The following is a 60,948-nucleotide window of genomic DNA, read 5'->3' as shown; positions in this document are numbered from 1 at the left end:
TACCCAGAAAAAAAGAGCACCTACCTAGCAAAAAGGGAGTATTTGAGAGGTATTGGGGTTGGTGGGAAGTGGGGTCTCAGAGGCAATCAAACAATCACGGGACAATCAAATACAATTACAGCACAATCGACTCCAATCACAGCACAATCAAATCTGATGCACTCGGAAGGTGATGGGGGGAGGGTGGGATTTTGTGTGGCGGGAAGTGGGGTCTCAGGCAATCAAACAATCACGGGGCAATCGAAGCCGATCACGGGACAATCAAATACAATTACAGCACAATCGAATCCAATCACAGCCCAATCAAATCTGATGCACTCGGAAGGTGATGGGGGGAGGGTGGGATTGGGTGTGGCGGGAAGTGGGGTCTCAGGCAATCAAACAATCACGGGGCAATCGAAGTCGATCACGGGACAATCAAATACAATTACAGCACAATCGACTCCAATCACAGCACAAGCAAATCTGATGCACTCGGAAGGTGGTGGTTGGAGGTGGTGGGGGGGGGGGGGGAGGGTGGGGTTGGGTGTGGTGGGGGGAGGGTGGGGTTGGGTGTGGTGGGAAGTGGGGTCTCAGGCAATCAAACAATCACGGGACAATCGAAGCAGATCACGGGACAATCAAATACAATTACAGCACAATCGACTCCAATCACAGCACAATCAAATCTGATGCACTCGGAAGGTGATGGGGGGAGGGTGGGATTGGGTGTGGCGGGAAGTGGGGTCTCAGGCAATCAAACAATCACGGGGCAATCGAAGCCGATCACGGGACAATCAAATACAATTACAGCACAATCGAATCCAATCACAGCCCAATCAAATCTGATGCACTCGGAAGGTGATGGGGGGAGGGTGGGATTGGGTGTGGCGGGAAGTGGGGTCTCAGGCAATCAAACAATCACGGGGCAATCGAAGTCGATCACGGGACAATCAAATACAATTACAGCACAATCGACTCCAATCACAGCACAAGCAAATCTGATGCACTCGGAAGGTGGTGGTTGGAGGTGGTGGTTGGAGGTGGTAGGGGGGAGGGTGGGGTTGGGTGTGGTGGGGGGTAGGGTGGGGTTGGGTGTGGTGGGAAGTGGGGTTTCAGGCAATCAAACAATCACGGGACAATCGAAGCAGATCACGGGACAATCAAATACAATCGCAGCACAATCAAATACAAGCGCAGCACAATCGAATACAAGCGCAGCACAGTCAAATACAATGCACTTGGACGGTGATTAGGGGGGGGGGGGGTCTGAGGGCAATTTGAGGGGGTGGGGGGTTGATCAGGAGCCTGCACGGGGCAGACTGAGTCCTGATCTGATGAGAGGCAGACACGGGGGTTACTGATCAAAGATCAGTTAGTGATTGCTGGGGAGGACAGATGTAAACAAAGAGCAGGGGATGTAATCACAAGGGGGGTATGAGGACAATCGAGGGCCTGGGCAGGTGATCGGTTACCCCCGCGGGGCAGTTAGGGTCTGCTCTGATGGGTGGGGGTGCCGAGGGGTGATGGACAGGTGATAGACAGGTGATCAGAGGGGGATCAGAGGGGGATCAGAGGGTAAGGTAGCTGTATACAGATGTATACAGTATACAGGGGGGTAGTCTGGGATGGGGTCTGGGGGTGATCTAAAGGTAGGGGGGGGGGATCAGGGGTGACTAGGAGGCAGTTAGGGACCTAAACTAAGGGGCAGCGTCGCTAGTTAGTGGCAGGTGGGGGGGGTGGGGGTTTTGTAGGGGTGCAAGGGTGCTGGGCAGGGGTCTGCTGGGGTGATCAGGGGGGGTATGAGGCCTGGGGTGAGTGATCAGGGACGCTGAGGGCAAAAAAAGCACTGTGTATTGAATACTCACAAGTGGTTCCTCCTCGCTGGTGGTCTCTGCAACAATGAGACCACGAGGCGAGGAGGAAACACGTATAAGGCACTTTGTTTACCTAACAAAGTGCCTTATACTTTCTTATTGGCTGATCATGCGGATTCCTCCGCTCGCCGGCGCTGCTAAGTGGCCGGCGAGCAGAGGCAAAGTGCCGGGCTTCCGACTCCCGGCGGAGGATCGCGTCACGGATGACGCGATCGCTCCGCCCATGCCCATACAAGGACCGCCGCATTTTGTCAATACGGCGGTCCTTGCGGCGTCAGCTTCCCGGCCGCCATTTGTCTATACGGCGGTCGGGAAGCAGTTAAAGAGACTCTGAAGCGAGAATAATTCTCGCTTCAGAGCTCATGGTTAGCAGGGGCACGTGTGCCCCTGCTAAACCGCCGCTATAGCGCCGCTAAACGGGGGTCCCTTCACCCCCAAACCCCCCACTGCGACACTTGGTCGCAGACTTGGTCGCTCCTGGAGGCAGGGCTAACGGCTGCAGTCCTGCCTCCAGTCGCGTCTATCAGCGGCGCATCGCCGCCTCTCCCCCGCCCCTCTCGGTGAAGGAAGACTGAGAGGGGCGGGGGAGAGGCGGAGATACACGCTGACAGACGCGCGTGGGGCAGGGCTGCGGCAGTTAGCCCTGCCCCAACCAGGAAGAGATCCCCGGTTGCTCGGAGGGGATTTGTGAGGTGAGGGACCCCCGTTAAGCCGTGGGATAGCGGCGGTTTAGCAGGGGCACACGTGCCCCTGCTATCTATGAACTCTGAAGCAAGATTTATTCTTGCTTCAGACTCTCTTTAAAGCTCCAACTATTGTTGATTTATAAAGCACCAACATATTCTGTGGTGCTGTACAAAGTAAGAAAGAAACATGGGGTACAAAACAATACAGACAATGATATACACCAATATACAAAATACAGAATTGGTAATTACAGTGACAAAAGTAACATGATGAATAAAATGTATAACAAATTGCAAGACACAAGATGAATAACACATTCCAAGACACAAAAGGGAGAGAGAGCCCTATGCTAAGGTCTGGTGTCATCTGCAGGGCTGGACATAACGTTAAAAAATGAAATGGTGATCTCTGCACTACACTAAGTTAATGAGTAAAATCCAAGCCCCAATTATACACCCAAGATTAGTTAACATAAGGCAGCATGTCCAGTTTCTCAAACTACAGATCTGGATGAGAAGTAAAGGGGCGGGTTGCTAGTGGTGAAGGGGGCTGGTCTCTACAGAAAGCAAGGGGCTCTGCGCCTCCATGTTCACTGCACAGGCTAGCTGTAATTAGTAGCAGAACTCTACAGACATTCACCATGCCTGATCTCACGCTCTATGTGGATTTGTTATCCCAGCCAGCCCGCTCTGTGTACATTTTCGCTAAGGCTAACAATATTCCCTTCAACCACCACGAGATGTGGCTATTTAAAGGTGAGTCAGAAAGAATTCATGTGAGCTCTGCTTTGTGTAAATACAGATCTGACCCACCAGCTGTGTTGTTACGTAAGGAGACTGTGGTATAGCGATATTCTCCATTCATAAGGGTATGATGTCTCTGGTACGTGCACAATCATAACAGACCCCCCCCCCGGTTATACTCTTATGTAAGAAACTAAGTTGTAGCAATATCCCCCCTTCTAGTGAAAAACTGAATCCTAATCCTATATGTAGCTTCTCTGTATAGGACATTATATTCCTTACTGCATTATATTTCATTTCCATTACATAGCCAAAACTATGTGGTCATTGATACAGCTGGCATCCATAACTAATACAGGTCCCCTTACGTTAAACACACCAGGCAAGACTCTAGAGTTTCCCTCTGGATCATACATGTCAAACTCCAGCTCACAGGCTAAATCTGGCCCGCAGAGCCATTACATTTGGCCCTCAAGTTGTTTCCCCACTTTGCATTATGTTGGCCCACTTTAGACCACCAGGGAAGCTATAATGGAGGTGATGCCCTAGAACACCAGGTAAGCCATATGGCGGAGGTAGGGGTAAAGCACTGAACACTAGGGAACTGTATAGGGGAGGCAGAAGCTCTAGACACCAGGGAACTGTATAGGGCAGGCAGAAGCACTAGACACCAGGGCAATATATAAAAGTTGAAGGGGGGCCATAAGACACCTGGGAACTTGATATGGGAGGAAGGTGGCCAGTAGACATTGAAGTTGGCCCGCGACTAGGTCCCAGTGTACAATTTTGTTCCACTTTGTCTTTGAGTTTGACACCCCTGCTCTAGATGAAGATCCAGAAAGCAGAAACCATTCTTCAAGTAGAGAGGTCACCCCGATTCCATTAAGCAATAAATACAGGATGTGCATGAACTTTAAAGGGCTTCTATGAGCATGGATTTCCCCAGACACACATCCGACACACACATTTAGCTGGCTTTCTCCAGCTAGGATAGGAGCAATTTAAAAAAAATGTATGTCTGTCATAACTTCAGAAGGGTAAGGTTTCTGAATACATGGTTAGACCAGGTGAATTCTGAAGTTCCAATATCAAACAGTCCAAACAGCAGGCCTGCAGAGGCTTCATAAAGATGTGGAGTTTAATTATTAATTATTATTATTATTAATTCACATAGTTAAAGGTTTTAATAATGTCAGTAACTGTCAATTGGGAGCTCACAATCTAATTCATATTATAGTCCTACAATAAGGCCAAATTTTGGGGGGAACCATTTAACTTATTCTCGTTTTTTTTGTTTAGTTTTTTTTTGAGGTGTGGTAGGAATCCCAGGCAGACATGATTTTGAACCAGGCACCATACTGCTGCAAGGCAAGAATGCTATCCATTATGCCACCTTGCCATGTTTAGTATCGGTGTAAATACTGTAGAAGAACTCAACCTATGTGGATGTCAATATCAGATTTAGCTGGAGAAATATGATACAAATGTAATCTTGGGCTGGTGCACACCATGAGCACTTCTGAGCACTTTTAAAAATGCTAGCGCTTTGAAAAGCGCTTGGCTAATGTGTTTGAATGGAATCGATCACACTAGAGCGATGTAATTTTCTCCCAAATGGAAACGCGGGTCCTGCAGCATCTCTGCGCTTTTTTTGAGGCGGCTCAGCCTCAATAAGTATAGGAAAGTGGAAAATCGTTCAGAAAAGCGATAGAACAGAGCGATTTTCCAAGTGTTTTTGTTACAGAAGCTGTTCAGTTCCAGCTCTACTGTAACAAAAACTCTACACCAAAACGCTCCAAAAATCGCTGGGCACGATTAGAAAATCGCTAGGCGCATGCCTAGAATCGCTGTGAAAAATCACTTCAAAAAGCGCTGAGCTTTTGCAATTACGCTAGCGCTTTTTGATGTGCACTGGTTCTGAGAGTTAAGAAATGGCATAAAGAAGAGGCCCATTCTTTTCTAGTTTCACCCCTAACGATTTGAACATTTTATAAAGCTGTGTAAGTTGTGTAAATGTTGCTGTACGTGTCAATTGTGCTGTCAAGTGTTGCGGCAGAGTTCCCCAACTGGAGTCTTACAACAACAGACTAGTTGCAGCAGCTACCATTGTAAGCCTAAGGATTGGATTAGACCAACAGAAACCTAAGTATTCTTTTCTGTGTTTTTTTCTGGGCCATATGATTGATTTGTTAGCATTTGTTTGATGTTCCTGTAGTCTCCATTGCACCATTTTTCCTTTTCTTTTAAAAAAAATAATTGCATAGCGTCAATGCTCTTCTCAAGTTCTCAGCCAGGTTCATAGACTGAAGTCCTGAAAACTGAAAATCTATGTGCAGGGTGGATCTGAGGCAGCTTTGTCACAGGAGTTTTTTTTTCATGGTTATGAATTAACAGATTTAACCCCCTTGGCGGTATGAAAAATACCGCCAGGAGGCAGCGCAGCAGTTTTTTTTAATTTTTTTTTTTTAAATCATGTAGCGAGCCCAGGGCTCGCTACATGATAGCCGCTGCTCAGCGGCATCCCCCCGCCCGCTTCGATCGCCTTCGGCGATCTCCGATCAGGAAATCCCGTTCAAAGAACGGGATTTCCTGGAGGGCTTCCTCCGTCGCCATGGCGACAGGGCGGGATGACATCACCGACGTCAGCGGCGTCGAGACGTCATTGGGACTCCGGATGCAACCCTCGGCGCTGCCTGGCACTGATTGGCCAGGCAGCGCACGGGGTCTGGGGGGGGGGCCGCGCGCCGCACCGGATAGCGGCGATCGGGCGCGCGGCGGCGATCGGAGTGCTGGCGCAGCTAGTAAAGTGCTAGCTGCGTCCAGCAAAAAAAAAAAATTATTTAAATCGGCCCAGCAGGGCCTGAGCGGCACCCTCCGGCGGCTTACCCCGTGTCACACACGGGGTTACCACTAAGGAGGTTAACAGCTATATATGAATTTAACAGCTAAAGTCATGCAATCTTCTCAAAATATTTACTTCCAGTTGAAAGTTATGTTGAAAGGTCCACTGACTTGTGTCTGGCATGGGATGCCACAATTTAATTTAACCAACCCATCTGATTTCTGCCTTCCTAGATCTGACATCAGTTATGTTACTGTGAAAATGTCTAGAAAGCACAATAACTCAACCAGAAAGCACCAGGACCTACACACACAGAACCGTAGCACGTGCTGAAGCATGTAGAACATACTGAGGAATCCTGTGTTCTGAACTGCAGCACTCACCACCAAGTTCTAAACAGCTGGGTGCAGCCTCCCTCAGCCACAACAATTGTTCGCTGTGAGCTTCATGTGCTGAAGCACTGCGGCTGTGCAGCTGCATACCCTGTAGTAAATCCTTGCATTCCTGCTCCAGAATATAGAGCAGGGGTGTAAACTCAAATACAAAGTGGCCCGAAATTGAGCTCTGGGACTAAGTCACGGGCTAACCTCAATGTCTAGTGGCCACCTTTCTCCCTTATAAAGATCCCTGGTGCCTAATAGCCCCCCTCCATCCCCTATACAGTTCCCTAATGTTTAGTGGTCCTCCCTCCCTCATCTATACAATTCCCTCATGTTTGGTGGTCCTCCCTCCCCATACAGTTCCCTGGTGTTTAGTGGCTCCCATCCCTCTCCTATACAGTTCCCTGGTATCTATTGCTGTCCCCCTCCCTATATGGCTTTCCTGTTGATCTAGAGCTTACCCTCCATTATGACTTCCCTGGTGGTCTAGAGTGGGTCAAACATAATGCAAAGTGGGGAAACCACCTGAGGGCCAAATCTGATGGCTCAGAGGGCCAGATTTGGCCCACAGGCCAGAGTTTGACATGTATGATCTAGAGGATTACCTTCCCATAGGCAGCTGTTATAGCAGCAAAGTAAAGCTATGCAGATCCCTATCTATTTAAACTAGGATGATAGCATTTGCTGGTTAAAAAGTGAATTGGGTTGACAATTACTGTTTTTTACTTCAACAATGTTTTTTTTTTTGGGGGGGGGGGGGGGAATTTGGTTAATCACTTAAGCTAAATGGACATACCTCCTACACCCAAAAAGGTGGTCACTCACGGCGCCTGGACGATTTGCACAATCCAAAATCTTACAGTATGCTTTTCAATGGCAACGAGCGAGTTCATTTTCCGTCCGCCATATGCGTGAAACTGATTTCCTGGTGCATGTAATTGCAAGGTGTGTAACAATTCCATAAACTGCTAGCAGGTGTCAGCAGTCTATGGTAGAGGACGCACGCTTGACAATGCAAAGAAAGCAAAAAATTGTCCACAGGAAAGACAATTTTGTCAGGTTATTTGTACGGAATGTTTTTTACTTAGAGTTCTATGTACAGAGAGAGGTACTATTTGCTTGGCAGTTGGAAAAAGCTGTTATTTCCCATAATGCAACAAGGTTCACAGACAGAAAACTGTCAGGACCATGGTCATGACATCACACTGTGGGAGGGATTTCACCACAATATCAGCAATACAGACCCCCTTGATGATCTATCTGAGAAACAGTAAAGATTTCTTGTGGTAAAAGGGAGTATCAGCTACTTATTGGAATGAAGTTCAATCCTTGGTTTCTCTTCAAGGCACCTGTTCTTCCAACTTGAACAGGTGAGAGAGAAAAAACTTAGACAAGGTGGCCAGTGAATCCACTCACTCTTCCCTAGCCAATTCTAGGACCATGTCCAACATAATACACAACCAACCGCACAACATGACCAACCGCACAACAAGTTGTTTACACGACAAGTACATACACATACACCAACCAACTGAACAACCAACTCACTTAAATACTAAAGGCTCATACACACATCCAACATGCACACAACCACATGACCAACATGACAAACCACATGACCAACATGACAAACCACACAACCTGACGTATCACATGACCTGTACGTACACACATCTAGACAGCTAAACAACCAACTGAACATACGGCGCACGCAAGAGGACTTACGGACTACACGTTCAAAACAAGTACAAGTCTTTCAAACAATTTGTACACAGGCACCAACTACGCACCAACTACATGATATCAGACCAACAGTTGGATTGGGCAAATGGCCTGTTATCAGTTGCTCATCAAGTTGTTTGCATGCATACACATGCGTGATTATCGTCCAACAGACTAAAGTCAGATGATAATCAAGCTGCATGTTGGTCTCTGTGTACTTAACGTGCAAGCTAAACCACAAACTGCACAACATGTCTGCATTCAAAAACAGCAAAGTTGTTCAAAAGACTTGTACTGTACACACTATCCAACCTGCATGATAGTTGGTCAGATTGATCCTCCGGTTGGCTCTGGCAAACAACCTGTTTTATCAGAAGAAAATGTATGCGTGCTCAACATCAAGCTTAACCCTTTCAAGTCTGGCTGTGCAAATCTGGCTAAAATAGCTTACCATGAGACATGCTCACGCAGAAATGCATCTGCTTTTGCATGCCAAATAACCTGTTATCAGTTGGTCGTCTGGTTGTTTGCCAGCCGTACACACAGGGCCGGCCCTAGACTTTTTGCCGCCTGAGGCAAAATTAGAAAAAATCGCCGCCCCCCCAGCCATGGGGGGGGGGGGGGGCGCAGAGCTGGAGGGGTAGCGGGTAGAAAGGGGGTATTGGGCGTCCCCCGATCTGCGCTCCCCTCCAGCGTTAAGTACAAGCCTGCATATGATGAAGAGGCAACGGGCGGGGGAATTACTCACCTCTTCCGCGTTCCATCGCGTGCTCCACTGACGTCACTTCCTGCAACGCCGCCCACTGCATTGTAAGTGGACGGCCTTGCAGGAAGTGACGTCAGTGGAGCGCACGATGGAACGCGGAAGAGGTGAGTGATTCCCCCGCCCGTTGCCTCTTCATCATATGCAGGCTTGTACTTAACGCTGGAGGGGAGCGCAGATCGGGGGACCCAGGCGAGGGAGGGGGGGTCCGACCCCCCTCCCCGCCGCTAAGCCCAATACCCCCTTTCTGCCCGCTACCCCTCCAGCTCGGCGGGCGGCCCCCAGCGCATGGACAGGCGGGTGCCGCCCCCCCAGATCTGCCGCCTGAGGCAAATGTTTCACCCCGCCTCATGAGCGGGGCGGCCCTGCGTACACACACCCAACTATCTTCTAACAAACCACGTTTGGAAGATAGTTGGGCAGATTGTTGGGCCGTGTGTATGACACCTGCCTGCATATTGTTTACATTCATTTCCCAATCACTAGCTGTGTGTACACCATGTACAGCAGTATTGTGCATGCTCTCTCCTTTCTTTTTTTTATTTCAATAATCTTTATTACATTTTCCAAAAGCGAGTGTGATACATATGATAATATACATCAAACAAGGATATCAGAGATAACAACAGTGTGTTATGCAAATTTTTTATAAAAACTTTGAAGACCCCACTCATAATACCTGTGAGAGTAGCTAATACTCGGGTCTGAACTTCTAAATATGAACCAGATGTTTGAGCAACTTTCCCAAACACCTTTTACATCCTACCTAACGACTTATTTTATCGCTCTATACTTGTTGGCCACTACTCATTAAGCAGAAACATTCTAGCTGTTATGCAATTTCAAACAGACACTAGCTGCAATTTACCGTACATTGTTGAACACTGTAGGGTCCCAGGGACTCCCAATCATGGTACCTGGGATTACAGTTTAGTGGGAAGGCAGCACTACCTTCAGAGGGAGAAGAAGGGTAAGGAAAGGCGGGGGGGGGGGGATCCAGATATTACTTCTCACTTTGAGGATTAAGATTTGCTTAATCTGTTGAAGCATACATAACCATAGAAAATCTTTTATTAGTTAGTCAATTCTTCCCAGTTAAGCGACCATACGTCTAAATGAGTAAGTTGGTTATTACGAATTTTAAACAGCTTTTCCATCTGTAGATTAAATTTAAGCATCTTTATTAGTTGGTTGGTGTTAGGCTTGTCAGTTTCTTTCCAATTGGAAACTATTAATTGTCGAGCAATGCATAGGATGTGTGTAGAGACTAATCTCAGATTTTTTGGGATTAGGTCTAGGTCTATGGCAAGTAGAGCCATTTTGGCGGATAATTTGAAGCTAACTCCTAGAACTTTAATTAGTATGCTTTCTACCTCTTCCCAGAAGGGACGTATCATGGTACACTCCCATAATATATGAACTAATGTGCCAGTATGGGAACATTGTCTCCAACAGAGGTGTGTGACGTCAATGGTGAATTTGGACAGCTTCACTGGAGTGTAATACCATTTTGTGAGAATTTTTTGGACTGTCTCGATGTGTGAAGCACATTTTGAGTATTTTTTAATATTTAAAGTAGCTTTGGTCATTTCTGTCAAGGTTACAGAGGTATTTAAGTCATATTCCCATGTTTTTAAATATTTATTGAGAGTGGAGTTGCTAGAATTGGTAATCCAACTATACCATAGAGCTATACCTTTTTTTTTGAGGTGTGGTATTGGTTATAAATTCCCAGAGAGCTGCTGGAAGTCGAGGAATTTGTATGGGCCTTTTCTTGTGTAAGTGAGCTATCTGATAATAGGTGTATAGCTCTGAGTTGGGTAGCTTATATTTCCATTTCAGGAAGGAGAATGACTGGAGTTGTTCATGACCTATAATTTCATTCAATTTTGAAATCCCAGATGCTATCCATTTGGAAGTATTCAGGTTTGGAATTATTGTATTGAGGATTTGAATAGGTACTTGGATAGTGGACGTTTTCTCTGCGGTCAGATTTAAGTTATTGATGTATTTCCATGCTAGATTTGTAGCTGAAATAAATGGGTGGGGTTGAATCCACGGTGCGTTGCCCATAAGGTTAAGGAGAATAATGTCTTGTAGGGGAGTATTAGAGAGGTTTTTCTCAAGGCGGACCCAATGTTTGCTGGGCGCATTGTTCCATCAGAATTGGGACATGTCTAATAGGGAATCTCGGTGGTATTGTTGAGGATTTGGAAGGCCAAAGCCTCCCAACTTGCTTGATACAAATAGTGTTTGTTGAGAAAGTCTATGTTTCTTAGATCTCCAAATGTAATGAGACACTAGTGAGTTCAGGGAGTTAAAGAAGCTGTTTGGTAGAGAGATTGGGATGGTTCGGAAGTAATACAAGATTTTTGGGAACACAAACATTTTATAAACTACAAGTCTTCCAGACAATGATATTTCGTGGGGTAGCAATCTTGATAAGTCCTATTTAATATTTTGTAATAATGGAGGGAAGTTGGCAGAGTATAGTCTTTTTGTCGTCTGCGGTATGGTTATTCCTAGGTATGTGATACCGGATTTGGCCCATGGGAACGGGTAAACTTTAGAGATGTTGTGCTTGATTGAGTCTGGTAGGTTTATACCCATCAGAGTTGATTTGTGATCGTTCACCTTGTATGGTGAGGCTTTAGAAAATTCTAAGATAGCTTTACAAACTTCTGGTAAGGATTCAGAAGGATTACCCATAGTGATTAGAACGTCATCTGCAAACAGATTAATTTTTAACTCATATTTGCCACACTGATGAGGGGATTCATGCGAATATACTCTGCCAACGTTTCCATAATTAAAACAAATATCAGAGGTGACAGAGGACACCCTTGGCGGGTTCCATTGGATATAACGAATGTTTTAGAGATGAACCCGGAGACGTTTACACATGCAGTGGGTGATTTATATAAAGCTAATATTGCCTGTTGGAAAGACCCATCTATACCAAATTTATTTAGGACCGCCTCCAAAAATCCCCAGTGTACCCTATCGAAGGCCTTCTCTGCATCCAAAGCCAGGAGCAGAGAAGGCCTTCGAGAGGCCTCTGCTTTGTAAATTAGAGTAAGAACCCTCCTTGTCCCGTCCGCAGCCTGTCTGCCTTTGGTAAAGCCCACCTGGTCCAGTGCAATCACCTCGGGCAGCAAATCGAATAGTCTATTGGCTAGGATTTTGGAGTAGAATTTTAGATCTCAATTGAGCAAGGAGATTGGGCGGTAGTTGGAGGCATTTGTGGGATCCCTACCTGTCTTAGGGATCACAGTTATCACTGCTTTAGTAAATTCTTGAGGAATGGTGCCGGAGTGAATAAAGTTATTGAAAACTTTCGTAAGATTCAGGGGTAACAAAGTGACAAAGGTTTTAAAATATTCATTGCTAAACCCGTCGGGTCCAGGGGCTTTATTATTTTTGGAGTTATTAATTGTTTTAAGCACTTCTGATACCGTAATGGGAGTGCTTTAGACGCTTGCTTGGGCTTTGGAAATCTGAGGGAGGTTTAATTTTGTGAGGAAATCGGAAATCAGGGAGGGTTTGGGTTGGAAGGTGTTAGGGTGGTCCTTTAAATTGTATAATTTCCCGTAAAAATCACTAAAAGCATCTGCTATTTGTTGTGGGTTAGTTAATAATTTGTTCGTGAAGGGATGATTTCGTTTTAGAATTTTAGATTTCGCTTGCTTATTTTTGATAATCTTAGCTAATAAGGGACTTGCTTTGTTATTTTGGTGGTAATGGGTATATTTGAGTTTGGAAATTCTAAAGTCATATTCCGAGGTTAGTGCTAATCTAAGTTCTTGCCTGAGGTCAAATAATATCTTTGGATTCATTGTTGGGGACGTTTTTTGGAGTGTTTCAGCTAGTCTAATTTTTGAAAGGATTCTGTCACTTTCCTTGGTCTTAGCTTTTTTTGTTTGTGCTCCCAATTTAATTAGTTCCCCTCTAAGCACTGCCTTGTGAGCTGCCCATATTACAGTCTCTTCAATCTCCTTTGATGAGTTTAACTCAAAATATTCAGAGATTTTCTTTGCGATAAGTTTTTGGTTCATCTCAGATAATAATAATGAGTTATTAAGTCGTCACATTGATCTGCTGATACCAGGTGGGCTCCCCAACTGCAGGCTGATTGGTGCATGGTCCGACCAAGTGATAGAGTGAATTTTAGCGTCCTGTCTTTTGTAAAGTGTGTCTGTCTACCAAAAAGAAATCAATTCTGGTGTACATGCGGTGTACTGGGGAGAAAAAAGTGAAATATTTTTCTGCTCCATGAAGTGATCTCCAGGGGTCGTACAGATCTAACTTAGCTAATAAAACTGAGAGCTTCTTAGCTGGTTTTGTGTGGGGATTGGAGGAGTCTAATTTACAATCAAAAATGGAATTAAAGTCCCCCCTATAACTAGGCATGTGGATGGAGGTCTCTTAATTTTTGATAGTAAATTCCGTAGAAACTTAGTCTGTCCATTATTTGGGGCATAAAGGTTCAGCAAAATATAATCAATATTGTCCACAGTGCATTCCACCAGGATATATCAGGAATGAGGGTCTTTTTCTATGGATCTTATATTCACATCCAAGTCTTTGTGAAAGGCAATTAAGACCCCTCTCTTTTTCTTTTCAAAATTATTTGCTATGATGAATGGGTAGCAGGGGTGGGAAAATTTAGGGACTTTGCCCTCTTTAAAGTGAGTTTCTTGGACGAATAAGACATCAGTGTGCAAGTTCATAGCTTCCTTCCAGAGTGCATGTCTCTTAACTGGGTTGTTGAGACCCTTAACATTGATTGAAGTAAACTTAATCATTGTAAGTCCAAGGGAATAGCGTACAATAATAGCTGAGAGACTGTGTAATTTTAGAAGCCTGATGGATCCTAAGATGAGGGAGTAGGGAGAGGAAAACGAGGGCATAGTAGCAGGTAGCTTGGAAGCTTCAGTGCGGAGACTGCTTGCAGAAACACTTGTTTATGAACAAAACTGTAGATAACAACCAACATCAAGAGAGACAACAAACAGGTATTGCTCATACCATCTTCTAACGGGGGGAAGTGGTGGTGGGTCGAGAGCTAGGGTGGCTGGTGGGTCGACCTCCTAACAGCTTTTCAGGTAACTGGCTGTCAGTCTGGCTGTATCTTGGAGGAGCGCGGTTGGCAATGTGGCTTCGCAGAAATGAGAGTGGCTTGGATTCCCCAGGAGGTTAACAGTTTTACTCCTTCTTCTGGAGTGGAGATGGCTGACACATTCCCTTCCTTTGTGATTAACAATTTGGTGGGAAATCCCCACTTCTACGGGATGTTTTTGTCCCGCAAGGCTTTAGTAATAGGCCATAATGATCTTCTCTTTGCCAGTGTGGCTTGTGAGAGGTCGGAGTATAAGGTGATGTCCTTATAAGGATCAGGTAGTGTGCCGTGTTGCCTTAATTATTGCATCAGTTCTTCTTTAATATGATAAAATTGCAAATTGCAAATGACATCTCTCGGTGTGGAGTCGGGCAGGTGACTGGGACGGGGTAGTCTGTGTGCTCTTTCTATGCAGAGCTCTATGTCGGTTACATGAGGTAATGCTGCGTGGACTATCTTCTTTATGAGATCTTTCAGCTGGGAGTTTGATACAGCCTCTGCTATTCCTTTCAGTTTCAGATTAGATCTCCTGTTTCTATCTTCCAGGTCTGCAGCTTTCCCCTTTAACCATAGGATGTCATTTTGGTTCTCATCTATACAGTCCACTGCTTTTTTGAACTCTGAGGTAATTAATGAGACATTAGATTCAACTGCTGCGACTCTGTCACCTAATAAACTGACTGATTGCTGTAGCTGATTAGTTATTTGTCTAATATCATTAGACATGGAAGACTTGAGAGACATTATCAGATCCTTCATATATGCCTGGGTTACTGATTGTTCCGTGGCTGGGAACCATTCTAACACTGTCTGTGAGTTCAGAACAGCAGGCTCTAAGATGGCCGCTGGGCATACCTGATCCTCCGTGTCAGCCAGCTTCTGCTTCAATTTCACTGGGCTTCTAGCCGCGGGTGAGCTGCCATCTGAGGAATCCTCCTCTTGTGCCGTGCTGGAATAGCTGGGGTGATGGTTCTCGGCTGCGGTGGAGTCTCCGGACCTCCTGCTCTCGTCGGCGCCATCTTTGTCTCTATTGCGCGCATGGATTCCGGCGAAAAGCTCCGGTAACTTCTGCAGTTTGAGATGCCACTTAGTGCCTTTTTTATTGCCCCCACTTCCATTGCTTCTTCCGACATCTTTTGGCTCGATTCAGTGCCAAAATGCGCTTTGGAGTAGCTTTCTCTGGAGGTTTAGCCCGGAGCTCTCCTTCTAAGCATCCAGCGTGCTCGCGCGGCGGACACGCACCCCCTCTCCCCTTTCTATTAAAAACATCCCTTCAAGGTTTCGCTGGAAGGCCCCATGACTTTAGGTTACACCCCATCCCAACCACCAGCTTTCTGAGCATTTTTTTTGCAGTATCTGCAATCTAAATCTCATAGCACTAATCAGCTTTAATCTAAAGGAGCGTATACACACCTGATTCCTGCAAACGACGGGTTGTCAGACCTGCCGGCAGGGCGGCCATTCTGCCGACTATTTGCAAGTGTGTACAGTCTGTCGTCAGGCTGATAAGGCTGGTTTTGACCGATCCGCCTGGCGGATCGGTCAAAACCAGCCTTATCAGCCTGCAATTGCGCTTTTCAGTGTGAACTGGGCCTAAGACATTGCAGTGCAGAGGGAGAAGCAGGGAAGCAGGTAGGGCATGGCTAAATATGGTTTACAGGCTTTTAGTAACTACTGTAGTAAATTGGTCATTTCTGCAGGGGCAAAATCACTAGGGGATTTTAACTGGCCCTCACTGCCCTCATCAATGCCAAGAGTGCTGACCCTGCTAGATATCTGGTGCCACACAGGTGTACTCAGCATTTTATCTCTGCCTTCTATAAACCATCTTTATGCACTTTTTGTTGCAGGAGACCAGCTAAGTGAAGACTATGCCAAAGTGAATCCGATTCGCAAGATACCAGCTCTAAAAGATGGAAACTTCATGCTGGCTGAAAGGTAAAAAAACACATTCAAGGAATATGGAGGCTGCCAGCCCACGGCCGCCCATGAGGCGGGATGAGGCAGGTTCCTCAGGCAGCATGGGGGGGAGGGGGCGCGGAGCTGGAGGGGGTAGCAGTCAGGAAGGAGGGCAGTGGGCACATCGGTGGGGAGGGGTGTCGGACCCCCCCTCCCTCACGTGGGTCCCCTCGTCCACTCTCCAGCTATGAGCGCAGCATGTCAGGCAGCAGGCAGGGAAGTAATTACCCGCCTCTTCCTTACGCGTTCCAAGTACAGTGGGCGTCATTGCAGGAAGTGACGAGCGGTGGTACGCATCACTGGAACATGGAAGGAAGAGGTGAGTAATTACTTCCCCTCCTGCTGCCTGACACACACTGCACATCGCTATCTATACTGGGGGGTCGATCTATATCTAGGGGACACATTTTGCTACCTACACATATGTAGGGTAGTGTTTGCAGCATCTCACTTGCGGGGTAACATTTGCTATACATAGGGTAAAGTTTACTGCATTCTCAAATATGGTGCATTCTCAAATTTCATATGTGGGGTAATGCTCACTGCATTTTTATATGTGGCTGTGTTATATGTGTTTGCTGCAATTCTCATGTAATGTTTGTGTCATGTTTGCTGTATTTCATATGGAGCATAATGTTTGTTGTAGTGTTGTGTTATTATTATTATTATTTTTGATTTATATAGCGCCAGCATCTTCCGTGGTGCTGTACAATAGCATATAAGGTATAACAGTACAGAGTATACGATACAACACATGATACAAGACAAGAGGATATAACAGCTGATACAGTGAACACATTAACTACATGTTTTTACAAAAGGTGGGAGGTATGTACACCCATTACACAGCATTGTGAGACAAAAGGGAAAGGGAGCCCTGGCCAAAAGGCCTTACAGTCTAAACATTTAAGGTATAGCACAGTAGATAAAAGGAAGCTGTGTGTGGAGTGGTATAAATGGTGGTTAGTGGGCAGTGTCCTAGGTAGGAGAGTATGCTTGCCTGAAGAGGTGAGTTTTCAGATTGCGCCTAAAAATAGTAAGTGTGGGTGAGTGGCGGATGTGTTGAGGGAGAGTGTTCCAGAGGAGGGGAGAGGATCGAGAGAAGTCTTGCAAGCGGGAGTGGGAAGAGGTGATCAGGGAGGAATACAGAAGGGTATCGTTAGCAGAGCGGAGACTGCGTGTAGGATGGTATCTGGAGATAAGTTGATTTAGATAGGAAGGAGCTATGTTTGGGAGAGCTTTGTAGGCGAGAGTAAGAATTTTAAATTGTATCCTTTGTGTGACTGGCAGCCAGTGAAGGGACTGGCAGAGGGGAATTGGGCTGGAGAAGCGGGAGGAGAGGTGGATGAGTTGTGCAACACATGATAGATTGTAGCGGGGCTAAACGGTTGCTAGGGAGGCCGCAGAGCAGATAGTTGCAATAGTCTAGTCGGGAAATAATCAGGGTGTGCACCAGAAGTTTGGTAGTGTCCTGTGTTAGAAAAGGGCGGATGCGGGAGATGTTTTTTAGGTGGAGGCAACAAGAGGAGGATAGTTTGGCAATGTGTGGTTTGAATGTGAGACTTGAGTCTAAAATAACACCTAGACAGCGAGCCTGGGGGACAGGTGTTATGGAGGTGCCATCAACAGAAATAGTGATTTCTGGCAGGGGCATTGAGTTGTGAGGTGGGAAGACTACTATTTCAGTCTTGTCCATATTTAGTTTCAGGAAACGGGAGGACATGAAAGAGGTGATTGCATTGAGACAGTCCGGGACACAAGCTGTTAAGGTGTCCAAGTCAGGTGCTGAAATGTAGATCTGGGTATCATCAGCGTATAGGTGATATTGGAAACCAAAGGAGCTAATGAGTTGACCAAGACCATATGTGTAGATAGAGAAAAGGAGTGGTCCGAGGACTGAGCTTTGGGGAAGGTGGGGGTTGGAGGAGGGAGTTGAATGTAGCAAAGAGTAGTTTAGGGTTGTGGCACTGTGAAGAGATTAGTGAGGAGAAGCATGAATGTTTGGCTGCAGTAAGGGCCTGTCTGAGTGTGTGCAAAGCCTCTTTGTAACTGTGAGAATGCTCAGGCAAGTTATTTTTTCGCCAGCGCCGTTCAGCTATTCGGGAGGGGCGTTTCAGTAGTTTGATCTCCTCGTTAAGCCAGGGCTGTCAAAGGGCCCGGCATCATTAGACCGTGGAGGAGGGAGCCACGGAGTCAATAACTGAAGTTAAGGTGATGTTATAATGATCTGCTGCTAGTTCGGGATCAGTAAAAGAGGATAGAGTAAGTAGAGGATGCAGAGAGGCTGATAGTGATTGGGGGTTGAGATTGCGAATGTTGCGGAACTTGTGTACAGAAGTGTGATGTGGGGATGTGTAGGGACCGGATGGAAGGATGTAAAATTTGAGTAAGTTATGATTAGATAGGGGGAGGGAAGAGTTGATGAGGTTGGATAGGGAACAGCAGCTAGTGAAGATTAGAGAGTGTGGCCGTCAGTATGGGTTGTGGTGGTGGGCCAAAGTGTGAAGTCAAGGGAGGTGGTAAGTGACAGAAATTTGGAGGTGCAGGATGATTTAGTGTCAATGGGGATATTGAAGTTCCCTATGATGATTGAGGGAATGTTAGTGGACAGGAAGAGAGGAAGCCATGCTGAGATGTGGTCAAGGAAAAGACTGGGGGGCGATAAATTACGGCGATTTGGAGGTGAAAGGGGGAGTAGACACGGACTGAGTGGGCTTCAAAGGATGAGAAGCAGAAAGAAGGGGCAGCGGGGAGGGGGCTGAATGAACAGTTTTGAGAAAGGATGATGCCTACACCACCACCATGTTTGTTACCAGGTCTGGGTGTGTGGCTGAACTGTAGGTCTCCATATAAAAGTTTACATTAATCAGAAGAAACACAATGAACAGACAGGGCCGGTTCAAGGGGCCCTGGGGCACACTTCAGCGTTGGGCCCCCGCACGCATACTCCCTCCCCCCCCCCCCCCCGGCCCTGCTGCAAGGATATTAGCAGCCACAATTACCTTTCAGTCCTGGTGGGTGTGCAGGCGGGCAGCGGCTGCACTCGGATACACGATGTCTCCCTCCTTCTCTATGACCTGGAGCGTCATGTGTAAACACACGCCGGGTCACAGAGTGGGATGGAGATCGAGTGCAGCCACTGCCTGCCCGCTCACCTGCCGGGACTAAAAGGTAATTGTGGCTGCTAATATCCTTGTAGTAGGACCCAGGGGAGCAGGGCGAGCGGGGGGGGGGGAGGGAGAATATAGCAGGGTCGGCGCTGCTGGGGCCTCAGCAGAGGTCGGGGCCCCGGGGCAAATGCCCCCTTTGCCTCTATGGTAGCGCCGGCCCTGTGAAGTGTGAACAAAAAATCAATATATTTTGTCACTTTTTTAGGTATATTTTGCTAGTTCTGATTTGGACCTTTTTTGCCATCAGAACTGCCTTAATTCTGCCACTGTGCAGAAATTTTGTGCTGCTTGGGGCCAAAAACACTTTAGCAGCACCCCTGCCAGAGATCAAATTAACCACTTGACCACTGAGGGGTTTTTCCCCTTTAGGACTAGAGCAATTTTCACCTGTCAGCGCTCCTCCCGTTCTTTCACCAATAACTTAATCACAACTAATCACAATAACTTGATCTATATATTTTTTGTACTAATTATGCTTTCTTTGGGAGGTACATTATGCTAAGAATTATTTTATTCTAAACACATTTTAATTGGAATTATAAGAAAAAAATTGAAAAAATTATTTTTTTCGCAGTTTTCGGCCATTATAGTGTTAAAATAAAACGTTCTACTGTGGAGATAAAACCCACACATTTTATTTGCCCATTTGTCCCAGTTATTGCAACATTTAAAATATTTCCCTAGTACAATGTATGGCGCCAATATTTTATTTGGAAATAAAGGTGCATTTTTTCAGTTTTGCATCCATCACTAATTATAAGCCCGCAAATTAAAAAATAACAGTTATATACCCTCTTTACATACCTATTAAAAAAGTTCAGTCCCTAAGGCAACTATTTATGTATTTTTATTTTTATGTACATAAATTTTTAGACGTAAGTGTAGGTATTTTTTATTGAATAAAATGTTTTTTGATGTACGGTAGTTTAACTATTTGGCCACAAGATGTCCTCAGCCATTATTTCCGATTCACGTACGTAAGGACGTGAATCGGAAGTAATGCATGCACTGTAACTACAGGAAGATACAATGAATTCAGGCGTCTCATAGACGCCAGCGTTCATTGAATCGGGGACTTAGATTAATGAATGGGAACTGCGTTCCCATTTATTCTTGTCCCAGCTAACCGGCGGTAACGGTAGCTACCCGCTCCCATTGACAAATTTTCCTTTCCCTAGGACTTCAAATGAAGCTTCCCAGGACGTGATTATACTGCACCTGGTGCAGTAAGTAGTTAATTTACCCAAATCTTAAATAACTATTGCAAAAAAGACATTCATTTCAACTGAAAACATTCAGAATTGCTGCCAATAGTAAATATTTGCTTATTTTTTCTTTGTGACATATTTGTAATTTTTGTACTTTATGTGACAGAGATAACAAACAACATTTTGTAAAGTGCTTTTCTCCCATAGGACTCAAAGCACATAAGCATGGATCAAGTGTTGTCTACTTACACATTTTAACTTCATATCATTCATTCTTTCACCAGCATTGCAATGCTCCTATATATGGCCAACAAGTATAAGACGCCTGATCACTGGTACCCATCTGACCTGCAGAAACGTGCCCGGGTTGATGAATATCTTGCTTGGCAAACTCTTAATACCCGTTACCATGGCTGCAAGCTATTTTGGTTTAAGGTAAATTTGTTATCTACCATTGTGTTTGGTTCGGTTTTGTTAAATAAAAAGTTACTGATTACATCAGTGGGAATTGTCTTTGCTTGTGCTCAATCTGCTTGGTTGTAGCCTGGTAGAGTTTTTTGTAACCTTTTCCAGTGGAATGAATATCAATAACTGTTATCCAGAGGGCCTGAGGACCCTTTGTTGTCCATGACACACTTCCACAAACTAGTATAATGATGTGCAGATGACTCAATCACTCAGATACTGAACACCCACATCTCTGCTCTTTATATAAGGCAGGGCCTCCCACACTCACTGCTGATTATTACGACCCCATTGATTGTCCTCTAAAAATAAACTGATCTGCTGTGTGCTTGTTCAGGGTCTATGGCTAAACGTATTAGAGGCAGAGGATCAGCAGGACAGCCAGGCAATGGAAATAAATGTGCCAGCCTCCATATCCTTCATGTTACAGTCAGGGCATAGCAATAGGGGGGTGCAGAGGTTGCGACCGCATTGTGGCCCTGAGGGGCCCTCCCTCAACTGCAGTATTAGCTCTTTATTGGTCCTGTGCTGGTAATAATCACTTCTATAGATGCTTTGAATAGTGGTAATCATTAGCTGTTCCCCATCCCTTTCTTGCACCTCTGACACTGTATTTGCCATTGGCAGGTCTTGGTGCGCCGTATCAATTGTTATGTATAGACTGCTTGGGGGGCTCCATATAAAACTTGCATTGGGCCCACAGCTCCTTAGCTACGCCACTGGTTACAGTTGTCCTTTTAGGAAGCATAAACCCAAATCATGCAGGTAGAAGTGTGTATATATATATATATATATATATATATATATATATATATATATATATATATATATATTTATATTAAGGGCTTGATTCACTCACCGGCGCTAAGTGTTAGTGCCGGTGTGAAAAGCCACTAGGTGCCCCCTAAGTAGCTTTGCGCACACTAACAGTCACGCAAAGCTACTTTGCGCACAGCTCCGCTCAGTGCGCACGCAGCGCGCATCGTAGGTAATACTGCGCGGTGCAACGATAACGTTGCACCCGCTGCTCTGTTAAAGTCGCACCCAGTGCAACGAAAATGGCGCACCTGTTGCCCCTAAAACAGCGCATTGATGTGCCATTTCGGGGGCAGCCTGATGCGCCGATTTCGTCGCACCAGGTGCGACTTTAACAGGGCAGCGGGTGCGACATTATCGTCACACCACGCACTATTACCCGCGCACTGAGCGTACTGTACGCGTACGTATACTGTATACACAAAATAATACTAATAATAATAATACATTTGTATTAGAAGCGTTTTGTTTTTGGCCTGAGTACTATGAACCACCGTGTTGTGCAGCATCACAGGTGGGAGAGTGGGCTGTGTCAGTCTCAGAAGTGAAAGTGAAGGTCCCCTGCTCCGGTTCACTTCCAGAATCTGCGACTTTAAAGTTAGAGAACCACTGCGCCTGTGCTGCCGCATCCTAGCTGCATGGGCACAGGACGTCTGCAGGGGACCATTAGAAGCCCCAGGTAAGTTCAACTCTTTTTTCCCCTATACCCCTACAGTATTCCTTTAACATGTCATTTCTGAAAATGACTAACCTTAGCATCATATTCTGCTTTATGAGATAAAGGTCTTGCCCTTCCACCTTTATTGTTTTTCTGTTAGCACTAACTTAATCAACCCGTGTATGGCTAGCTATAGCTAGTATGAATGAACAGAAGTCTAAGGGGAACCTTTAAAGATGATATAAAAAAAGAGTTTAACTTACCTGGGGCTTCTACTGGCCCCCTGCAGACGTCCTGTGCCCCCGCCGGGACAAACCGATCCTCCAGTACCCCGCAACGAGCTAGTCTGGCCTCTGCACCTGCGCTCCCGTCGCCGTCACCATCCTGCGCATGCGCAGGTCGGCAGGAAATGCTGCAAATGAAACTGGCTCATGCAGGGTACCGGAAATTCGGTTTGTCCCGCTGCGGACACAGGACGTCAGGGGGCCGGTAGAAACCCAAGGTAAATAAAACTCTTTTGTTTAAATCAGTTAGGGTTCCCCTTTATACTTTAGACAAAGCCCTATCGTACCCTGGCACAACGGTATACTGCTTTGCGTTATTACTGTACACTACCTACTGAGTGTGCTGCATTATGTAAGTATTATCTGTACCTTATTTGTAACATGCAATTGTATATTTACAAAGTTTGTATCCCTGAAAATTATTATTATTATTTTTTTTATAAAAAGTGCCATGGATGATAATGATGCTATGTAAAAGAATGCTGTAATAATAATCCTGAGATCACTAACATACTGTATGTAATATATCAAATAAACGACATATTCTTGTTGCAGTTTATGGCACCTTTTCTGCTTGGCCGTGAGCTTGAGAGTAAGAAGCTGGAGGCAGCGCTGGCAGAGTTCAATAATACAATGACAAATGTGGAGGATCATTTTATCAGAGACAATCCTTTCATAGCTGGGGATAAGATCTCTATAGCTGACCTTGTGGCTATTGTGGAGATCATGCAGGTGAGATATGGTTTCAGAAAATGCATTTATTTTTATCCTAAATATTGTCCCTTTATAAGTCAATAATAATCGTAAAATAATAGTTACTGCATATACAGTGGAGCATGTCCATAAACAAGTTCCTTTGTTTTCAACCAGAGACAGACACTCATTAAAGCGATCCCGAACTGAAACTCAGGATCAAAATCAGATACCTTCCCTTAAGAGAGGGAAGCCTCAGGATGCTATTGAGGCTTCCCTCTCTATTCTAATGTCCCCCGTCGCTGAGCGCAGCTCCTCTCCAGATCAGGGCCAAAGCGCCAGGTAAGTATAAATAAATGCCAGTGTACCCTCTCTGGTACACTTTAAGGGCCCTGGCACACCAGAAAGAATTTTGCGGGTCATTTCCAACGCTTCCATTGACTTGCATTAAAATCGTGGTAAAATTGGTGCTATCCTAGTTTCTCAAAAATATCACAATCGCAGCTTTTTTGCCGCTTTGTGAAATGCATGGTGGGGCGTGGTAAGAGGTGGGGCGTGGTAAGAGGTGGGGCAGGGGCTAGTCTTAAAGTGTCCCTCTTTCTTATTTCAAAAAGTTGGAAGGTATGAAGGGGGAGAGCATACCTATGTGTTCATAGTATTCACAATATGTTGACCCCCACTAGGGTTGCCCACCTAACTTTTAATTTATTACATTTTTTTACAGACAAAAGGCCCCAAAAATCTGGTCACCCAAAATTTTGGACAGACAGGGGCGGAGTCGGCCTTTTTTTTTTAAAGTTTTTTTATAGCACTGACATCTTCCACAGCACTTTACTGAGTACGTAGTCATGTCACTGACTGTCTAGTCTAATGTCCTACCATATTATTATTATTATGTATTTATATAGCACTGATATCTTCTGCAGCACTTTATAGGATACATAGTCATATCACAAGTGTAAACAGCTAGCCTCATAGTGACAACCTTTTGCACAGTTTAGTATTAGTACTTTTCAATTTGTCTCTTCGTAGACATAGACAGCCAGCAATTCATCATTACTAGCAGGGCCGGATTACCGACCAGGCAACAGAAGCAGTCGCTTGGGGCCCCCCCATTCACAGTCAAAGGGGCCCTATCAGCACATAATCCAGCCCTTGCCATCCTGTCAAAGGATGCTGCCCGCTGCTGACTGTCTTCAGAGCCGGGCTCTCCTCCTGGGTCCCTCTCCTGCTACTGTGTGCTCTGCCACTGCCCGCTCCTCCCTTCCTTCCCACAGAGAACCACAGCTGCAGCGGACAGAAATGATAGCAGCAGATGACAAATGCCCACTCACCTATCCGTGATACAAGCGATAGAGGTCCCATCATCCAAACCCATCTGTCTCCTCTACGGTGCCGCCGCTTGCTCTGAACTTCCTGATTCTCAGATCAGACAGGAAGTAGGAAGTAGTATTAATTGTAAGTAACAGAGCAGCGGCACTCTAGTGGAGACACATGGGCTCCAGATGACGGGACCTCTATTGCTTGGATCGCAATAGGTGAATGCGAGTCATCTGGTGCTGTCAAGGGCAGCCCCACTGCGGCTGCCCTTCTCTGCAGGACTACCGTATTCACGTGGGTGTAGGCTGCATGGTGGATGTGACTGTATAGTTTGGGAGGAAATTGGTTGTTCGGTGGTGGTGGGGGTTATGTAATTCTGTCTGAGGGGACGGCTTCCGGGTTGGTGGTGTCCAGAGCTTTCTGTTATTGCCAGGCTGGAGATGCAGGGGGAAAGTGCTGCTGCTGTGATATCTGGCACCCTCTTTACAGGGGTGCACCAAGTGACAACGTGCCAGCCATTCATCTCTCCCTCTGCATGTTGGCGCTGCTATTCCGTGCATTGTGCACCCAAAGAGGAAAGCGGGCTGTTGCCCATAGCAACCAGTAGAGTGGCTACCCCGGTGTGTCCGGCATGTTACTGTACACACAGCAGCTGCATCTTCCCATTCTAATAGGGGGGGTGGGGGTAGAGGCCTGCGCGGATCCACTTTTTCATACCCGCACCCGCGACCCGCTACCCGCACCCGACCCGCAACCCGCAGGCCCGCTACCCGACCCGCTACCCGCGACCCGCTTTTTTACATTTTCTTCTAAAGTGCACATTTAAGGTAACATTGGGGAGCTGGAAAGCTAATAAAACCTATTTTTATACACAAACCAAAGCTAAAGAAGGTTTTTAGCTTTCAGGTGAATTTGATACCCGCAACCCGACCCGCACCCGCAGAACCGCTACCCGCACCCGACCCGCAACCCACAGGCCCGCTACCCGCGACCCGCTTTTTTACATTTTCTTCTAAAGTGCACATTTAAGGTAACATTGGGGAGCTGTAAAGTTAATAAAACCTATTTTTATACACAAACCAAAGCTAAAGAAGGTTTTTAGCTTGCTTTCACTACCCGCGACCTGCACCCGCAGACCGCTACCTGCACCCGCAGCTTAAATCAATTCGGGTACCCGAACCCGACCCACATTTCAGGTTACCCGCAGGTACCCGACCCGCTGCAGGTCTCTAGGTGGGGGGCCCAAATCAGTATTTGCTTAGGGCCCCATTTAGCCTTAATCCGGCTCTGATTACTAGGCCAGCAGACAGCAACAATCAAGCAAAAAGTCCAGCAAGTTTTTGTTTTATTTTCTTCTTAATATATCCATCTGTAGCGATGTTGCGCTAGCTGCCTCACTTCATGCCATGAAATGTAATCCATTAATGTGAGTACATCTCCCAGTCAGGACATGTAGTCACATTAATGTAGTACATTTCCAAGCATGCATTATTGTGCCGGACAGGCAAGGGTGCAGAATATCACCGCAGCCATTTTGTTTGAACTGCGGTTATGCGGTACACAAAGAAACAACACGGAGGCACCTGTGTAGACATGGAAAGGAGGAGCTAGAGATCATCTCTGTACAAAAGTAAAGGCTCGCGGCTGCCCCCCCAAAACACACCATATACTTGTTAAAATCATGGTGCTGCTCAGGTCCATTATGCTAGGTACACACGATGCAATTTTCTGATAGATTTACTGTCAGATCGATAATTTCTAATCTGGTCCAATCTGATTCCAGATCAATTTTTCAAACAATTTTTCATAGAAGGGAATGGAAAACCGATCAAAAAATGTATAAGAAATCATATTGGACATGTTGGAAATAATCGACAGTAAATCTGTCAGAAAATTGCATCATGTGTACCTAGCATTAGTTCCAGTAGTGTGCTCACTGTGACTGTAGAAGGGAGGGGGAGTACTGCTCCACATTTGGTCACGCCCCTTCAAATGTACATGGAGGTTAGCAGGCTCACGCTCACCCACCCTCCCTCAGTATGTACCTTCCAGCATGTTCCAAGACAAATTCAGCAATCATGAGCCCCCCCCCCCCCCCATCAAGACAAATTCCGCAATCATGAGCAAACATGAGGCCCCCAACATGACCAACTCAGCAATCATGAGGCCCCCAACAAGACAAATTTAGCAATCCTGAGGCCCCCAACAAGACAAATTCAGCAATCATGAGGCCCCTAACAAGACAAATTCAGCAATCATGAGGCCCCTAACAAGACAAATTCAGCGATCTTGAGGCCCCCAACAAATCATGAGGCCCCCAACAAGACAAATTCAGCAGTCATGAGGCACATAAATAGACAGCATTTCACATAAATAGGCAGAATGCCTCCTTAATATGATAGACACCTCTCACCTGGCAGCAGTTCCCCAAAATACACTCTATCTGACAGCAGTGCTTCCCCAAAAATAGGTAGCCCCAGGTCTATAGGTGTCCCCAGAATAGGTGGCCAGCAGTATAGATGTCCCCAGAACAGGTAGCCAGGGGTAGAGATGTCCACAGAACAGGTAGCCAGGGGTATATGTGCCCAGTATATGTAGGCAGGGGTATGTGTCCCCAGTATATGTAGCCAGAGGTATATGTGCCCAGTATATGTAGCCAGGGGTATATGTGCCCAGTATATATAGTCAGGGGTATATGTGCCCAGTATATATAGCCAGGGGTATATGTGCCCAGTATTTGTAGGCAGGGGTATATGTGCCCAGTATATGTAGTCAGGGTTATATGTGCCCAGTATATGTAGCCAGGGGTATAATATGTGCCCAGTATATATAGTCAGGGGTATATGTGCCCAGTATATGTAGCCAGGGGTATATATGCCCAGTATATGTAGCCAGGGGTATATGTGCCCAGTATATGTAGCCAGGGGTATATATGCCCAGTATATGTAGCCAGGGGTATATGTACCCAGTATATGTAGTTAGGGGTATATGTGCCCAGTATATGTAGGCAGGGGTATATGTGCCCAGAGTAGGTAGCCAGGGGTATATGTGCCCAGAGTAGGTAGCCAGGAGTATATGCCCAGTATATGTAGTTAGGGGTATATGTGCCCAATATATGTAGGCAGGGGTATATGTGCCCAGAGTAGGTAGCCAGGTGTATATGTGCCCAGAGTAGGTAGCCAGGGGTATATGCCCAGTATATGTAGTTAGGGGTATATGTGCCCAATATATGTAGGCAGGGGTATATGTGCCCAGAGTAGGTAGCCAGGGGTATATGTGCCCAGAGTAGGTAGCCAGGGGTATATGCCCAGTATATGTAGTTAGGGGTATATGTGCCCAATATATGTAGGCAGGGGTATATGTGCCCAGAGTAGGTAGCCAGGGGTATATGTGCCCAGAGTAGGTAGCCAGGGGTATATGCCCAGTATATGTAGTTAGGGGTATATGTGCCTAATATATGTAGGCAGGGGTATATGTGCCCAGAGTAGGTAGCCAGGGGTATATGTTCCCAGAGTAGGTAGCCAGGGGTATATGCCCAGTATATGTAGTTAGGAGTATATGTGCCCAGTATATGTAGGCAGGGGTATATGTGCCCAGAGTAGGTAGCCAGGGGTATATGTGCCCAGAGTAGGTAGCCAGGGGTATATGTGCCCAGAGTAGGTAGCCAGGGGTATATGCCCAGTATATGTAGTTAGGGGTATATGTGCCCAATATATGTAGGCAGGGGTATATGTGCCCAGAGTAGGTAGCCAGGGGTATATGTGCCCAGAGTAGGTAGCCAGGGGTATATGTGCCCAGAGTAGGTAGCCAGGGGTATATGCCCAGTATATGTAGTTAGGGGTATATGTGCCCAATATATGTAGGCAGGGGTATATGTGCCCAGAGTAGGTAGCCAGGGTTATATGTGCCCAGAGTAGGTAGCCAGGGGTATATGTGCCCAGAGTAGATAGCCAGGGGTATATGCCCAGTATATGTAGTTAGGGGTAGAGTTGGGCCGAACGGTTCGCCTGCGAACTTCCGTGGTTCGCGTTCGTGTCCCGCAGGCGAACTTTTGCGGAAGTTCGGTTCGCCCCATAATGCACCATGAGGGTCAACTTTGACCCTCTACATCACAGTCAGCAGGCCCAGTGTAGCCAATTAGGCTACACTAGCCCCTGGAGCCCCACCCCCCTTATATAAGGCAGGCAGCGGCGGCCATTACGGTCATTCGTGTGCCACTGCCTGCCTGCATTAGTGAGAGTAGGGCGAGCTGCTGCACTGTCTCTCATAGGGAGAGATTAGTTAGGCTTAGCTTGTCTCTGGCTGCATACCTGTTCTGTGAACCCACCACTGCATACCTGTTCTGTGAACCCACCACTGCATACCTGTTCTGTGAACCCACCACTGCATACCTGTTCTGTGAACCCACCACTGCATACCTGTTCTGTGAACCCACCACTGCATACCTGTTCTGTGAACCCACCACTGCATACCTGTTCTGTGAACCCACCACTGCATACCTGTTCAGTGAACCTGCCACTGCATACCTGTTCTGTGAACCCACCACTGCATACCTGTTCTGTTCAGTGAACCCGCCACTGTATACCTGTTCTGTTCAGTGAACCCGCCACTGTATACCTGTTCTGTTCAGTGAACCCGCCACTGCATACCTGTTCTGTTCAGTGAACCCGCCACTGTATACCTGTTCTGTTCAGTGAACCCGCCACTGCATACCTGTTCTGTTCAGTGAACCCGCCACTGTATACCTGTTCTGTTCAGTGAACAGTTTGGTGTGCCAGTGTGAAGCAGTACCTTAATTACACTACCTGATTGATCTATACACATGCAAGGGGCTTGATTCACAAAGCGGTGCTAACTGTTAGCACGCCTGTGAAGACCCCCTTAGCACGTCTAAACAAGGTTTTTGCGCGTAAAACTTTATGCGCATAAAACTTTATGCGCGTAAAACTTTATGCGCGCACTGCACAGAGCACAGGGCGCTCCGCGCGAAGTGCCCATTAAAGCCTATGGGACTTAGCGCGCATAGAACTTTGCGCGCGCAAAACTTTACGCGCGCAAAGTTAGCACGCGATCTGATTGAAAAATCCAGTGCTAACCTACTTAGCACCCTGGTTAGCACGTCTAAAGACTTTAGACGTGCTAAGTAGGTTAGCACCGCTTTGTGAATCAAGCCCAAGATGTTTTAAAGCACTTTAGGCCTGTCATTTAGCATTCAATATGATTTCTGCCCTTAAAACGCTGCTTTGCGTCAAATCCAGATTTTTCCCGGGGACTTTTGGCGTGTATCCCACTCCGCCATGCCCCCCTCCAGGTGTTAGACCCCTTGAAACATCTTTTCCATCACTTTTGTGGCCAGCATAAATTTTTTTTTCCAAAGTTCGCATCCCCATTGAAGTCTATTGCGGTTCGCGAAATTTAACGTGAACCGAACCTTCCGCGAGTTCGCGAACCTAAAATCGGAGGTTCGGCCCAACTCTAGTTAGGGGTATATGTGCCCAATATATGTAGTTAGGGGTATATGTGCCCAGAGTAGGTAGCCAGGAGTATATGTGCCCAGAGTAGGTAGCCAGGGGTATATGTGCCCAGAGTAGGTAGCCAGGGGTATATGTGCCCAGAGTAGGTAGCCAGGGGTATATGCCCAGTATATGTAGTTAGGGGTATATGTGCCCAATATATGTAGGCAGGGGTATATGTGCCCAGAGTAGGTAGCCAGGGTTATATGTGCCCAGAGTAGGTAGCCAGGGGTATATGTGCCCAGAGTAGATAGCCAGGGGTATATGCCCAGTATATGTAGTTAGGGGTAGAGTTGGGCCGAACGGTTCGCCTGCGAACTTCCGTGGTTCGCGTTCGTGTCCCGCAGGCGAACTTTTGCGGAAGTTCGGTTCGCCCCATAATGCACCATGAGGGTCAACTTTGACCCTCTACATCACAGTCAGCAGGCCCAGTGTAGCCAATTAGGCTACACTAGCCCCTGGAGCCCCACCCCCCTTATATAAGGCAGGCAGCGGCGGCCATTACGGTCATTCGTGTGCCACTGCCTGCCTGCATTAGTGAGAGTAGGGCGAGCTGCTGCACTGTCTCTCATAGGGAGAGATTAGTTAGGCTTAGCTTGTCTCTGGCTGCATACCTGTTCTGTGAACCCACCACTGCATACCTGTTCTGTGAACCCACCACTGCATACCTGTTCTGTGAACCCACCACTGCATACCTGTTCTGTGAACCCACCACTGCATACCTGTTCTGTGAACCCACCACTGCATACCTGTTCTGTGAACCCACCACTGCATACCTGTTCTGTGAACCCACCACTGCATACCTGTTCTGTGAACCCACCACTGCATACCTGTTCAGTGAACCTGCCACTGCATACCTGTTCTGTGAACCCACCACTGCATACCTGTTCTGTTCAGTGAACCCGCCACTGTATACCTGTTCTGTTCAGTGAACCCGCCACTGTATACCTGTTCTGTTCAGTGAACCCGCCACTGCATACCTGTTCTGTTCAGTGAACCCGCCACTGTATACCTGTTCTGTTCAGTGAACCCGCCACTGCATACCTGTTCTGTTCAGTGAACCCGCCACTGTATACCTGTTCTGTTCAGTGAACAGTTTGGTGTGCCAGTGTGAAGCAGTACCTTAATTACACTACCTGATTGATCTATACACATGCAAGATGTTTTAAAGCACTTTAGGCCTGTCATTTAGCATTCAATATGATTTCTGCCCTTAAAACGCTGCTTTGCGTCAAATCCAGATTTTTCCCGGGGACTTTTGGCGTGTATCCCACTCCGCCATGCCCCCCTCCAGGTGTTAGACCCCTTGAAACATCTTTTCCATCACTTTTGTGGCCAGCATAAATTTTTTTTTCCAAAGTTCGCATCCCCATTGAAGTCTATTGCGGTTCGCGAAATTTAACGTGAACCGAACCTTCCGCGAGTTCGCGAACCTAAAATCGGAGGTTCGGCCCAACTCTAGTTAGGGGTATATGTGCCCAATATATGTAGTTAGGGGTATATGTGCCCAGAGTAGGTAGCCAGGAGTATATGTGCCCAGAGTAGGTAGCCAGGGGTATATGTGCCCAGAGTAGGTAGCCAGGGGTATATGCCCAGTATATGTAGTTAGGGGTATATGTGCCCAATATATGTAGGCAGGGGTATATGTGCCCAGAGTAGGTAGCCAGGGGTATATGTGCCCAGAGTAGGTAGCCAGGGGTATATGTGCCCAGAGTAGATAGCCAGGGGTATATGCCCAGTATATGTAGTTAGGGGTATATGTGCCCAATATATGTAGGCAGGGGTATATGTGCCCAGAGTAGGTAGCCAGGTCAGGTGTCCCCCTCCCCAGCAGGAGGGGAGCAGCGCAGAGAAGAGGAAGAGCTGCTCTCCCTCCCTCGCTCTCCCCTCCAATGTCCGGGTGTCTGGCAGCGGTGGGCGGAACTCACCTCCGTCTCGTCGCAGCGCCGGATGGATCTGCCACTACTCTGGTCTGGTCCAGACCAGAGCAGCGGCTGCGCACCCGAACTTCCGGCTGGAGCTAGACGGAGGTGAGTTCCGCCCGCCGCTGCCAGACACCCGGACATTGGAGGGGAGAGCGAGGGAGGGAGAGCACCTAATGTGAGGGAAGGAGGGGGGAGATGGCCCCCCTTCCCCACCGTCCGCACAGCTCTCCCTCTCCTCTGCGCTGCTCCCCTCACCCCCCGCAAGAAAAAAAAAACCCCGAAGCTCAGCTGGGCGCCCTTGGGGACCAGGCGCCCTGGGGCACTTGTCCTACCCCGACCCCCCCTAGCTCCGCGCCTGTACTGCACAGTGACTGGAGGATAGGATCAGAAATTATTTGAACGCCACATCCAGATTACAGCTGGGGTAGGAACAGAGAGTATTAGAGGTGATTTGTCAGTCAGAGCTCTTCACTTTTTTTAATTTCAGTTCAGAGGCAGAAGAGCTGTGCAGAGCACGCTGCCTTAGTGATAGTCTGTCTCCGAGGCAGCGTGCTCTAAAAATAAGTGCTGAGATCTGAAGTCAAGTCTCCTGTCCTGCTCCATCTCTGTCTCCCCCCAGCTGGCAGCTGAAATCTGCATGTGGCAGGCAGCTCGTTTTCCATTCACATTTCTAGATTTGTAATGCCGTGGATTCCTGCTGCCTGGGCAGAAAAACTGAGGAGAGGAGGCCATAGGATGAATCGGTCCATGAGAGTCTCTAGTTGTAGACTGCATGGGGTTGTGGGGGCAGGCCCTCTTGGCTGCCTCTTTCTTCTTCATTGACGGGAGAGAGGTGCCTGAAGAGACTTATTGATTGGATGGAGAAAGGAGGACAAGGCCTGAGCCTGGGGACAAATCCGGCTGTACCACGGTGCGCACATGTGCATTAAGAATCATGGCACTAAGCATCTTTATGGATGGATTCCTGTTTCAGAAGGATGGGCATTACGGACCGCGGCTTTTTAGTGTCATTTGAAAAGACTGCCCATCCAAATATGAATGGTTGGCAACCCTATCTCACAGTACATGGAAGTAGTAAAATTGGTCATTGATTGGCCAATCAAAATTGGATGTGTGTGCACCCTTACACATTACAGAAAAATGAATTCTCACATTAAAAAAATCTAGTTTCCTATACAAAAAAAAAAAAAAGTCTTGCATAAGAAAAAACATCTAAGATTTTTTTTTTCTGAAATAGACTAATTTACATACTCACTTAAAGAGTGTCTCAGGTAAAAATAACAGAACCTGCCACGACAGGTTCTGTCTTAAACCTCTTTGGAGCATTGGGTGTGGTGTTAGGATAAATACTAACTTGTTCTGATGTCATCCCTCCAGGCAGGTGATCACTCCACTTTCCTCTGAGATGCAGCCCTGCATTTATTTTTTAAATCGCTGCTGAGGATCATACCACCACCGTCTGTGATGCAACAGCCTGCCCCCAGCTCAGCAGCCACTGCCTAATTGGTGGCTGCTGAGCTGGAGGTGGGCCGTGGCAATACACTGCATTCCAAATTATTATGCAAATTGTATTTAAGTGTCATAAATATTAAACATTTTGTTTTTCAATTAAACTCATGGATGGTATTGTGTCTCAAGGCTCTTTTGATCATTGAAATCAATCTCGGACACCTCTGATAACTAGATTGCCAGGTGAGCCCAATTAAAGGAAACTACTAAAAAAGGGTTTTCCACATTATTAAGCAGACCACCATTTTCAAGTATATGGGGAAGAAAAAATGATCTCTCTGCTGCCGAAAAGTGTGAAATAGTTGAATGCCTTGGACAAGGTATGAAAACCTTTATGTTTCACGAAAACTTAAGCATGATCATCATTCTGTTAATTGATTTGTGGCTGACTCAGAGCGCACACAGGTTTCTGCAGATAAAAGCAAAATGAGGAAGGGTTCTGCCAAACAAATACAACAGATTCTAAAATGCCATTACAAAGCAGCAAACACATATTTGAAGCTGCTGGTTGCCTCCGGAGTCCTGCGAACATCCAAGTGCAGGATTCTCCAGAGGATTTCAGTGCATACACCTTCTATTCAACCACCCCTAACCTAAGCTCACAAGCAGACACAGCTGCAGTAGGCCCAGAACTACAAGAAGACTAATCTTCAAACGTCTTGTTTACTGATAAGTGCCGTGCAACTCTTCATGGTCCTGATGGATGGAGCGGTGGATGGTTGGTTAACAGCCACCACGTCCCAACAAGGCTGCAATGTCAGCAAGGAGGTGGCGGAGTAATGTTTTGGGATGGAATCATGGGAAGACAGCTGTTCAGCCCCTTTAGGGCCCATTCACACTTATAATCGCAGAACGCCGGCGATTACCGCCGGCGTTTTTGCGGGAGTGATTTTCCCGCGATTAGCGCGGAAAAATCACTGGACGCTGCGGCGGTTTTGGAGCGATTGCGATTAGCGTGCTTTGCACGCTGATCACAATCGCTAGTCGCGGAACGCTCGTCGCCGGCAAACCGCTGCATGCAGCGCGGTTGCGGTTATCACTGCCACTCGCTACATTGTGTAGCGGTTTTTGCAGAACCGCTAGCGGTTTGCCGTGAACGGGAATCGTGCGATTCCCGCTCAGGTGAGAACGGGCCCTTAGGGTCCTTGAAGGTGTGAAAATGACCCCTGAAAAGTATGTGTAGTTTTTGACTGTACCTTCCATGGTACAAAAGAATAACCGTATTTCCCGTGATAAAATTATATTCCTGCATGACAATGTACCATCTCATGCTGCAAGGATAACCTTTGCATCATTGGCTGCTATTGGCATAAAAAGAGAGAAACTCATGGTGTGCCCCCCATCCTCCCCTGACCTCAATCCTCAAGCAAAAGATCTATGAGAGTGGGAGGCAGTTTACATCCAAACAACAGCTCTGGGAGGCTATTCTGATATCCTGCAAAGAAATTAAAGCAAAAACTCACAAGTTCAAAGGATGCAAGAATTGTAAAGCTACTATCAAATAAGGGGTCCTATGTTCATATGATGTTCATATGTAACTTGACTTGTTAAGATGTTTTTAATTGAAATCGTTTTTGCTTTCAGTAAATATGACCTCCTAATGCTGTAAATTCAACAAATGACCATTTTCAGTTCATCACAACCTATAAAATGTTTTGGAACAGTGCATTTTTACCACTTTCCCTCCCCCGGGACGAGTAACTACGCCCCTGCAAAATGCCACAACTCTGTGTAGGTACTGCGTCCCTCCCGCCGCCCCCCCCCCCCGCGCTCGGTACCGCCGCTCATTACCGCCAATCGTTAGCCGCTAGATCAATGAATGGGAAAACAAATCTTGTGGCCAAATTGTAATATTACATCCCCTTTTTTTTCAGTTACCTTTTTTTAAAATTAACCCCAGACCTCCCACACTCCCCTAAAGTTACCTTTTTTTTTTTATTATTCAAAAAAAATTACAAATAAAAAAAAAAATACATAAATAGTTACCTTAGGGACTGAACTTTTTTAATATGTATATATAAACTGTATACTACAATTAGTTTATAAATTATGGGCTTGTAATTAGGGATAGGCGCAAAACAGAAAAAATGCACCTTTATTACCAAAAAAAATATTGGCGCCATACATTGTACTAGGGAAAAATTTTAAACGTTGCAACAGCCGATACAAATGGGCAAATAAAATGTGTGGGTTTTCATTACGATAGCATGTTTTATTTTGAAACTATAATGGCTGAAAACTGAGAAATAATTATTTTTTAAAAAAAAATTTCTTATTATTCCCATTAAAACTGAGTTAGAATAAAATAATTCTTAGCAAAAATTACCCCCCCAAAGAAATTCTAATCAGTGGCGAAAAAAAAAAGATATAGATTGTTTCGTTGTGATAAGTAGTAATAAAGTTATAGGTGAATGAATGGAAGGAGTGCTGACGGGTGAAAATTGCTCTGGTTTTTTAAGGGGAAAAACCCTTCGAGGTGAAGTGGTTACGTTTTTTATTTGTGAAAGACATACTGATATCCTTAGGAAATTTGTTCAGTAACATTTGAGTTATACTCCAATGGGTGATGACTGAAATTTATGCTGACTACCACTTGCATCGACTATTTAGGAAAATCTGAGAAAAATATAATTTGCATAATAATATGGAACGTGATGGACAGTTGGAGGTCTCCGAACAGCTTCGGCAGGCTTTAGAAACATGACTGCGAATGCATAACCAAGGAGGGGGGTGTAGCATCACCTGTGAGCCTAAGAACACCCCCTCCCCCCGTGCATCATCATTTAGACAGGATCTGTCATTTTTACCGGAGGTACTCTTTAAATTGAGTCTGAAGCGAATACAACAAAAAAATAACAGACACTCACCTAAATAGAGGGAAGGCTCTGGGTCCAATAGAGCCTACCCGTTCCTCCTACAGTCCCATACCTCCCAACATTTTAAATTCTGAAAACGGGACACTTAGGCCATGCCCCTAACCACACCCCCAACACCCCCAGTCCCGCCCACCAATTTTTTTTTTTAAAGAAATATTTTTATTTTATTTAATATTGATATTACTCCCGAAAGGAGGGGGGAGCGTGAGGGTGCCCGTGGGTGGGGGGGAGCGTGAGGGTGCCCGTGGGTGGGGAGGAGGGGAGAAAAAACGGATCTAGGCACCAGCCCTGTGGATGCCGTATGCTATGCGGGATGGGTGACCGCTATTTCTCACTCCCTCCTAATGTGCCCCCCAGTGTGTCCCCCCCTGCCTGCAGAGAGTTAAATGCGCAGCGGAGAGGAGCGGGCTGTCATTATCTTACCATTGCCTCTCCGCACCGGGATATCATCTGGTCTTCTAGGCTTCCTGCTCCCTGTGACGTCACAGGAAGCAGGAAGCCTAGAAGACCAGATGAGATCCCGGTGCGGAGAGGCAATGGTAAGATAATGACAGCCCGCTCCGCTGCGCATTTAACTCTCTGCAGGCAGGGGGGGACACACTGGGGGGCACATTAGGAGGGATGGAGGGAGTGAGAAATAGCGGCCACCCATCCCGCATAGCATACGGCATCCCCCGGGGATGGTGCCTCGATCAGTTTTTTTTCCCCCTTGCCCAACGGCCGGGACAGAAGGGGGGGGACAGCGCGGGATGGCGGGAGGGGCTCCACAAATCGGGACCGTCCTGATGAAAACGGGACGGTTGGGGACTCTGCAGTCCCTGCGTTCCAACGCTGGTTCACCCATTATCAGTCTCTGGCCAATGGGTTGGAGACTGCTCTCTCTTCCGCTGTGGCAGACTTCGGCAGTCTTTAGGACCCCGAGTTCTCCCAAAGAAAGGCCGCTCCATACTGCGCAGGCATTCTCGCACACTTGCACATGCGCAGTACGGAGCGGCCCATCTTCAGGAGCACTTGGGCTCTTAAAGAGACTCTAAAGACTCCAGAAAACACAGTTTTTATTTTACAATGTTGTTAGGCATGAATGCCCCCTCTGAAACGCTTCATCCCCGCAGCTGAAATCTCAGTTAATCCCCCTGAAATCCCCAGGGGAAGATTCGGAGAATCTCTTCCACATAGAGGCAGAGCTTACCACTGTAGCTCTCCCTCTCCTCCGTCAATCTGCGCGCTTTGCCGCCTCTCCCCGCCCCTCTCAGTCTTCTTTCACTGAGAGAGGCGGGGGAGAGGCGGAAATCCATGGTGGCTTGACGCGAGTGGAGGCAGTTCTACAGCCCAAAACTCTGCCTTCCCTGGGCACAAAATCCACGACCAGAAAAGTTGTGGATTTTTACCCTGTGGTTTTGGGGGGGATTAATTGAGATTTCAGCCGCGGGGATGCAGCATTTCAGAGGGGGCATTCATGCCTAACAACATTGTAAATCAAAAAATGCGTTTTCTGGAAGCTTCAGTGTCTCTTTAAAGACTGTCATAGTCAGCCACAGTGGAAGAGAGAGCAGTCTTAGTGTCGGTGTCAGCGGTGGAAGGAGTAGACAGTAAAAGGAATTGGGAGGCTTTATGGCACCCCGAGCCTTCTCCCTTCGACCCCTCTCCTTAAGTGAGTGAATATCTGTTTTGTTTTGTTTTTTGTATTTGCTTCAGGCTCCCTTTAAATAGTATTTTTAAGCTGTACTGCAGAGGCATATGCTGTGCGCATCCATCTGAAAATGGCGCCTGTGAATAATGGCGCACAGTGTTGCCGCTAATCCGTTTGCCGCTTATCGCTATTTAACGCTAAAGCCTTATTGTTATTTAGCGTTAAAGCCTTATCGTTATTTAGCGTTAACACACAGAACCCTCTCTGTACCTATCCCTAACCCCTAACCGCCCCCCCCCCCCCCTGGTGGTGCCTAACCCTAAGACCCCCCCTGGTGGTTCCTAACCCTAAGACCCCCTGGTGGTGTATATTGTACTGTAACTATACCTAACCCTACTCTCACACAGAACCCTCCCTGTACCTATCCCTAACCCCTAGACCCCCTGGTGGTGCCTAAGCCTAAGACCCCCTTGGTGGTGCCTAACCCTAAGACCCCCCAGTGGTGCCTAACCCTAAGACCCGCCCAGTGGTGCCTAACCCTAAGACCCCCCCTGGTGGTGCCTAACCCTAAGACCCCCCTGGTGGTGCCTAACCCTAACCACCCCCCTGGTGGTGCCTAACCCTAAGACCCCCTGTTGGTGCCTAACCCTAAGACCCCCCTGGTGGTGCCTAACACTAAGACCCCCCCCCCCCCCCTGGTGGTTCCTAAACCTAAGACCCCCTGTTGGTGCCTAACCCTAACCTTGACAGTGTTACATTGAATCCATTCACCGTTTTGAAGTTAAATAACGTCTGCAGTTTGGCTTATGTAGGGCGCTATTGATAAATAACGTTAGTGTGTGCCACTATTGATAAATAACGTTAGTGTGTGCCACTATTGATAAATAACGTTAGTGTGTGCCGTTTTTCTTCTTTTTTCCCTGTGCGCCATTATTATGCAGTACTAACGATAAATAGCGATAAGCGTATCTTTTTAATGCGGCGCCATTTTTATGCATAGGCGCTGTGCGCCATTATTCACTGATCCCTGCTGTGCTAAGAGCGCACCATGAAATCTGCTGCAATAACTTCCTGGCAGGAATTGCTGAGTGGGAGTGATTAGTATATACAGAAAAACAGGGCGTCCCAACAGAGGTGTCACCAGCATCCACACAGACCTATAATAATGTAATAACAGGGCCATTGCTATAAACTCAGAGACCCGCAAATTATAGACATCATAATTCCTAATTTCTGCAGAAGTCTAGGTAAGCCATAAGCTAATTAAACGGCTTTTTTGTAATATTAGAAAATTATAGCAGCTGTTGTCTGAAATGAAAAGGTATTATTGATTTATTAAAGTGACTCCGAGCTCAACAAAAAAATAAAAGTTGTACTCACCAGGGGCTTTCTCCAGCCCAGTGCTGGTCGGGAGGTCCCACGCCGGCGTCCTGGCTCCTCTCCTTCTCCCCGCTCCGAAATGGCTGACAGGCCGCAGCCCGGGCGACACTCTCCCGAGTGTCGGGCTGCTCCTTCCGCATATGACGCGGATTACGTCACACGCCGGCCACCTCGCGTCATCACGGCGGCCGGCGTGAAAAGTACTGTGCATGCGCAATTAAAGCGCGCATGCGCAGTACTTTCACGCTGGCCGCCATGATGACGCGAGGCGGCCGGGGTGTGACGTAATCCGCGTCATATGCGGAAGGAGCAGCCTGACACTCGGGAGAGTGTCGCCCGGGCTGCGGCCTGTCAGCCATTCCGGAGCGGGGAGAAGGAGAGGAGCTAGGACGCCGGCGTGGGACCTCCCGACCAGCACTGGGCTGGAGAAAGCCCCTGGTGAGTACAACTTTTATTTTTTAGATGAGCTCGGAGTCCCTTTAAATATTATTTATAGGATTTATATAGCGCTAACATATTACACAGCGCTAGACAATAATAAAGGTTACAGACAATGATAAAATGGGTGACAGACAACACAATAAGCAGTAAGACACGCAATGCCAGATCATACACTGCAGTAGTAGTCCAAATAATTCAAGTTCATGTTATTCTGTGAGATACACAAGGAGGGAGGGCCCTGCCAAAGGCTTACAATCGAAAGGGAGGGAGTGGTGACATGAAAGTAGGGGGCTTCATTTCTTGAAGAGGTGAGTTTTGGCATGCTGAAGGAAGGAGCAGTGAGAGAGAGTCCCACTGGATGGGGGCAGCTCTAGTGAAATCCTGTAGTCATGCATGGGAGTGCGAGATCGGTGGGGTGGTTAGGAGGAGATCGTTGGAGGATTGATTTGTGACTCTTATACTGTATACTGTTATAATTTTTATGAAAGTGGATCTAGTTTTTTAAGTTTGGTATAATAGAAAAAAAAAGTTATTTTTAACAGTATTATTTCTGCAATATTACAGGTTGTTGGCTCTGGAGTTGACGTCTTTGAAAGCAGACCAAAGCTGGCAGCTTGGAAGCAGAGAGTAGTGGAAGCCATTGGGGAAGAGCTGTTCAGGGAAGCTCATGCGAAGATACTCAATATGAAGGAGGAGCTAAATATACCAATGCCACCAGTAGCTAAGGAGCGATTTAAAAGCAGATTGGCGTTTTACAACTGCTGATTATATTGCTTTAGAGGAAGTTCAGGATCTCTGAAAACTCAAAATAATGTCTGCAACATCATCTTCTGCCAGTAGTATCTTACTGCTCTTTGTCATTTTAAAAATCATTTATTTGAAATAAAAACCTTTCCTTTGTGGTATTGAATGCAGACTCAGTATGTCACTATGGGGGGAAGATAAGAGGGGATGCAGCCGGAACAATAAAACACTTAGGTTCTGTGGTGTAGCTATGGAGCTTTGGGCCCCAGTGCAAGCTTTACATTGCACTCTATACATAACAATTGATATGGTACATCAAAACCTGCCAAGGACCGCAACAGTATTGGAGGTGTAAGAAGGGGACAGGGAACAGTTTGTCAATGATTGCCTCTATTCAAATCATCTATAGAAGTGATCACTACAAGCACAGGACCAATAAAGTGCTAATACTGCCATTGAGCAAGGGCATCTCAGGGCCCCTCTGGTCCAGTGGCCCCGGTGCGGTCGCAACCTCTGCATCTCCTATTGCTTAACCTACCTAGCGTTCTGGACGAGCTAGGCTCGTCCAGAGACGCCGGAGGTGACCCCTCAGGCCCCCCTGGGCCGATTTGAATATTTTTTTTTTTTTAAACACACAGCAAGCACTTTGCTTGCTGCGTACCTAACCCGATCGCCGCCGCTACCCGCCACGATACAGGGCCCCCCCAGCCGAGACCTCGTGCGCTGCCTGGCCAATCAGTGCTGAGGTGTGGATCGGTTCTCCCTGTGACGTCACGACGTCGATGACATCACGACGTGCGTCGCCATGGCGACAGGGGAAGCCCTCCAGGAAATCCCGTTCATAACGGGATTTCCGGATGGGCCATTGCGCCGGTGGCGATCGGAGGGGTGGGAGGGACATCGCAGGGAGGGGGGAATCATGTAGCTAGCACTAGGCTAGCTACATGCAAAATAAAAAAAAATATGTGCAAAAAACGTTTGAGCGCCAGGCAGGTTAAGCTGGACCACAAACAGCCAGAGGGAGTGGACAGTGTAGTGTCTGTTCCGATGCCCGGGTGGAGGCTACATAGTAAATGCATGCGTCTGTCTGTGAAAATCATGGACGGCACAGATGTGCGGTCCTCCAGTGCAGACTGACAAGTGTGACACAGATTCCATTTGTAAAATAGGATCCGTTCACTGACAGTTTTGCGATGCGGTAAAACAAACAAAAAAATATCAGTTCACCTATGCTTTAATGCATAAATGTCAAGTTTCAATCAGCACTTAATGAAAAAAAAATTGACACTTGGGACTTGATTCACTAAACTGTGATAAGTCATATCACGGCCATTTTCGTGTGCATTTTCGCACAATTGCGAATTTGCGCATGCAGTCGTGAATTTTTGTGCGAAAACGTTTTTCCGTGTAAATGTGCGCAAAACGGCCATGATATGACTTATTACGGTTTAGTGAATCAAGCCCTTGGTACTTATAAAGATGTGATGGGCAAATTAGTCCCAAACAGTTTGGCATTGCCTCCTTTTATGTCTATAGAAGGTTAAAGGCTGCAGAAATACTTGTGCTTGGGACGAATGAAAGCCCCTCCCACCAAGGCGGCTAACCTTCATCTGGCTAATTGTTCTGCCTCAGCCGAGGTTCAATATTGCATTGCCATTCTGACTGTTATATATCCATACAGCATGTATTTTGTTCATTTAGTATGCAGCATCAGTGGTGGACCAGCTTCAAATTTTTGAGGGGAGATGGCTGGCGGGGCCCATTAGGGAGATCAAAATCTATGTGTGTATGGCGAACTTCAGATATTTCTTGCCTAACTCAGTTGATACAATTGAGGCTGGTGCTATTATTGAAGATAAGTTACCTACCGATGTACTTGGCTAGTTTGCAAGCATGCTTTTTAACCCTTACTATGTAGCAAACTGCTCATGTGTGGACAGATCACAGACAAATCATTCCAGTCGCCACCCTGTGTCTCGCGACTCTACAAGCAAGAGGAGGTGGAAGAGGCAGGAGGGAGAGAAACACTCTGCGTGTAATACCTTATCTTAGTAGCTAAGCATTGCTGGAGACTAGAGCTTGCATTTTACAGACAGGGAGTTTTGAATCTGGATTATTATCCTAATTCAAAACTTTACTGTCTGTAAAATACAAGCTTTAGTTCATTGGCCAATTTAAAAGAAAAACCATAAGCTTTCTTCGGACTCTGTTCCTTTTAACTGACAATGTTAAAACATACAATAATAAGGAGGTAGAAAGATTTTTTTGAAGATAAGTGTCATCCAAATACATTAATTACAAGGGATCTTGCAAGGATTGTGAGAAATTTATGGCAAATAGATAAGACCCTTGGTTTACTTAATGCCTACATAGACTCAGGCAGACATGGAGAGTTTTTTTACAGACTCTATCCTGCTCACTGTACGCTACTGGAGCCTGGAAACAGTTAACCGTATGTTACTGAGCGGCGAGGGGGGGCAGTTCCCCAGCATGCCCCAGTGTAGCACTGGCCATGTGCGGCACAGCTGCCCAGGGTTGGACTGTGACACTAAGGGCCCACCAAGGAAATTTCAGCCTGGGGCCCGCCCCCTCTCCAATCAGGTTGGCAGCAGATACCCCCACAAAATGCAATAAGATTGGCAGCAGATATCCTCACTAAATGCAATCAGATTGGCAGCAGATATCCTAACAAAATGCAATCGGGTTGGCAGCAGACACCCCCACAAAATGCAATCAGATTGGCAGCAGATATCCGCCCAAAAAATGCAATAAGATTGGCAGCAGATAACCCCACAAAATGCAATCAGATTGGCAGCAGATATCCCCCCACAAAATGCATTTAGATTGGCGGCAGATTTCTCCACAAAATGCAAGCTCCCCCCAGCTTGGAAGGGGGGGGGGCAGCGGGCACAGAGCGGCGGGGAGGGGGGGAGGCCTCCCCCCTTCACCTAGGGGCCCCCCTTCTGCGCTCCCCCTGTCCAAAATTGCAGCCAGCAGCGAGCGCAGGCATCACTTACCATCCGAGAGAGTCAGAGAGCTCTGCGTGCCGCTGCTGGTCTGGTCTCCTGCACTGCAATGTCCAATCATGCTCTCGCAGGAAGTACTGTGAGAGCGTGATTTGACAGGGTCAGTGCAGAAGACCAGACCAGCGGCACGCAGAGCTATCGATCTCGGACGGTAAACTATTCCCCGCTGCTACCGCTGGCTGGCTGACTGCAATTCTGGAGGGGGGAAACGCGGAAGGGGGGCCCCTAGGTGAGGGTGGGGGGGAGGCTTCCCTCCCCGCTGCTCTGTGCCCGCTGCCCCCCCTTCCTGCGCTTAGCACCCCTCTTTTTCAGCACTGGGGCCCCCAGGAGGCGGAGCGGGCGGGGCCCACCGATAGGACCATTGGCAATTCGGCGGCTCAGTTCGAGCCTGCAGCCGCCCTTTTCTGTAATGCCTCTTTTCCTTTATGTAAATTTTTCCACTCCAACTTTCTGTTGACATTTATTCACTATAGTGCATTCTGGGAAAGTATTCAAGGTAGCTGTGTATAGAGGATTGTGGAGGAAAACACTCTTTTTTGACCTTCATCAGTGTATGTATCTCCCAACATTACAATACGCCACCAACTATGTGGGGCAGGTGTATGCGGATTGTGGGTGGAGCCCGGAGACAGCTGCGGGCACGGACAGGTAAAGTATAGTGCCCTAGGGGGCACTTTTGACGTTAGGGGGGACAGTGTGGGGATGATGAGGTGGCGGATGCGGTGTCAAAAGGCTGATTCCTGATCGATATCAGCATGAAATCAAATGGGAATCAGCCTGTGGAGTGTGGGCAGCTGACAGATCTCTTTCTATTCAGATTCGATCAGAGAGAAATTTGTTTCTTGTTTAAATCTGCCCATCATTGCTAGATGTACGGCTACCTTTACACCAGTGAAATGTGGGGTGGGAGGGTGGCTTCATGGGCTGCTGTGGGGTGGGTGGCTCCATAGGCTGCTGTGACATGGCTGTCCCCTCTGGAGGCACAGAAGTGATTGGCTGTCATAGGTTGATGCCTATGATAGCCGATCGCTGTGATTGGCTGGCAGGGGAAGGGGCGGGTATATAAAAAAATATATTCAAAAAAAGATACAAATAAATAAAATAATAAATAAATAAACATGCCGGCATGGATCAGAGCCCACCAACAGAAAGCTCTTATGGTGGGCAGAAAAGGAGGGGGGATCACTTGTGTGCTGAATTGTACGGCCCTGCAGTGAGGCCCTAAAGCTGAAGTGGCCTAAATTGTAAAAAAATAGCCTGGAGTGTAAGCCTACGGTCCTCAAGTAGTTAGTGTTGGTGAAATGTTCCCCTATCCTTTTTTAGTGACCGGGTCGTGCGGCCTTCATATTGCAGGCCACACTCACACCAGACCACAAAGCCATGCCCAATGTAGCACATGTGATGAAATTCTTAGTTTTAAAAGAGCATCCATTTGCAGAAGATTGAATACGCACCTTTTTGTCCTTTTTTCTCTGTGCGCCCTACACAGGAAGAGTCCGGGAGTCTGCCACCCAATTAACCATGGTTATGCAGGGGGAACCATACAACTAGGCACCAACATATTTTTCAAATATTTGGTGAGGTCACTCATGACCTCACCTACTGAATCCTCCTCCTGAGCCTATAAGGCTCGGTAGAGCTCTCGCGCGCGCGCGATACGACCCTTGGGTCACACGCGAGCCGGAAGACACCGCCAGAGGGAAGCCAGGGATGCCACCAGAGGATGTCAGCACGGAAGTACGGCCGCTCGTCTGGACCACGCCAGACCCGCCACAGGACCTGCCGCTGGAAGGTAAGGATGTTACATTACCTCCCCCCCTGAGGAGTGGTCTCCAAACACTCTTTACTGGGTTTTTTAGTATACTTCAAATGAAAATCATTAATCAATAAATCGGCATGAATTTGACGGGCTGGTATCCAACATCTTTCCTCAGGACCATACCCTTTCCAGTCAACTAAATACTGTAAGGAACCACGAACCCTTCTAGAATCCAAAATTCTTTCTACTTCATATTCAGGTTCACCATCCACTTCAACAGGAGGAGGAGGAGTTGAAGGAATAACTGTGTTAGCAGCTGGTTTTAAGAGGGAAACATGAAAGGATTTGACACCTCTAATAGACTGAGGTAGATTCACCCTATACACCACATCATTAATCTTTTCCTGAATGGGGTACGGGCCAATAAATCTAGGACCCAATTTAGCGGAAGGTTGTCGCAAGGGAATATTGCGGGTGGATACCCACACCAGATCTCCTGGGGAAAAGTCAAACTCAGGTGATCGATGAGCATCAGTGTAACATTTCTGGCAAGAGACAGCATTCTGCAAATTTTTCTGAACCTGTGGCCAAATCTGTTGAATGTGAGTGCTCCACTCCTCCAAAGCTGGAAAAGGAGAAGTAACTGAAGGGAAAAAGGTAAATTTAGGGTTCTGACTTGTAACTATCCAAAATGGTGACAACTTGGTAGAAGAATTAGGTAAATTATTACATGTGAATTCAGCTAAAGGTAAGTACTCTAACCATGATTCTTGGCAGTCTGAGACAAAACATCGTAAATATTGTTCTAGCGACTGGTTAGTTCTTTCCGTCTGACCATTAGTTTTGGGGTGGAAACCAGAGGAAAAGGACAGTTTTATACCTAATTGATCACAAAACGCGCGCCAGAACCGGGAAACAAACTGGACCCCTCTGTCTGAAACAATATTCTCAGGAATGCCATTTAATCTGAACACATGTAGGATGAAAAGCTTAGCTAATTCCTGAGCAGTGGGTAGTCCAGAGAGAAGTACAAAGTAAACAATTTTACTGAAGCGGTCGACTATGACCCAAATCACACTTTTGCCTCTAGAGTTAAGTCGACCACAAAGTCCATTGAGAGATGGGACCAAGGTTTGGGTGGGATGGGAAGTGGCATAAGATGACCTCGAGGAGCTGTCCAAGACACCTTACTCCTGGCACAGGTGGCACAAGCTGCCACAAAGGCTTTACAATCTTTGTTACTGGAAGGCCACCAGACATGACGAGACAGTAGACAACAAGTTTTGACCTCACCAGGGTGTCCTGCAAGCTTAGAATCGTGAAATACCTGAAGTATTTGTAAACGTAAATGTAAAGGTACATAAGGAACTCCAGGGGGTTTCTCAGGAGGACTATACTGTTGGAAAGGTTGCAATGTCTCGTATAGATCTGAAAATTCCTGTATGAGTATGAGTGGCAGCCAAAATACAGTGAGTGGGCACAATCTCCTTAGGAGGTACATCAGAAGATGACGCGGGCTCAAAGGATCTGGACAAGGCATCTGCCTTCCCATTCTTAGTTCCTGGTCTGTACGTAATTATAAAATTAATATGAGAAAAGAATAATGCACATCGTGCCTGTCTAGGATTAAGTCTTTTGGCTCCCTCAATGTACTCTACATTTTTGTGATCTGTATAGACAGTGATCGGATGACTGGCTCCCTCTAACCAGTGCCTCCACTCCTCGAAAGCCATTTTAATAGCCAGCAATTCACGGTTACCAATGTCGTAGTTTCATTCTGCTGGAGAGAATTTCTTGGAGAAAAAGGCACAGGGATGCAATCGTTCCGGTTGGCCAGAAAACTGAGAGAGTACAGCCCCCACCCCCAATTCAGGAGCATCTACCTCTACAACAAAAGGTAGATTCATATCAGGGTGTATGAGAATGCTGCGCTGAACAGAATGCTGCTTTCAGGTCAGAAAAAGCTTTGTAGGCCTGTTGGGACCAATTAACTGGAACTGCATCCTTCTTTGTCAGATCAGTAAGAGGAGCCACCAACAAGGAAAAATTCTTGATAAATCTGCGATAGTAATTGGCGAGGACAATGAATCGCTGAATGGGCTTAAAGTGAATGGGAACCGCATTTTAAAAAATGAGACAAATACTTACCCAAGGAGAGGGAAGGCTCTGGGTCCTATAGAGCCTTCCGGCTCCTCGCCCGGTCCCGTCGTTCCGGTGCTGGCTCGCCCGGTAGCAGTATTTGACTAAATTAGTCAAATAGTGCTTTACCCGGCCGAAGGAGGCTTCAGAAGTCTGGGGGATTGAAATGGGGGGGAGGGGGAGCCAGCACAGGATAGAGAGCACCGAGAGAGGAGACGGAAGGCACTATGCAACCCAGAGCCTTCCCTCTCCTTAGGTAAGTATTTGCTTAATTATTTTTAACATGCGGTTCCCATTCACTTTAAGACCTTTGGGGGGGGGGGGGGGGGGGGTGGCCAATCTAGGACTGCAGACAACTTTTTCTTGTCCATAGATAGTCCAGTGTCGGATATTACATAACCCAGAAAAGGAACCCGCGTAACTTCAAATAGGCATTTTTCCATTTTAGCGAATAGAGAGTTCTCCCTTAACTTCTGCAGCACAAACCTCACATGACCCCGATGCTCAGATAATGAATGTGAATAAATAAGAATGTCATCTAGATAGACTACAACAAACCTACCCAACACATCCCTGAAAATGTCATTAACAAAATCTTGAAAAACAGCAGGTGCATTACACAGACCAAATGGCATTACTAAACACTCGTAGTGACCGTCTTGAGTATTGAAGGCCGTCTTCCACTCATCCCCCTGACGAATACGGATTAAATTATATGCACCCGCTAGTGATGCTCATCTAGATCCCGGATATCCGAGTAACCCGGATATCCGAGCATTTTTTACGCTATCCGGGTCAGACTCCGGATCCCGGATAGCTATAGATATCCGAAAAGCTATCTGCGGATAGTTTGACGCATGACCCGGATATCTGCGGATATCCGCGGATATCCGCGGATATCCGGATCCGAAATACTGTAACTAAGGTGATGACGTCCTGGAGCCAATCAGAGGGCTCCCAGCAGACACCCTAGCAACCAATCACAGAGGGGAACCCTGGCCAGCCCCACCTGACCTCATTGAGCCAATCAGAGGCCTCCTAGCCTAAGCCCTGGCACCCAATCACAGAAAAGAACACTGGCCAGCCTCACTTGTATAATAAGGAGGGCTGCCATGATGAGACAGATCGTTATGGCTTGCTGAATGCTTCCTGAGAGACATGCTGCAGTGCTGGTGGCCTAGCAAGGGCTGCCTGTACACAGTTATAAACCTAAAGCTGTTCATTAATTAACCCCTTTACTACTCTATAGTAATCGTTAATTAGCTTGACTGATGTCTCATAGTGTGACAGTTAGAGTGTGTGCTGTACAGCTGCAGTGCTGCTGCTGGGCCAAGGTCTGTACACAGTGATAAGCTCAGTGATTAACTCCTTCACTATCACTCCACTATTGTTAATTCATTAATGTGTTAGTGTGCACCAGTTAGTGTCTTCTCCTCTGCTGTCTGTCACTCTGCACTTGTCACGTGACACTTGGCAAGTGCCACGTACCACGTCCGTCATGCTCCTGGCTGGCACACGTTACACCTGCTGCTGCTGCATTGCCCTGCTCCTGCTGCCTGTGCAGCTTCCACCGCCAGGACAGGGTGCCACAGGCCACTGATACCACCTATATTTAACCCAAAACAAAATTGCAGCATCAATTTTTGGAGGTGTCTTGACTGAAAACTGTCATGTCCCAGTTGTGCGGTTGGACTTTGGAGACACAATGTGGGCTGCACGACCGCTGTCTGGAATCTAGGCCTAATGTTAATTGACAGTCATTTTTTTTTGGGGGGGGGGGGGGGGGAAATTCGAAGTCCCCACATCATCAATTAGTGTTTCCATTTGCAAAATAATGATGATACATGCCTCATTTACCCTCAAAACCCCTTTTAAAGCTATTTAAAGGGCACTTCCGTTTTTTCTATCCAGATATCCGGATAGGCCAGATATGCGTGGATAATGCGACCGGATATCCGCATTCACGCCGATATCTAAAAGGCCGGATTCAGATATCCGAGCCGGATCCGGATATCTAGGTATCCGGATTGGGGTCAATTCGGATTTTAAAAAGTAGTGGCTGGATAGTGTACTGGTTAAGGGCTCTGCCTTTGACATGGGAGACCAGGGTTCGAATCCTGGCTAGGTCAAGTACCTATTCAGTAAGGAGTTCAAGGCAAGACTCCCTAACACTGCAGGGTGGCCTCTTGAGCGCGTCCCAGTGGCTGCAGCTCTTGAGCGCTTTGAGTCCGACAGGAGAAAAGCGCTATACAAATGTTCAGATTATTATATTATTACTATCCGAGCATCACTACACCCCGCAAATCAAGTTTAGAAAAGATTCGAGCTCCTGATACCTGCGCGAACAGATCATTGATCAGGGGCAGAGGATATCGGTTCTTAACCGTAATCTTATTCAACCCCCTATAGTCAATACATGGTCGTAGTCCACCATCTTTTTTTTTTCCACAAAAAAGAAGCCAGCACCAGCTGGAGATGTGGACTGTCTGATAAACTCTTTTTCTAGGTTTTCCTTGATGTATTCTCTCATGGCGGTTTTTTCAGGCCCTGTGAGATTATACAGATGGCCACGTGGAGGCATGGTCCCTGGTAACAGATTAATAGGACAGTCATATGGTCTGTGAGGAGGTAATTTGTCAGCTGATTGAGGAGAGAACACATCAGAAAAGTCCTGGTAATGAATAGGTAACTCACTCTGTTTTACCTGTGTGCTAAGGAGAGGAACGCCCTTTAAGCAGTTTGTCTAACAAGTGTGTGATCAGGAAATAAGCTGTCCTGTACCCCAATCTATGTGAGGATTATGATATTGCAACCATGGTAACCCCAGGATGATAGGAATGGATGGCATTTTTAGTACATATAGTCGACTTTTTTCAAAGTGTATTGCCCCAACTTGGACTGAGACCTCCGGTGTGACTGAAAGGGGGTTTCTTGTCTGTAATGGAGTACCATCTATGGCTGTTACAACAAGCTTGCTCTGCAGAGGTAAGGCAAGAATTCCCAGGGAAGCAGCGAAGGTGCTATCGATAAAATTCCCTGCGGCACCTGAATCAATAAAGGCCTCGGATTGCACCGACTGTTTACCCCAATAGATAGTAACTGGTACCAGAATTTTCTTCGCTTTCAGGGGCAATACTGGCTTGCCCAGGTGAAGTTCCCCAGCTTCACCTAGGCGTTGGAGTTTTCCGACACCTTTTTTTGCAGAGCAAGTAAGAGCATAATGACCTTTCACCCCACAGTACAAACATAAACCCTCCTGCCTCCTTCTAAGCTTCTCCTCAGGAGTCAATCGGAAGAGGCCTAGTTGCGTGAGTTCAACACCAGTGTTGGAGGTATTTGACCTGAGGTTCCCTGAGACGGAATAGACCTTGCCCTGATGACGATGTCTAATCCGTCTGTCAACCCTAATGGCTAAAGAGGTTCAGGATGACTAACCAACATATCATTAAAAATTTCTCTACAGAGGTAAGGGCGTCATCCTCAGGACTTAACCCATATGCCCACATTTGTGAGTCACTTTGTAATAGTTTCTTGACCAATGACATTTTTTTGTGATTCCGTACCCGAGGATCTAGAACTGACCTCGAAATGTAACATACATCGATTACGGAAGTTACTGAAATCAGCACGGACCCCTGAAAAATTTTCAGGTAATGGCATTTTTGGCTCAGTAATACGTGGAATGAGAGCCGGTGGAGGTGTTTGCAGAACATGTTAATCTGTGCAATAGCAGTTGATAGCTGCGTAATCTGAGTTTGCTGGATATTCAGTTCTTCAGTAAGGTGATTCACCGCGCCAACAAGTGTCTGAGTCTGTTCCCGCATAGCCTCCGTGATATCTGGTATGGGCCTTGATAATATCACGCTGGTGCGTGACGATATAACTTACAGATAAATAGATAGTAACAGTACAATAATTCTCAGACCGGTCTGAACTTGCACAAGTATTGAGGTACAAAGTTGTGAAGCGAATTCGTAGTCAAATTCAAGCTGGGTCATACACGTGTATTAGATGACAGTCGTATTGCGAGGATCAGGCAGTAACAGAGTCAGGGACAGGCCGAGTCGGTGGCATAAATCAGATGACTGAGGTACAGAATCATAAAGCAAGAGCGGGGTCAAAAGGCAGGCAAAAGTCGGTACACAGATAATAAACAATAGATATGATTTTCCTAGTAAATTACAATTTACAGCTATCAATGATCCACTAACAAGGACTGTCTAACTTGAGTACATATATATGGTGAGTACCACCATATATGATGTAGCTCAAATGGTAGCTAGCTAGGGCCAAGAACCAGCGAGCTGATTAGTATCAAGGCCAGTGAGCAACTGGAGCTCCTGGACTTATATACAAAGTCCAAGATCCATAACTACTCCTATCTGGTGAGGTCGCTCATGACCTCACCTATTAAATCCTCCTCCTGAGCCTATAAGGCTCGGTAGAGCTCGCGCGTGTGCGATGCGACCCTTGGGTCACACGCGAGCCGAAAGTCACAGCCGGAGGGAAGCCGAGGATGCCGCCAGAGGATGTCAGCGCGGCAGTCCCGCCGCTCGTCCGGACCACGCCAGACCCGCCGCGGGACCTGCCGCTGGAACGTAAGGATGTTACAATGAATACATTATTTAGTCAGTGTTTGCTCATTGTAAAATCTTTCCTCTCCCTGATTTACATTCTGACATTAATCACATGGTGACATTTTTACTGCTGGCAGTTGATGTCACTGGAAGGAGATGCTGCTTGCTTTTTTGGCAGCTGGAAACAGCTGTTATTTCCCACAATGCAACAAGGCTCCCATAGTGTGATGTCAGTACCTCAGTGCTGTGAGGCGCTGACATCACACTGTGGGAGGGATTTCATCGCAATATCTGCCATACAGAGCCCCTTGATGATCCGTTTGAGAAAAGGAATAGATTTCTCATGGGAAATGGGGTATCAGCTACTGATTGGGATGAAGTTCAATTCTTGGTTACGGTTTCTCTTTAAGTCAAGCACACCTAGAGCTAGAGGAATTTCTGAGGGAAAAAAAAAATATTTCCCTTTTTTAAATCACGCTGGTCCTGTTCTCTATCACTAAACTAATCCACCACGTGCTCCAATGCACGCGCCTGCCGTGTGCACACGCCTGCCCCTCCTTGCCCGCTGCCGCGTCATTCCCCCAGCTCTCCTCAGTATCTCTGCATCCCTCCCTGCACATGCGCACTGCAAAAAAACACACACTGCAAAAAAACACACACACAGGGACATGGGACACAGAGACACTTGCCTTTTATTAGGTAGGTTGACAGCAGTTTAGATATTGGAATTAACATTTTAGACAGTTAAACCATTTTTTTTGTAAATAAATGCATTTATGTATACAAATCTGTACATCAGGCCAAAAAGAGGGACATTAGAAAATGAAAATGGAGTGGAGGGGTTTGCTTTCAACAAAGTAAAATGTGTGACACATGCACTTACATAGCTGCCCCTTAACAATTATTAACTTGGAATTCTTGATTAAACACAACCAAGTGGTATTATTGTGCTTTGTTGAGCTTCTTAACTTTGAACTTTGGCTGACTAGTACTGCATTACATCTTTTAGATAAAGGTTTTTATGAGTTTGCTGGAGTCAGTAAGGGCTGAATGTTTATTTTTATGTTTGATCTAACTTGCTGATTCTGAAGCACTTTAAATACATCTTGAATTGTAAGTATAACTTAAAGAGGAATTTTAACCAAGGATTGCACTTCACTCAGTAGCTGATACCCCGTTTCCCGTGATAAATCTTTAGTTTTTCTCAAATAAATCATCAGCGGAGACTGTGGCTGATATTGTGGTGAAACCCCTCCCATAGTGTGATGTCATGACCATGGTCGTAAGAGTTTCCTGTCTGTGAACCTCATTGCATTGGGGGAAATAACAGCTGTTTCAAATGCCAAGCAAGCAATATCTTTCTCTTTGTGCAAATACAGTATATATCCATTGTGGATCAAACAGCGTACATCAATAAAGGGCGTCGGGAAAAAAGGGCGCATGGTGTAAACGTTAAGCAGTATTATCGTTTATAAAAAATATTGTGTAGAATTTCGTTTACAAATAGTGTTTTAAGAATTTAAAAATCATTAAATAATGTGTATGAAATCGGCAATTCTTAAAACGTTAATCTTCCCTGTTTGTAAACTGAAACTTATAATTACGTTTGTTAAAAAAAACAGTATTATTTGTTTAAACATTATAATTATATATTGCTATGAATAATCTTGATTTATCGTTTACTATTATAATAAAATGTCAAAATATTGATTATAACAATGATATTAATATAAGTACATTCATAATAACTGTTGATTAGTATTATTAAAATTGTACTAAAACTATACCTAACCCTACTCTCACACAGAACCCTCCCTGTACCTATCCCTAACCCCTAGACCCCCTGGTGGTGCCTAAACCTAAGACCCCCCTGGTGGTGCCTAAACCTAAGACCCCCCCCCCTGGTGGTGCCTAAACCTAAGACCCCCCCTGGTGGTGCCTAAACCTAAGACCCCCCTGGTGGTGCCTAAAACTAACCACCCCAAAGCCCTCCCTGTACCTATCCCTAACCCCTATACCCCCTGGTTGTGCCTAAACTTAAGACCCCCCTGGTCGTGCCTAAACCTAAGACCCCCCTGTGGGTGCCTAAACCTAAGACCCCTCTGGTGGTGCCTAAACCTAAGACCCTCCTGGTGGTGCCTAAACCTAAGACCCCCCTGGTGGTGCCTAAACCTAAGACCCCCCTGGTGGTGCCTAAACCTAAGACCCCCCTGGTGGTGCCTAAACCACAGACCCCCCTGGTGGTGCCTAAACCTAAGACCCCCCTGGTGGTGCCTAAACCTAAGACCCCCCTGGTGGTGCCTAAACCTAAGACCCCCCTGGTGATGCCTAAACCTAAGACCCCCCTGGTGGTGCCTAAACCTAAGACCCCCCTGGGGGTGCCTAAACCTAAGATCCCCCTGGGGGTGCCTAAACCTAAGACCCCCCTGGTGGTGCCTAAACCTAAGACCACCCTGGTGGTGCCTAAACCTAAGACCCCCTATGGATAATAATGTTTTACAAACATTAATAAATAAAAAATTTAAATAAAAACATTTAAATATTTTTTTGGGGTGGATAATAATGTTTTAGAAATGTTTTACAAATAGTGATTGTAAAAAATATATTGCAATTTACGTTACGTACTGATCGCTTTATTTTGTGAATAATAATGTTTTACAAACAGTAAGGGTTAAAATGTTAAATAATGTTTTAATTAAATAGGATAAATATGTTTAGTATTTTTATAAACGTTATTCGTCACGGGCTCATTTTCTAAACGTAAATCATCACAAGCACAGTTATAAAACATTAAAAATCTCCGGGCGCCGTTTGTAAAACGTTAATAATCTCCAGCGCCCTTTTTTCCCTGTTCAGCGCCCATTAAACGATATTTATAATGGGAGTGAATGGGGCGCCCTTTTTGTCCACTTGTCTCATGCGCCCAAATCTGCTGCTTCCATCAAACAACATGAACAAATTATATTATGAATATCAATCATTTTTTGGTCTCTCTTATTATTCTCTTTAACAGATCTGCATACATTTGCTTTTCAAATGAGTTTAGACTTTAATTTTGTTTGCTTTGCATTTTTAAAAACATAGCATGCTCTATTTTGAATTTGGAGCATTTTCTGCATTATTTTTAGGGCTCGTTTCCACTAAGTACGAAATTGCAATGCAAATTTTAGCATTAAAAATGAAACCAATAAGTTTCAATGGAGTCACTTCCACTGAATGTAAATTTTCGCATGTGGTTAAGATATTGTTGCATGCCGCAGATTTCAACTTCACACATCCATTTCCCATTTAAAGAAAACCTGTAACTAAAAGAAAGTTCCCCTGGGGGGTACTCACCTCGGTAGGGGGAAGCCCCTGGATCCTATCGAGGCTTCCCCCGTCCTCCTGTGTGCCACGGCGTTCTCGCTGAGCCCCTCCGAACAGCGGGGATGTAAAAATTTACCTTCCCAGCTCCAGTGCAGGCGCAGTATCGGCTCTCCCCTCGGAAATAGGCGGAAATAGCCGATCGCTATCGGTCCGCTCTACTGCGCAGACGCAAGTCTCCTGCGCCTGCGTAGTAGAGCGGACCCGACAGAGATCGACTATTTCTCCGTGCTGAGAGCCGCAACAGCGCCCCCGCTGGAGCCAGGGTAGGTAAATATATCAAGCCTTGTCAGGTTGTCGAGCCAGGATTGCGGGACACTTCGGAGGAGCCAGCGCTGGATTGCCTGCAGCTACAGGGGAGGGGGGGGGGAAGCCTTATTGGGACCCTGAGGCTTCCCCCTCCCGAGGTAAGTACCCCCTAGAATAGAGGATGGTTTTTTGTTTTTTTTTATTACAGAGTCTCTTTAATGATTGTTACATACAAATATTCACATTAAAATTTGTATAAAAGTGCTAAAATTTGCACACAGGAAACATGTATGAAACTTTTATATCCTAGTGGAAATAGACACTTAACTCAGGGGGTGACTAGCGCTTTGAGACCAAATGCACTTTGAACATTTTGATCACATGGTGGATGCATTATCATTCTTGTACGTGTAGCACTGACTCCCGCAGGAGCTGCTGGAAGAGTTGGGTTCTCCTAGTGTCCCCAGTGATGACCCGTCCTGTGAAAGGACCCTTTAATACTCCGACACACCAATAACTATAAGGGGTTTTATTAGGGGCAGACAAGATGCCCTGTAAGAAGGGTGTGGGCAAACAGTATTTACAATGGTATAGGGGTACAATGGCATCAGATATAAGCAACAGCTTAGTGACAATGGGTTAGTGAAGCAGAAACAGCAGTTCAATAGTGCAACAGTCATAAATAGAGTTTGTTCCCCTGTCCACCCGTGAAGAGACTCTGCCCCTTTAATGCACTGGGTGAGAGAGAGACAACACTGCTGTACAATTCTTAACAATCAAACAGGCAAACAGTTATATGCAATTCACACAAATAGCAGAGGAGGTGCAGCTAGCTACTGCACTTAGCTAAAACATTCCAAACCTTGACTAACCACTGGCCAGTGGTGAAACTGCTATAAAGTCTGCTAGCGATGGGGACCATTCAAGTTAAAGTTGGAGCGCTCAGATCTTCAAGAGAAGGTATTTGTAATTCACATGGCATGACCAGCTCTCCAAAGAACTCTGAGATGAGAGGGGCAGGGCCCCCTTCTCGCTCGCCAGGCAAAGGCACAATTAAACCCAAAGTACTGTGGCCACAGGCCTCTCACCCGTCTCGTCGCTGCAGCAAGCAACACTCCGGAATAGCTTGTCCTCTGGGCTGAGTGAGACGATTCCTCCTGTCTGGTCGCTGGTGGCTTGTTTCGCATCCAACTATCAGCCCTCCTGCTATCCTGGCTTTATCGGATTAATTGTAGCCTGATTTTACTCCTCTTTATGCCCTGGTCCGTTCCTCTGAGTCGCACGAAGATCCCTTACGCAGAGGCTGGGACAGAGAGAGACACATGTCTCTCCAGCATGCCTCCTTTGTCCTCCCCCTCTCTCCTTTGTTCTCCCTCTTCCTCCAAATCCAAATCAGCTTTATTGGCAGGACCAAATACATTTAGCATTGCCAAAGCAAAACAAAACATTTAACATGGGGAGGGGGGATTGTGGGAATAAGGGAAGGATATAGGGGGTTGGGGTATATAGTCCATAGATGTGTGGAGGATGTAAGGGACAGCATGGGGGACTGGGATATACAGTCCATAGGGGGGTATTCGGGGTATACAGTCCATGTGGTATCATGTTCCTCTCAGTTGGTGGCAGGCTGTGACATATCGGGCAGCTATTTGCACGGTTGTTTCCTCCTCCCCCAGTAGGATGTAGAGTTTCCTCTCCTCATCTGTGGAGGTAAAATCCTGGATGTGGGCGAAGAGTCTCTGGAAGTGGGTGGTCCTCACAGGTGCGTATTTGCTGCAGTGTAGCAGGAAGTGGGCCTCATCCTCCAAGACCTCCTGGTCGCATTGTCTGCACAGTCTCTCCTCCCGGGGCTTCCATGTCTGTCTGTGCCGCCCTGTCTCTACCGCCAGGTTGTGGGCGCTCAGATGGTACAGGCTCAGGGTCTGTCTGTCTTTGTGGTGGTGTAGTCTCTTCAGATATGGAGCCATTGTGTACTCCCTCTGTAGTGATTGGTAGACAGCGAGTTTCTTGGAATTCTTGATGTCACTTCTCCATTCCTCAGTGTATCGTTCCTTGCAGCTTTCTATAGTCCGTTTTATTTGGGCTTTTCTCAGCCTTTGTTGGTGGCCTTGGCTGGGCTGGCTGCTGATGCTTTGCTTGAGAGCGTGTGGTATGGCCTCGCCCCACTGGCTCAGTGAGGCTTTATGGTGGTAAGTGCTGGGGTTGCTGCTCTGTATATGCGCCCAGTATGAGAGTGCCCTCTGATGGATAGTAAGCCATAGTGGGAACCTGCCTAGCTCTGCCCGGCAAGCTGAGTTCGTAGTGCTTCGATGGACTTGTAGGAGATACTTGCAGAACTCTAGATGGAAGATTTCTGTTGGTCTGGAGTCCCATTTGGATTGGTCTGGGTAGGTGACTGGGCCCCATACCTCACTGCTATAGAGCAGGATTGGGGTGATGATGCAGTCGAATATCTTTACCCACACTCTCACTGGTGGTTTTAGGTGGTAAAGCTGTCTTCTGATGGCATAAAATGTTCTACAGGCTTTTTCTTTCAGGGCCTGTACTGCTGGTTTAAAGCTTCCTGATTGGTTGATCTCCAGCCCCAGGTAGGTGTAGCTGTTGGTGGACACCAGTGGGGAGCCATTTAATATAAATGAGGAGGTGCGGGTTTTATTTCCATTCTTCCTCTGGAACACCATCACTTTTGTCTTCTTTGGGTTGATGGGTAGTGCCCATGTGGTACAGAAACTCTCCAATACTGCCAGGCTATGTTAAAGAGCGTTGGACTCAGACTGCAGGCTATGTTAAAGAGTGTTGGGCTCAGACTGCAGCCCTGCCTAACTCCTCGACCCTGCTTGAACAACGCACTTCTCTTCCCATCCACTTTCACACTGCATTGGTTCCCAGTATATGAACTCTTGATGACATCATAGGTTTTTCCTCCTATTTCACTCTCTAGGAGCTTTAGGAAAAGGCCTGGGTGCCACACCGAGTCAAACGCCTTCTTAAAATCAACAAAGCAAGCGTGTATTTTGCCATGTGTGTTGTGGACATGGGTCTTGACCAGGCTGTGCAGTGTGTAGATGTGGTCGGTTGTGCGGTGGTTTGGCATGAACCCGGCTTGGCTTTTGCTGAGTACGTCCTGCTGTGTGAGGAAGGAGAGGATCCTTTTATTGATGATGCCGTTAAACAGTTTCCCCAGTGTGCTGCTGACACAGATTCCTCTGTAGTTTGCTGGATCATATCTGTCCCCGTTCTTGTAGATGGGTGTTATGAGGCCTTCACTCCAAGCCTGAGGAAAGGAACCCACACTCAGGATGAGGTTGAATAATCTTGCGAGTGCCTCATGTATATCTGGGGGGCTGTATTTAATCATCTCCGGCAGGATGCCATCTGTACCGCTGGCTTTCTTGCATTTTATCAGCTTTGTTCTTTCTCTTATTTCCTGCACTGTGATTGGTGTATCCAGAGGGTTTTGAAAGTCCTTGATTGTCTCCTCCATGTCCTTCAGTTTTGCGGCTATTTGTTTCTGCTCCAGGGTTTGGGAATTTTCTGGGATGTCTTTGTAGAGGTTCCTGAAGTAGTGGAGCCAGATGAGGCCGTTTTGGATATGAAGAGGGCTTTTTTTAGGCTTTGCGCCGATATGGTTCCAGGTCTCCAAGAATGAGTTGTCTTGGAGGGAGTCCTCCAGCTGTTGGAGTTTGTGAGAGATGTGGCTCTGTTTTTTCCGCCTGAGGGTGTCTTTGTATTGTCTCTGTAGGTGGTCATGGGCTTCCCTTAGGTCCCGGTTGTTGGGGTCTCTGTGTTTTTGGTTAGAGGCTGCCCTTAGTGAGTTACGTAGAGCCTTGCATTCACTGTCAAACCATTTTTGGGACTGTTTATTTGTGGATCTCTTGAAGTTGGTCTGCTTGAGGCCTGCTAGTACTGCCATGGTATGTAGGATGTTACTTAAGTCCTTCACTGCATGGCTGACACCTTGTTGGTTTGCTTCATATGGGTTGGTGGTGTATCCGGTGGCAGACTGTTTGGGCCATTTGAAGGATGGTGGCAGCTTGTAGAGACCGGTCTGGTGAGGCTGCTGTGCGGTTGGTTTATCGGTGGATTTCAGGTACAGCAAGATTTGGTTGTGGTCTGACAGGTGTGTTTCAGGGGTGACTATGAGGGCATTGATATTTATGGGGTCTGTGTCTGTGTCCTCTTGTCCTTCCCCCATCACCCCCTTCTGTCCACTTCCTTTAGCTCTGAAAGAGGGGTCAGGCTGTCATCGCGTGGTGGGTATAAATATTGCAGTCTCAATCCACTGATGTTACATACGTAAGCCCTCACCCTTGCATTTATCATATTTTCATGTGTGCATTTCCACATCTTATCTTTCACTGTCAAGTAGGAAGACCATTTAAAGAAATTCAAAATCTCTGCCAGTTTTAGTAACCTGTTACATAAAATATGGCAACTGGTGTTAGGAAATGTGATGATTTTTATGCTGTTATACAACTTATCCACTGGTCTAGAGACATGTGACAATGTTGTCTGTCTGTTTAAGGACAACCAAGGTGACATGTGACATGATGAGTTAGACATGTGTATGCACCGTGTCAGGCACACAAATGAATAGGCTGTGTTCCCTTTTTCCTTTCTCTGCCTAAAAAAGTTAAACATCAGGTATGCAAGTGACAGTTTTTGTCCGGGTCAGGACCAGGTCAGACTGGGTCAGACTATAGCATAACCCTCGCTGATAGGTAATTACAGCCATAAAATACTTTCCTGTCAGTAAATGGCGTATGAGAGCAGGAAAGAGATAAAAAGGGCCAAAAATTCATAGGTTTGAGCTCTGGCATACTTCAATGAAGGTGTCATTGAGCAAAGAAAATGAAACAGTAAAAACTGGAAAACTAGATTTAAATATAAAATAAAACTGTGGGATATCTAAACAAGTCATTTTTTTGGAGGAGGATAGTTACAATTGATTTTCTCATCAGTTTTTTTTTTCACCTCTTATGTAGTTCTGCGCCTGCGCAGTACGCTCCGGTCCAAGTGGCGGTAATTGCCAGCGCTGCTCGCTCAGGCGTAGTACAGGCCGACCTTATCGGGCTGACATCATCTCCAGGGACTGGGAGACAGCGGCGGCGAACGGCTGATGGCGGCGGCGC

The 60,948-nt window shown here is 46.5% G+C and overlaps 1 protein-coding gene across 1 annotated transcript; it reads left to right on the top strand.

The window, feature by feature from the left end:
* Positions 1 to 3,107: 3,107 nt before the first annotated feature.
* Positions 3,108 to 40,869, top strand: LOC137522480 (glutathione S-transferase theta-3-like). The gene is made up of 5 exons (XM_068242548.1): positions 3,108 to 3,298; positions 15,963 to 16,050; positions 20,734 to 20,884; positions 23,228 to 23,404; positions 40,524 to 40,869. Exons 1-5 carry the CDS (start codon positions 3,184 to 3,186, stop codon positions 40,722 to 40,724), a joined length of 732 nt encoding a protein of 243 aa, XP_068098649.1. The 5' UTR covers positions 3,108 to 3,183; the 3' UTR covers positions 40,725 to 40,869.
* The last annotated feature ends 20,079 nt before the right edge of the window (positions 40,870 to 60,948 follow it).

Source organism: Hyperolius riggenbachi, chromosome 1, assembly GCF_040937935.1.
Source record: "Hyperolius riggenbachi isolate aHypRig1 chromosome 1, aHypRig1.pri, whole genome shotgun sequence".
Taxonomy (NCBI): Eukaryota; Metazoa; Chordata; class Amphibia; order Anura; family Hyperoliidae; genus Hyperolius; species Hyperolius riggenbachi.
Note: the sequence above shows the minus strand (reverse complement) of the source record. Positions and strands in the feature narration are given on the sequence as shown.

Bases quoted from the DNA above. Each gene is read 5' to 3' on its own strand.
- LOC137522480 (XM_068242548.1), top strand. From the start codon at position 3,184: ATGCCTGATCTCACGCTCTATGTGGATTTGTTATCCCAGCCAGCCCGC. The intron at 3,299-15,962 runs GTGAGTCAGAAA...TTTTTGTTGCAG, and splicing joins CGAGATGTGGCTATTTAAAG to GAGACCAGCTAAGTGAAGAC. The intron at 20,885-23,227 runs GTAAATTTGTTA...TTCTTGTTGCAG, and splicing joins GCAAGCTATTTTGGTTTAAG to TTTATGGCACCTTTTCTGCT.